This window comes from Rhodamnia argentea, chromosome 10, assembly GCF_020921035.1.
Source record: "Rhodamnia argentea isolate NSW1041297 chromosome 10, ASM2092103v1, whole genome shotgun sequence".
NCBI lineage: Eukaryota > Viridiplantae > Streptophyta > Magnoliopsida > Myrtales > Myrtaceae > Rhodamnia > Rhodamnia argentea.
Genome location: NC_063159.1, coordinates 6,019,644 through 6,080,591, shown reverse-complemented (window position 1 = coordinate 6,080,591; position 60,948 = coordinate 6,019,644). Strand labels below are relative to the sequence as shown.

The 60,948-nt window shown below is 38.8% G+C and overlaps 7 protein-coding genes and 1 long non-coding RNA gene across 8 annotated transcripts; 1 reads left to right on the top strand and 7 right to left on the bottom strand.

Annotated features, from left to right (window-relative positions):
• The first annotated feature begins 733 nt into the window (after positions 1 to 733).
• Positions 734 to 1,786, top strand: LOC115749252. The gene has a single exon (XM_030685987.2). The coding sequence runs from the start codon at positions 911 to 913 to the stop codon at positions 1,481 to 1,483; it is 573 nt and encodes a 190-aa protein (XP_030541847.2). The 5' UTR covers positions 734 to 910; the 3' UTR covers positions 1,484 to 1,786.
• An 11,344-nt stretch (positions 1,787 to 13,130) lies between these two features.
• LOC115749248 (peroxidase 2-like) lies at positions 13,131 to 14,679 on the bottom strand. Its single transcript, XM_030685984.2, has 3 exons — positions 14,381 to 14,679; positions 14,063 to 14,257; positions 13,131 to 13,924 (listed from the first exon to the last, which is right to left on the bottom strand). Exons 1-3 carry the CDS (start codon positions 14,600 to 14,602, stop codon positions 13,376 to 13,378), a joined length of 966 nt encoding a protein of 321 aa, XP_030541844.1. The 5' UTR covers positions 14,603 to 14,679; the 3' UTR covers positions 13,131 to 13,375.
• A 2,729-nt stretch (positions 14,680 to 17,408) lies between these two features.
• Positions 17,409 to 18,659, bottom strand: LOC115749247 (peroxidase P7-like). Its single transcript, XM_030685983.1, has 3 exons — positions 18,432 to 18,659; positions 18,144 to 18,338; positions 17,409 to 17,957 (listed from the first exon to the last, which is right to left on the bottom strand). Exons 1-3 carry the CDS (start codon positions 18,657 to 18,659, stop codon positions 17,409 to 17,411), a joined length of 972 nt encoding a protein of 323 aa, XP_030541843.1.
• Positions 18,660 to 21,542: 2,883 nt separating this feature from the next.
• Positions 21,543 to 24,661, bottom strand: LOC115749264 (peroxidase P7-like). Its single transcript, XM_030686001.1, has 4 exons — positions 24,607 to 24,661; positions 22,576 to 22,721; positions 22,281 to 22,475; positions 21,543 to 22,091 (listed from the first exon to the last, which is right to left on the bottom strand). The coding sequence occupies exons 1-4, from the start codon at positions 24,659 to 24,661 to the stop codon at positions 21,543 to 21,545; spliced, it is 945 nt and encodes a 314-aa protein (XP_030541861.1).
• Positions 24,662 to 26,448: 1,787 nt separating this feature from the next.
• On the bottom strand, positions 26,449 to 27,939 carry LOC115749246 (peroxidase P7-like). Its single transcript, XM_030685982.2, has 3 exons — positions 27,646 to 27,939; positions 27,354 to 27,548; positions 26,449 to 27,167 (listed from the first exon to the last, which is right to left on the bottom strand). Exons 1-3 carry the CDS (start codon positions 27,871 to 27,873, stop codon positions 26,619 to 26,621), a joined length of 972 nt encoding a protein of 323 aa, XP_030541842.1. The 5' UTR covers positions 27,874 to 27,939; the 3' UTR covers positions 26,449 to 26,618.
• Positions 27,940 to 30,759: 2,820 nt separating this feature from the next.
• LOC125312625 lies at positions 30,760 to 37,350 on the bottom strand. Its single transcript, XR_007196683.1, has 3 exons — positions 37,339 to 37,350; positions 36,339 to 36,341; positions 30,760 to 31,262 (listed from the first exon to the last, which is right to left on the bottom strand). It is a non-coding gene; the product is annotated as an uncharacterized LOC125312625 (long non-coding RNA).
• Positions 37,351 to 39,449: 2,099 nt separating this feature from the next.
• On the bottom strand, positions 39,450 to 40,922 carry LOC115749245 (peroxidase P7-like). The gene is made up of 3 exons (XM_030685981.1): positions 40,634 to 40,922; positions 40,354 to 40,548; positions 39,450 to 40,235 (listed from the first exon to the last, which is right to left on the bottom strand). Exons 1-3 carry the CDS (start codon positions 40,859 to 40,861, stop codon positions 39,681 to 39,683), a joined length of 978 nt encoding a protein of 325 aa, XP_030541841.1. The 5' UTR covers positions 40,862 to 40,922; the 3' UTR covers positions 39,450 to 39,680.
• A 4,016-nt stretch (positions 40,923 to 44,938) lies between these two features.
• Positions 44,939 to 47,692, bottom strand: LOC115749249 (cationic peroxidase 1-like). Its single transcript, XM_030685985.2, has 4 exons — positions 47,345 to 47,692; positions 45,816 to 46,007; positions 45,521 to 45,686; positions 44,939 to 45,435 (listed from the first exon to the last, which is right to left on the bottom strand). The coding sequence occupies exons 1-4, from the start codon at positions 47,561 to 47,563 to the stop codon at positions 45,050 to 45,052; spliced, it is 963 nt and encodes a 320-aa protein (XP_030541845.1). The 5' UTR covers positions 47,564 to 47,692; the 3' UTR covers positions 44,939 to 45,049.
• Between the last annotated feature and the right edge of the window lie 13,256 nt (positions 47,693 to 60,948).

Genomic DNA, 60,948 nt, shown 5'->3' with positions numbered 1-60,948 from the left:
CAACAAACTCCCAAGTCTAATCGCGTCTTTCATTCAAAGTAACCTTGGTGGCCACTCTTTCAATTCTGCCGTTGGAGCCTCATCAGATGCAAATGGATAGGACGGTTTACATGCATCCTTGGGGATCTGTCGAGCCAAATGTTTGAGTATCCTTTATTATAAAAAGGGAAGAAGTCCATTATAAAAAGTACAGCGATAAGGATTATTCATTGGAATATGGTTGAGTTGGTGTCAAGCATCAAGCCCTTGTTTTGATAGAGATCGATTCTGCTCCTCAGATATATTCTCTACCAGGAGAATCACGTGTAGATATTATTGGTACATTATACGGGTTGAATCTTGTCAATACAGTATAATACAAATACTTAAGATAAGTTTGATTAAAATCTTGAAATCTTGTCTTGTGATCTCATCATGCCATTCTAAACGGGATGTAACTAGAAGCACAGAGTGCTATAGATTCCTCCCACTATTTTATTTGGCTTTGGTGAGAATTCTATCATGTGGTTTAAATTTTAGGTCTTTATTGAATAACTGGTACTTTTGAATTTCGGGATTTATTCTAAATATTCAATAACTCGATTAATATAAGGAAAGAAGGGTCAAGAAAATGTCTGCACATAATAAGACTAGGCACACCCTTTGTCGTCCAAGCCCTTATATGGGTTACCATATGGACACAGATCTTTAGACCAATCAAATCCTTACATTATTATAGTTCACATCTTATGTCCCATCTATCCTGCTCTATGGTCATGTGTGACTTCATCATCTGGTTTGTCCCCCTGCCTTAAAGAGACACCAATATCTCTAACTCCCTGTCTTGCCCCTCCATCTCCCCCTCCTCCTCCTTCTCCTTCACACACCTTCCTAAAACTCACTTTGGTACAACCATAATCCACAGCCAAACATGTTGAATGGAGGCTCTGATCTTCCTCAAAAGCCTTTCCAGTTAATCAAACAAGATGACAAGTTCTTGTCCAGGCTGCTTTCCAAGGAGAGCTCAGCGTCGAACCCCTCGTTCAGGGTCTACTATGGAGGCGCGCCAAGCTCGGTTCCGTTCATGTGGGAGACCCGGCCCGGCACGCTGAAGCACCCCCATTTCGACGACTCTCTACCGCCTCTAACACCTCCTCCGTCTTATTATTCGAGTTCCAAAAAATATGATACATTCCCCCAGGAGAAGTGCTCAAGATCTGATCTCTTGCGGGTTTTGTTTTTCAAGACCAGCCTCAAGAAACCGAAGAATGGGGCTGATTCAACTTGCTCTCTCCGCTCGTCCTCGTCCTCTTCCTCGAATTCGTCAGTGTTCAACCCTGGGGCTCCGACTCGGAGGTGGTTCTCGAATCGAAGGTTGATGTCTTACAATTCTAGCATTGGCGATGAGGATGAGCACCACGGACCTCCACCTACTTCCACATCGTGCTTCGGCGGCGGCAGGAAGTGGCGCAGCATCAGCACCCCTGGTCGTTACCGCTGGTGAAATGTGGCCGGATAATTGTCTTTGTACGTTGCGTGGACTTTGTTCATAGTACTCGTGTGTTCATACATGAAATTGTCATCTCTAGAATATGCATTGTTGGAGGGTTTTCTAATTATTATTAGGTTTTTTTTTATGTGAGAATGGCTCGATCCGCCATCATAAAAAAAAAAAAAAAAAACAAAGATGGTGTGGTGAGCGAGTGTGTGTTATGACATTGGGTCAAGCTATATATCATTGAATTTCGCATCAAATCTTCCACAAAGACAAAGATTTTTAACTATATTTCAACAACATAATTCTCTAGATTTCTTCAGTAGACACTTCTATACTATAGTAAAGTCCTAATTTAGCGATATGATCCCGAACGCCGAGAATATCTTTCATGTAACAACTTAGTCCCTCAATTATAGGAAGATTTTCAATTAGTCTTTCCATTGATTCAAGTTCGGGGACTAAGTTAAGCATGTTTTAAAAGTTCAGGGAACATATTTGTCAAATTAAAAGTTCATGAACCACATTGCATATTGGGTTAAAATACAGTGATCATATTGGTTAATTAAAAATTTAGGGACTACATTGTGTATTGTATCAAAGTTTAGGGACTATTTATGCCATTGTTCCTAAATTTTTCCATCCATGGGAGCAAATACAGTTTGGAATCATGTCATGTTTTTGTGACAAGCCAAAGAAGTCATGTCGCATTGAAGTTTACAGTTTATTCTGAATTGAATTTGATTGGTTCAGTGAAGAGTAAGATCTAGGTGTGGCTGTTTTCCTTTATTCAAGGTTCTTTTTAATGCTTCTTGTCCTCCATGAGTACTGACAACAGCTTGTTGGGTACGAGATAGAAGTTGCACCTAACTTTTTTTTTCCAGCCAAATTGGACCTACCGGGCTTAAAATGCAATATTTTTCCATTACCACCTTAAACTTTTTAAAACCCTTCATATGAAACGAATTCAACAATCTACATACAAATATCTATCACCCGCAAAGATGTTTAGACATAAATAATGTTCGTAATATCCGCGAAACAAATGGAGCCTCCCTTAGTCATTTTCTCCGCGTTTGGAGCTTTGAAAAAAATGATGATACAAGCTTGAGTCACTGAATTGACAAAAGATAATTATTGACTACCCCACTCCCATGTGCTCTATCATTAAATGAATTGATTTGCGATCTTTTCTAATGGGAGTACAACTTTTACCTGGATTGCGTCTTGCTCTCAGTTTAGTATTATGATTTTGCTAACGAGTGCCCTTGAGATATTTATTAAACGACCAAAATAAGAAACCAATTCGTAGCTTCCTGTTCACTACTTTTCCTCATGTCACGTGCACTTGACATTTTGTTTTTTACAATATTTTTTCCTAACAAAATATGCTTTAGCAAGCCTCTCGAGCAATTTCGACACAGGAAAAAAAAAGTCTCTCGAGCCGTTTCTTAACCACAACCAGTTATTTCCATTCTAGAAAAATAGTCCAAAAAATTCTAAATCTATTGTATTTGTGCCAATTTAGTTTTAAAATTTTCAATTGTGCCAATTTAGTCCTAAACCTTTTGAAGATTTGCTAATTTAGTCTTGAACTTTTCAATTATGTCAATTTAATACTAAATATTTTGATGATTTGCTAATTTAGTCCTAAACATATTATTTGGATAATTGTCAAGAAGGTTTAGGGCTACAAATCGACAAATCATCAAAATGGTTAGGATTAAATTGGCACAATTAAAAATTTTAGGATTAAATTAGCAAATCTTCAAAAGATTTAAGACTAAATTAGCACAATTAAAAGGTTTAGGACTGAATTGACCGTCGTACAATAAGTTGAGGATTTTTTGGACAATTATCTCTTTTCAAGTGAAAAATGAGAACAAAATAGAAATACGGTTTGTTGTCTTTCTTCTTCTTCTTTTCTTTTCTTTTTGTGCAATTTATTCTTATTTAATGTCGGTGGGGATATGCGTAGGGTGGGTTGGTTTTGCCCTACGCTAACAATCAATGAGAATGGAGGCGAGAAGAAGACAGGTGGAGGTTCCTCTCTGAACATTTAAGTCACTGGTTTTGGATCTTTCGGCTTGTCCTCGTCCTCGTCACGACCCTTGGAAGTGATTGCTTTGGTCTTGCCGCTTCTTCCAGAAAAGGGCCATGAAAAAGGAGTTGACATTTATGTCCAACCACGACAGTTCTTGCCTGTAAGTAGTTCGTGGAGTCCACAAAGTATGGTCCTTGTCTTGATCTCTCTCTCTCTCTCTCTGCTAGCAAAGCTTGCCCTTAATCGGGAAAGGATAAGCTGTTAATGGTGCACTTTGTCTGATCACTGGTAACTCATTGCAAACTCCTTAGCAGGAGGAGAGAGTCGTCTACCAAAAAGCTGATCTCTTTCCAATGATTAAGAAAATAAGAATCCGGAAGTCAGGGTCTTAGGCGAGTAGGGGTGACTTAATTCTGGTTGATACTGCTATTGGAAGAAGATGCGTGTTTAGATTTGACTAATACCATGTAAGTTTTTGTGAGATCACTGCCAACTGTTCTAAAAATTTAGGATGATAAACGAATGCGTGGTTTATTACTCAAAATATTATATCACTTCCTAATGGTATGAAGTGGCCATTTTGTTCCATATGATCCCGATAGCTCACATTGTTCCATTCACTAAAGGTTCAAATTTCAAAAGGAGGCGTTCCAATTTTTAAGCTCGTGGCACTGTAGAATCCCCCATATTAGTCTGTCTTACGTTTTTGTGTCCATGTTCTTCATGTATGATGTTGCGCGGGATAAGCAATCGAACGATAAAATAGATAGAACAAGAAAATAAATCGAACACCGGATATATGTGGTTCGGTCGTAGAGATCTACGTCCACGGGGAGAGCAGCAACGAATTTCACTATAGAACAAGCGATACACGGAGATTACAAATCATACTCGAGTCACTCAAACACTCTCGGTGTTTCCCAAGCCCCAATTATTTCCAATAACGCACATAGTGTTTAGCCCTTAATTCCTAGCGAAATGATCTCGCAATCTCACAAAGGAAATTACACAAATCTTAAAACTCACAAGATTTAATTGCTTGAACACTAGTCCTTCTTGAACGTAATTCACGAGTGAAGCTCCGCTTCTGGAACGACGTGAAGACCCACGCTGCCAAGCACCCAGCACCTATAGGTAAATACTCGCAAATTGAGCACTACGGCACTCACGATGAAAACTGCGCTTATTACACTCATCCACCGCCTTGTCGTTTTACATATGAAAAGTGGGTCCCACGAACAAAACCAATCAAGAGAAATCCTTCGTGAAGTGAGTCCAGCGTGGCAAAGGAAATTTCTGATTTCCTTTTCTGTTTTCTGACCAAAAGTCAAACTGAACTATCCAAGTTCAAATTCTTTTATATTTTTCTTAGCAACAACTTCAAACAGTGAAGCATATCCCGTATTTATATATTCCAATAAATATCCAATAGGACTTCCATTCTTATCTTGATACTAACATGGAGACAACTTCCTTCTGTGACTTGGATTAACACCGAACAGGAATTTGTGCTTTCCACGGTAAACGTCCACATATCTCAGAAAATTTCATGGATTTTGTCCACGAGGCTCAAACTCGAGACATATTTTAATATATGATGTTAAGGGGGGAAAAAAAGAAAGCCACTTGGGTTGGAAAGCAAAAACTAAATCGTCCGAGATGTATTAGAAAAGTTCTACGTTGAAAATTTGGTACAGTGTAGAGTAATTAATTTATTATGTCGTGTATAATTTATTGCCTTACAATTTTGAGTGAAGATGGATGCATCTAAATATGTTGATAAGCTTGGATGTAGAATTTCCTCTAGTGAAATGTCGAGTGAAAATATAGGGCTAGTAATTTATAGAACACATTATGTAAAACTGAATTTTGAATAATAAATATGATTTTATTAACACAAGAAAAAACAAGTTCAAACTAACAGAAAATATTGACGTAATATTTGTTTATTTAATGTCTCTTCCCTCCATGGTAATTTTTTATATTTAATTTTATTTAAAATACATTCAAAAACTAAAAAAGGCAAAAGTTTTATAAAGAAACAAATTGGAGAGGTCTCGCTAGAGGTGGATGATGGTCGTCGATCCAAGGGAAGGGCCATCATTGCCTAGATTTGGACGAGCCACGCTAGGGGCTGGGGGAGGGCGGACCACCCTCGCCCGGGGCCGCCCCTCCAACGATGGGCGGTGGCAGCGCCTCATCGGCGAGCTGGCCATTCTTTTTTTTTTTTCCCCTCATTTTGTTTTTTTATATAAAAGTTTAGCCTTTTGTAGTATTTTTAATTTAATTTAATAAGATTTGGAAAATAAAGTAATGAAAAATGCCAAGTAGGAGAGAGAAACTAAGTTGAAAATGCCACATTAGCATTTTTTGTTAGACGAAATGACGGTGTTAACAAAAAGACTCGATTTCATAAATTTGACAAATTTAGAATTTGATTGCATTTTTTGAAAGTTTTACTAGGCCTTTTAGTGCACTTATTCTTTGTTTTTTTAATTAGCAGTTTTGAACTCTCAAATACTCATCGAAAAAGTTCCAAACGAGTAGTCGATCTTCCGGCAAGTCCCGCAGCTGGTGTTAGTTTTTAGGAATTGAATTTTCGTTCCATATTATTTGGACATGTCAACGAAAAGATAACTAAAGTATCAGTCATGCATTTGCAGTGGTTAGCCAGGTAGTGCAAGACTTACTCTTTAAGTGATTTTGGAAGTCTTAATCTTAATTCTTAGAAGTTGTTTTTCGCGAAGCGAAGGGAGCCTTGGTTCAGTACAACATCAATTATTTACTTGTGAAGGAACGGTAAAGACGCCTACCTACAATGGGTAGAAGCTTGGGATATCGGGATATCGGTGAGACGAAAAACACATCCGGTTATCGTTATCCACGAAAAAAAAAAGTCTGGACTTTTGGTTGGAAGATTCCTTAAAAGAACGAGTTTGGATCGTGACAAACTCTTGTGAGTACCCAATATGTGTGTGTTGTGCAGAGTCACTAGTGCAGTCGATGCTAGAATGCTCATGTCCAAGTTATTGCTGGAATGACTAGAACTGCACGCTGGTTTATCTCGCCTCAAGAGCACATGATCGATGTTCAGATCGTTGCTCGCCACGAAGTCGCAGGCTGATGATAGTTCGTGTCGGTTGCGTATTACGGATGGCTGATGGTAAGCCTACAAGAAAAGATCAAAGGGCGGGCCGGACCGTCCCTAACGAGCCTTCCTCCGATCGAAAATCTCTTCACACATCCAAACTGGTAGGAACAACTCGAGATCCTGTCGCTGTGCTCGAGTTAATCCTACTCCGTGTCGCGGCAGTCACTGTATCCTGATAAACGGCACTCGTTAGCAATGAGGGGATGTTGGCATGTGGAGCCAAATATTTTATTAAGGGCTTTTTTTTCCCTCCTTTTTTGCTTTTAGGTTAAAAGCTATACCTCTCATATTAGTAATGTATATTAGCGATGTAAATTTAGTAGCCGTCATAATAGCAGAAAAAGGAAGCGCAAAATAGCTAATAGAAACAAAAAGAAAAAGAGAGGCCATGACAGCCTTATGAGTGTTCTAAATCATTTTGTGCCCTGATCTTGTGAGAAGATCATTAATTGTATTCCTACTTTTCTCGAAAACTAGTGGATTCGCAGAGTGCTTTTGCGCGGAGACATACCCCAAGTTTGGGTGAACTTCGATAACAAATTCTCTGGTGTGTTCTTTTGATTATGTTCTTTTATTATTATATTTTGCTAGTGTGGATAATTTTCTTGGATTATTATGCTATAATTGGCACGCGATTCCTAACAATTGGTATCATAGCCCAGGTTTCCAATAAATTTGGATTTAACGGTCAAATTGGAGAGATATGGATTGTTGCGCCTCTAACCCAGGGCCCGATATGTGAGGGAAAGTTTGTTGGAGTTATCTCACATCAATTGTGGAAGGTACTAGTAGTCGGTTTATGAGTGTGACAGAAAATCTTATCCTTTGAGCTAGCTTTTGGGATGAGAGAGGCCCAAGACCACTCAACACTAATACCAGAGCCCGAGTTGGCTAATCGAGAACGTCGAGGTTTTTCGGTGACGTTCAATTGAAAGAAAACGATATGGCAAAAGATAAAATCAGATTCGATAAGTTATTTGGGCAGGATTTCGGATGGTGGAAACTCCAAATCAAAGTGGATTCGATAGCGTAATCGAGATGGAAAATTCTTGATCGAAAGACGTTAGGTGCGATTCGTTTAGGGTTGACGAAAAAGACAAGGTACCACATTGCAAAAGCAAAGATTGCAAAAAAAGCTGTGGATATTCTAACGAATATTTATGAGAAGTTGTCACATCAAACCAGATATTTTTGCTAAATAAGTCGGTTAATATGAAATTATCCGATAAAGGTTTATGTTGCAAAGCATATTAATAGTTTTATGTAGGCAACAGGTTAGTTAGAATCCGCAAGCATAAATCTGGATATAAAACTTCAAACTTTACTGTTTTTGTGTTCCATTCCGGAAAGCTACAACACCGCAGTTTAGGGAATTTCGAGCACCATGAAGAATGATTTGACTCTAGATGCAGCATCATAGATGAAGAGATTTGAAGGACAGTCTCGGGTGGAGATAAGTTTTTGGCATCTACATCTTCGATGGCACTAGAAGTGGAGAACCGTGAGAGAAGTAAAAGTAAAGGAAAATTTAGCGAGCGTGATAGGTCACAATCAAGGGGGAAGAGAGAGGTTGCAAAAGACAAGTGCTGATTTTGTCACCGGACGGGACACCGTAAATTTTAATATGGAGCCTACAAAAAGAAACATCGAGATGAGAATCAAGGAGCTAATGTAGTTAGCTATGAAACTTTGCTAGAGAACTTGTGTTTGTCTGCTTTAATTTGACGACATACAAGTGGTTTCTTGACTCTGGTACTTCTTTTTATTGCACCTCGCAAAGAAGTATATTTGCTAATTATGTTAGTGAAGATTTTTGGCAAGTGGTTGTGGGAAATGGCCACATGTGTCTAATTGTAGGAAAAAGAACTGTACATTATCAATATTTCGGATGGAGGACGTCTAATTTTCCGTGAAACCAAACATATTCTCAAGTTGAAGAAAAATCTGATTTTAGCTAGTAAACTTGACCAAGAAGGCACAGCAACAACTTTTGGATGTGGAAAATGGAAGATAAACTCAGGGGCAAGAGTAATAACAAAGGGAAAGTATAGATGTACGCTTTACCTTCTCAAGGGAGACAATATCAATTATATGGTTGCAACTACAGTGGCTACATGTAATTTGTCTACTTTTTGGCATTATTGTTTGGGACATCTTGGTGAAAAGGATGTAAAGTAGTTACACTCAAGAAAGTCACTTTCAGGTTTGCAAAAAATTGAGTTAGATATCTGTGAGAGTTGCATTTATGAAAAACAAAAGGTATTTAGTTTTCAATTGAATGGGAGATAAACGAATGGCCAAAAGCTAGAGTTGATCCATAGTAATGTGTAGAGACCGACTCAGGAACTCTCTTATGGTCGGAAGAGATATTTTGTCAATTTCATTGATGATGCGACAAGAAAGACTTGGATTTCTGCTCTCGGAGAAAAATCAGAAGTATTTCGGGTGTTTAAAATATGGAAAACTACGGTAGAAAAAAAAGACAAGTTATTAGATTAAAATTTTGAAGTCTGATAATAGTGGTGAATACATGAGCAATGAATTTACAGAATATTTGAGTCGAGAATGCATACACGGGTTGAAGATTATTCTTAGAACCCCTCAAGAGAGCGATGTAGCCGAAAGGATGAATATGACTATTTTGGAGCATGCAAGATGCATGAGACTACATGCGGGGTATCCCATTATACTTATGAGCTGCTATAGTTGATACAACTGTATATTTGATTAACAAGAGTCCATCTAGTGTGCTGGATGGAGGACTACCGCAAGAACAATGGTCGGGTAAAAAGTTCAATTATTCATATCTAATTTTTTTTTGTTGTATTGCATATGCTTTGATTGATAGAGATGATAGTAAGAAACTTGACGCTAAGTCTCAGAAGTGCGTCTTTATTGGATATGACGGTGATTAGTATGGATATAGGCTTTGGGATTATGAGAATAACAAAGTCATTTGCAGTTGGAATGTGGTGTTCCATGAAAAAAAGATGTACAAAGATCGTTAGACAGAGTATGAGACCGTAATAGAACCAGAATATGTTGAGCTAGACACAATTCCCGTGAAGATGATTCTAGCGGATCAAAGTGCACCTAAAGGGATGGTTCAAGAAGAACACATTATTAATGAGTAGGTAGTTTAGGAGGAATGCAATGATTTGGAATAGACTAACGACCTCGAAGTATTTATTTTAAGGAGATCTATGTGTGTGAGAAAGCCAAAGGTAATTTTTGATCCATCAGCTAATATTGTTCTGAACCATATCTTATATACAATTTCAGGAGAGCCGAAGACTTATGATGAGGCAAAGAAAGACACATCTCACATGCAGTGGGAGCATGCTATGAAAGACGAGATGATTTCGTTACTTCATAACAAAACTTGAGAGTCGACCGAGTTGCCCGCTGGTAAAAATGCTATGTTAAACAAGTGGGTGTACAAGATAAAAAAATAAAGCTGATGGTAGTATCGGACACAAGGCGAGACTTGTAGTAAATGGCTTTTCTAAAAAAGAAGGGATTAACTACTCCGAGATATTTTCACTAGTAGTGAAGATGATATCAATTAGAGTTTTGCTAAGTATAGTTGCAGTGGAGGATCTTCATCTCCAGCAGTTAGATGTAAAAACGATGTTTTTGCATGGTGATCTAGATGAAGAGTTACACAAGATGCAATCTAGAGGTTTTGAGGTCAAATGTAAAGCGCACATGGTGTGTCGCTTGAAGAAAAGCTTGTATGGTTTGAAGCAAGCTCCGTGACAATGGTACTTAAAGTTTGATGGAAGAAAAAGGATTTGCAAACCGTGAGGCTGATCATTGTGTTTAGTTTCGCAAGTATAGCAATAATGATACTGTGTATCTCTCTTTATATGTTGATGACATGCTAGTGGCTAGTTCTAATATTAAGAGAGTCGCAGAAGTAAAGAAAATGTTAGTATTGCAGTTTGCTATGAAAGACTTGGGAGAGGCCAAGAAGATCTTAGGCATGAAAATCATTAAGAAGAAAAGTACACTAAAAGTGCCATAACTTTTGTACGGCATTTACTTAAGTGTCATAACTTTCAAAATGTTTACTTGAGTGCCATATCGGAGCAAAAACGTTCACCCGAGTGTTATTTTTGCGGGAAAAGCCGACATGGACTTTTCACTATTATTTTATTAATTTATTAGTGCCACTTGGATTTTCTTTACATTTTTTAATATTTTCTAAAACTTTCTTTAATTTTTTATTCATTTTTAATTTTTTAATTTTAATTTTAGTTATTTAATATTTCAAAAAGAAAAAAAGAAAACCCTTAAGTTTCTCGGTGGTAGCCGACGAGCGTCACCGTTGGCAGGCTAGGGGCAAGGGTTGGCTCGCCCCGGGCCGACGAGGCCGTCATGGCCCCGGGAGATGGCCGTCGCGGGCTCTGCTGGGGTCGGCGAGGGCCTCGAGCCCCCGTCCGCCAAAGGCCCCCCGAGGCGATCGTCGGGCCCCGCCCGCCCAAGGCGAGTCGACCTTGGCCCTAAGCGAAGGCCCTCACGGCCTCCGTTGTCGCTGGGGGCCTTTAGCCGGCGAGGCCGCAAAGCCCTCGCCCGGATTTGGAGAGGGCTTCACACCCTAGCCCGCGGCAGCCGAGGCCGTGATGGTCGTCACGGCCTCGCCGACCCAGGGGGAGTGGACCCTGGCCCCTAGACCGGCCGGTGGTGGCCGGCGGCGACCCTCACCAGCCACCATCGAGAAAGCAAGGGTTTTACCCTTTTTTTTTTTTTTGAAAATATTCAATAAAAATAAAATTTGTAAAAAAATAGAAACTAATGAAAATTTCCACATGTATATTAAAATATTCAAAAAAATTGGTTCATTAATGCCACGTCGCCTTTTCCGACGTCTACGTTAGCGCAGGCACTCAAGTGAACAACTTTTAAAAGTTATGGTACTCAAGTGAACGTTTTGAAAGTTATGACACTCAAGTGAACGCTGTACAAAAATTATGACACTTCTAGTGTGCTTTTCCTTCATTAGGGATAGGAAAAATAAGAAATTATGGTTGTCATAGGAAGACTGTGTGAACAAAGTGTTAAAAAGATTTAACATGGATAAAGCAAAACCAATTGTGACTCTTCTAGCGGGTCACTTCAAACTTTCCAAGAATATGTGTCTAAGTACTTTTTGGCTTTGAAAGATGAGATGGCGGTAGTACCGTATGCGTTATCAATGTGAAGTTTGATGTATGCCATGGTGAGCACGAGGCTTGACACTGCACAAGCAGTGGGAGTTGTGAGTCGATATTTGCAGCACTTGGGCAGAGAGCATTGGAATGCAGTAAAATGGATATTTAGATATCTAATAGGTACATCAAATTACTCTTTTTGTTATGTGGGTACATCTCTAGAATTGTAGGGTTATGTAGATGCATATCACTTGGGTGATCGAGATAGTGGTAAGAGTACCACTAGATACGTCTTTACTGTTGCGGATACAACAGTGAGTTGGGTATCTCAACTACAAAAAGTAGTGGCTTTATCAACAACGGAAGCAGAGTATGTGGTAATCACGGAAGCCTCTAAGGAAATCATGTAGTTACAAGATTACTTCAACACCGTGGAGTGATAGTCAAAGTGCAGTGCACTTAGCAAAGAATGTAGCTTATCACTCAAGGACTAGACATATCAAGAAGCGCTATTACTTCATCAAGTTAGGATTGAAAGATAACGAGTTAAAGTTACAAAAGATTGATGGCTCAAAGAATCTAGTTGACATGTTTACCAAGATTGCAAACAGAGATAAGCATACTTTGTGTACTACTATTAGCATTACTCCATGTTAATTGATGAGGACCATCATAGAGGCACAAGTTCCGGTTACTAGTTTTTTTGAAGAGGATGGATGCAAAGTTGCTTAGTGTATCATATATATTTATCTTCAAGTGGGAGATTATTGGCGTGTGAAGCCAAGTATTTTATTAAGGGCTTTTTTTGTCTTTCTCCTTTTTTGCTTTTAGGTTAAAAGTTATACCTCTTATAGTAGAGATGTAAAGGTAGTAGCCATCATAAGAGCAGAAAAAGAAAGCGCAAAGTAGCGAATAGAGACAAAGAGAAAAAGAGAGGCCGTGACGGATTTATGAGTGTTCTAAATCTCTTTGTACTATGATCTTGTGAGAAGATTATCAATTGTATTTCCACTTTTCTCGAAAACTAGTGGATTCGTAGAGTGCCTCTGCACGGAGACGTAACTTAAGTTTGGGTGAACTTCGATAACAAATTTTCTGGTGTATTCTTCTAATTCTGTTATTTTATTATTATATTCTACCAGTGTGGATTGTTTGTTTGTATAATTATTCTGAAATTGGTACGCGATTCATAATAGGGGCAACATAGTTGCTTCGTGGCTGAAACTGGCCTATCAGTCTGCATATGTTTGGAATGTACATCAGTTTACTCTACGTATGACAGCATAGCAAGATCCGTTAGATTAGCAAACAAGGAGTACTTTATTTAGAAGACAAGTAACATGGTTCTACGGAGACACTTCAATTTACACTCCAAAGGCTTTATTACTGAGGCACAAATGTATACATGCTCAGGAAAATGTTTTTCTTCTGAAGGATGAACTAATCACAGCAAAGAAGACAATGGTAAACTCACGACAAACACGTAAAAAGAAAGAAAATCATGACAACTCGGTGTCATTTATTGGGATCGATGGCTTCCGACTGTTCTGAATTCAATTCACCCTCCGGCAGTTTGAGCGGATTTGACCTTGGTTTCCGATCAATGGCTTGATGTTTCCCATTCGGACAATCGATTTCGCGAAATCCTTCCAAAACGCTTCGTAGTTGTAGCTGTAACTCTTCACTAGCTCAAGTGCGGATTCACCAGTTGAAAGTGCCTGATCAGAGTGAAGAAGGCCCTTCTGGCTCAGCAGGTTATTGTAGTACAATGTGTCGAAACGTGCCGGTGTTGGATCTAAACTTGCGAGGTTAGTGTTGCTCCCTGTGCGCGGGCAGAAGGACCGGAGATTCTTCGCGAAAGCCTTGTCGATGTTGCTGTCATTGAATATCCTGTTCCTGAAATTCAAGCACTGTGCAAAGCCGATCGTGTGAGCGCCGCTCAGGGCGACCAAGTCCTTGACCTTAAGACCTTGCCTCTTGAAATTGTTAATTAAGGAGGGTAAGTCCATGTTCGGCGTTGGCATGTCATTGTTTGCTGCCGTCCTGCTCGCCATCGTCGAATCTCTTCGTCCGAGTCGTACTTTCCACGAAGGCCCTCCTAACTGAAGTATGAAAAAAGTTAACACCCAATTCGGATCGGCATCGTCTTACGGCACATGAAAATCAACTAAGCTTGTGACAGTCCACATCGAGATTTGCTGATTAACGGTCATCACGGGATGTAGTAAAACTAGACGTACCGCAACGACGGAGTCACGAGCGGCAACAGCCAAGATGTCCGCACAAGATACCACCGGACGCCCGCATACTCTGTCGACCTCCGCCTTAATTTGGTCGATCACTTCGAACCCTCTAGCTGAATTGTTATTAGGAGCCGCGAACTTTTCGCTGTCGATGGTTGGGGTTGGATCCAAGAGAACCGACCCATCACAACCCTGCATCATTCAGCACCCAAAACATAAATCAAGGCTGGCAATGTCGTGCAATGCTAAACATTAATCACTGTTCTTGAGAACACTTGACGTGAAATTTGGTCGGCGCGTGTCTACATGTCGTACATTGACGAAACAGTCGTGGAAGTGCAAGCGCAGCAAGGAAGCGCCCATGCGTCGCTCTTGCTGCACCGCCGCCTCGACAACTCGCTTGATGGCGGGCAAGGCTTGAGGGCAGACGTAGTCGTAGAAGTGCGGCGTGAGACCATGCTTGTATGGACGTGCTGAGAGAGCCGAGGCGGCGAGCGACGAGAGGACAAGTGCTCGGAAGAGGCTGAGGAAGGCCATGGTTGGCTGTCAAACCCTTCAAATTGCTAAGATTACGAGTAACTTTGCAGCAAATGGATGGTGATTTCTAGGCTGCTTTTGTTGGGAGCTTAGGAGCTTCTAATTAGTGTACTTATAGGAATCGGGAAGGACATATGGTTGGACCTTGGCCGAAGAATGTCATACAAGAATACGAGTGCAAAGTTTACGTATTATACACCCTTTAAGACAATAAACAAGAACATTAGACATACTTAGCTTCGAAAGAATACGAGTGCAAAGCTTACGTATTATACCCATTAAGACAAGAAACAAGAACATTAGACATACTTAGCTTCGAAAGAATTGAACCGGTCGTGTAAGATTTAATTCTACCGCCTACGCCTCGTGGTTTATTGCTTCTACGAGGTCAAGGACTTACCTAATCCATAATCCCAGCTTTGGTCATCTGGGTCCCACCAAAAGGGCAAATTTCAATAAATGGGAAAGTTCTTGATTCTACTTGGTCGACCGTCGAATTGAAGAAGAGATATTAGATTTTCTTAAAGAATAGGGTTAATATTATAGAAAATCCGAAACTAGTATACCTGTAATAAACTTATTCCAAACTAATTTTTTGATTATTAAAAACTCTAAACTGGTACATCGGTGATAAATTTACCATCCATTAGTTTCCACAAAACTAAGTGATACAACAAAAAATTTTAAACAGGTGCACCTGGGACAAACGAAAAGTAAAATTCTTAAATTGGTATACCCGTTAACCCTCATGTGCCATCTAACTCATCAATTTGATGGTAAAATTTAATAGAAACTAACGGCGGGTATATTTGTCATAAATGTACTGGTTTGAGATTTTAAATGGTCAAAAAAATAATTTGGGGTAAGTTTATTATAGGTGTATCGGTTTGGAGTCTTTTGTAGTATTAAAACTAAAGAAAAATTCCAGTTATCTTGAAAGTTGCAAAACTCTTTCTACCAAAATGTTTGTTAATTATATAAATTTTTCAGGATGGTGATCGTCAATTCTTTTGGTCATCGAAAAGAATAGACGATCAAATAAGACGAGGACATCTCTCGAGATCTTATACACGGTGGCAAAGATGACGAATTAAACATCCATTTTTTTTTTTGAATTCCACGTTCATTGATTATTTATGCTGTTTCATACATCTACTCTATAATGTTATTTCAACAATATCTCTTTTTACAAACATGTTTTATAGGTTCATTGCATGCAATCTTAATTTGCAAAGTTAATCTATATGTGTAGTATTTTATAGGTTCGTCAGCTAATTCAATGTTTCAGGCGGCTAAACCCCTAAATCCGCTAATGAGATTTGTGTACTAAATAAATCTTAATTACTGTGGAGTTGCATGGTTTCTAAACCGTGATTGGTTCAATTTGCGGTGACGAGTCCAAAGATTAACGCATGCTTTCGGAAGTCTTGACCAATAGCTCACCTAATCTACTCTAACAGATTGCGCCTGGTCAATGAGGATTCAGTTTTTGGCCAATTTTTTTTTTTTTTAAATGAGGGTTAAGTCTTCACGCTTCTGTGGTAATAAATTCATGTGTGTGACAGTCATACTCCATATAATCTATTTGTCACGTCTTAATCTATTTTTCTCGATATATTATAATGCTTCTCATTATATACTGTTTACGTACACATCCGAGACCGTTACGAGAAAATGTATCATATAGGAAATGAGATGTGATGGCAAGCGATTGGTATATCATAGTTTGCCTATAAGTCATCTAATAGGCTTTTAAGTGAAGGTGAGTTCAATTGAATATTTTGTCAGCTCGGATTTGAACTGCAACTAATGGTATTAGAGTCATATGATTGGATGGGCCGGGCCCAACATGGGTGGATTGGCAACTGTGCGAATATCTTAAGGAAAAAATATCGGATGTAACTCTCCAATTGGGCCGGCAAACGGTGTGCCCTAACTTCGTGTGAAACTTAGCTGGGCCAAGATGGTTGAATTAGATTATGAAGAGCCGGCATTGTTCTTCTGGCCAAGGTGGATATTCGAATTGAGATATTGCTGGTGCGGATGGATATCTGGATTAAGGGGGACAGGTCCTAAAGTAGCAAGTCGATACGTGAGCCAAAGATTTGTTGAGTTACACGTGTGAAAGTGTTAGGCGAAAGAAATCTCACGTCAAAAATGTGTAATGTGAAGCTATTAATATATCCTAATTGGCTAAAACTCATTGGTTTAAAATTTTGATTGGATATGAGCCTAATTGGATATGTTGACAGGTGATTATTTGGATTTTCTCTTAAAAATCTTCCAAAGTGAGGGTATTGGCGGACATATGGATATGGCTAATCGTGGCCTCACCTTTTTGGAGTCCATTGCTTCTTACCCATACTCTTTCTAAGCTAAGCAAAAAAAGAGAACATTTCAACAAAACTCGAAGGGTTCATGCACTTGCCTTTCACGGTATATAATAGCAAATATTGTTGTTTCGTACATAACTATTGTTGTCTACTTCGTTAACATTTGTCTGATGACCTATGAACATTAATAATCTAGAATTTTATGAGCAAGAGTCCTTCAAACGCTTCAAAAAAGAAAAGGAAAACCATATGTCTTGCTAGTACGCTCGATCGCTTTAGGCATACTTACAACTATTGAGCTTAAAACTTCATTTATTGGTCAGATAACAATCAAGAATGTTTCTTGACACGATTATTAAACAATACATCGAAAAGAACCGCTCGGTCCGCTCGGGAAATTTAAATAATAACATACGAGCTATATTTTTAGCTATTTAAGATTCCTTTGCCAACGCAACGTGGTCAACTCCAGTTCAGTTCACCCTCCGGCAATTCAAGCGAATCTGGCCCTGGTTTCCGGTCAACGGCTTTAAGTTTCCCAACTTGACCATTGACTTCGCAAAATCATCCCAAAAGGCCTCCACATCATCACTGTACGTTTTCACCATCTCATCCGTCGACCCGCCACCGTAAAGTGCTTGATCAGAATGAAGAAGCCCCTTTTGCGCCAACAGATTATGGAAGTACAGGGAGTCGAATTGAGCCGGCGAAGGGTCCAAAGCGGCGAGGTTACTGTCTTCCCCAGTACGCGGGCACAATGACTGGAGGCTCCTGGCAAAATCCGCGACGATGTTGGTGTCCTTGTATATGCGGTCCCTGAAAATGCGACACTGTGCGAACCCGATTGTGTGCGCACCGCTCAGGGCGACCAGGTCCCTAGAGTTGAGACCTTGCTTCTGGAATGTGTTGATGAGTGCAGGCAAGTCCATGTTCGGAGCTGGAATGTCGTTGTTGGCCGCTGTCTTGCTCGCCGTGGTCGAGTCCCTCCTTCCGAGTTGTACTTCCCATGAAGGCCCTCCAAGCTGAAATATGAGAGTCAACATTTGAAATTCAAATTGAGGTTTGCTTAGGTATTGGCAATGTTATGTATATGTTCATGTGAGCCTACGCATAGTGCGTTCAATTAGCTGCAGACTCCCTTTTACTTGTCTGCACTGTAATTTTGCTTATTTGAAAGGCATCATATGTGGCTTTAAGATTAGACCTACCGCAACAACGGAGTCACGGGCTGCGATGGCCAAGATGTCGGCACACGATACAAGTGAGTATCCGCAAGCTTTGTCGACCTCTGCTTTAATCTGATCGATCACTTCGAACCCTCTAGCTGAATTGTTATTCGGGCCGGCGAGCTTTTCGCTGTCAATGGTAGGGGTCGGATCCAAAAGTATTGAAGCGTCGCAACCCTACATCATTACGTGAACAAAAAACGAATCAAGTTAGCAAATGTGTGCGCAAATAACCAATACCAATTTAAGAGCATCGTGAACATGTCGTACGTTAACGAAGCAATCGTGGAAGTGCAAACGGAGTAAGGAAGCGCCCATGCGCCGCTCCTGTTGCACCGCTGCCTCGACCACGCGTTTTATGGCAGGCAAGGCTCTAGGGCAAACGTAGTCGTAGAAGTTCGGCGTGAGGCCATCCCGGTAGGGCTGCGTCGAGAAAGCCGAGGTCGCGAGAGACAAGAAGAGAAGCGCCTGGAAGAAGCTGGGGTTACTCAAAGCCATGTTTGGCTTCCGGAGTTAGCAAGGATTGGGGCGAGACTAGGAGTAATTCTGCTTCGATTGATGGTGCTTTCGAGCTTGCTTTGTGGAGTTTTCGGTTTTCCCACTTCTGTATTTATAGGAGTTGGGTTGAGAGAGAGAGAGCGAGAGTTTATGTTTCCTTGGACTTGGCCCGAAGAGATCTTGTCATACAAGAATGCGTGTTCAAAATCATGAGCTCATATACTTAATTTTTTTCAAACTTTGGGAAAAATTTGAATCGGTCATGTAAGGTCTAATTTGTCTTAGCCACTGTAGTTTTTTTTATTGTATCAATTTGGTCAATGTAATTATAATCATTTGTTAGCTTCGTGTCGTACCAAAGGGAAGAAAGAATGCACAATCATGTTGGGTTTTATAGTGTGAATAAGAGTTTCTAGATTTCCATGTTGCAGACTTTTCATGGGAGAGTGGTTGTTTGTGAAACCAAACCATGAAGAAAATGGCTCGACAGGAAGCAATCGCGTTGATGTTATTAAGCTTAGTTCTACGAAAGTTGGTTTTGTTCGTACTAAATTGATGTTGTCTTCCGTGAAAATCGCAATCTTGTAAACACTGAGGAAAATAAGGTAATTTACTTAATTTAATTCCAAATTAAACTATACATGTCCTGAAATATGAGGGCCGTTTATGAATTTTTCTCGTGAAAAAACTGGACAACCTAGTTACGAGGCTCATTAGAGTTTGGGAATTGATTCTCTAACAATTTTTGGATCACTGTCATGCTAATAGTCTGTTTTTTGCCACAAAAAATAAATAACAATCTCTTTTAAGAATTTGTAGCTCACAACGTGTTATTCTCATGGTCATTCAAAAACTGTTATGTTAATCTACTAAGGTGAATATGCGGTTGAACTCATGACACCTGAGCATGCAAGTATGGCTCTTTGAGGTGAGGCATGAGATGACATAAATCCAAGAAATCGAACAATTATCAAAATCGAAAAAAAAAGTTCGAGGGTTTGATATACTTTAAATAGTTAAGCACAAAATTCAAGATTTTCTCGGAATATATGATCTTTTATCTTTAAATCTCACTTATCGATTTGATAGGGTGCATATTGCATACACAATCTTTCTAGATAGTGATTAGAATTAATCTATTGTAGAAACTCTAACCCTGGTTGTGAAATATTATGGCTTGCAATTCAAGCCTAATGCATGACGTAAAATTTACGAGAAATCAATGACGGGACAATAAGAACACTAAAAATTTATGTGATTTGGCTGGAGTACTGATACCTACTCAACGAGGAGAGTCAAGCCACTAAAAATCCACAATGAATCCGAAGAATATAGAGTTTACGATTGCTCTACCAATCACGTGTTTCCAGCCCTATATCACACCCAAAGCAAAAAGTGCTATTTTAAATTTCTCATAGAAAAAATTCACTCAAAAATTTACAAAGAAGAAATCCAAGTTTGAGCTTGTCACCATTGCTTAAAAACTTAAATTAATGAGTTATGGACCAACTATGATATACCACCTATTTTGTACTACACAGATTATGTCATGTAGGACTTTTTCTAATATATCTCACACTTGCATTTCAAGAATTTTCCTCTTAGATACACATTGTGAGTGAGCCACCAATCAACCATTGTTTCTTATTATATACTAGAAGGGAAAAATCTAATACCTATATATGGGAGATCAGTAAGATTGAAGCAAGAAATTTGCAAAATCGTGTTGGTCACGAGATTGCCTCCTTGAGATATTTAGCAAATACCGATACATATTGAGAGAGGACTACCAATTAATCCTTGCCACTAATACCATTGGAGAGACCACCAAGAGGGAGTGAAGTCTAAGCCTATCAACATATCAATTTAGGTCCACATTTACTCAAAAACTTAAATTAATGAGTTATGAGCCAACAAAAATATATTAATTACTTTATACCACACCAATTTTTCGATGTGGAAATGTTTTTAACACAACATACATGCATCTCAACACATTGCTCATGTTTGCTTTAGTGTGAAATAACTTGAAAGAATCCATTTTTACATGTTCTTATGTAGCTTGTAGACTCAAACTAGGGCTTAAGTACACCACAAATGTCAAAACTTGTGTACGGCGCTCACTTTAATGCCAAAACATTCAAAACAATCACTTAAGTGCAAATTTTTTTGAAAAACGATCATTTCAGTGCTAAAATTTTCAAAACGATCACTTAAGTGCCAACTTTTTTTAACACTTACTTCAATGCCAACTCCGATAAGCCACGTCAGCTCAAATATCAATAAAAAATAGGCCACGTTGGATTTCCAAAGAGCCACGTTAGCTCAAATCAGAGTTGGTACTGAAGCGATCATTTTTAAAAAAAAGTTAGCACTTAAGTGATCGTTTTGAAAGCTTTGACACTTGAGTAAGCGCCGTACACAAGTTTTGGCACTTTAATCCTCAAACTAGATAACCTATCCAACTCCTACGAGAAATAGTTTTCAATAACTTCTTACTCGTTCAGACCTAAGCCATTAGTCTTATTTCGATATAGAATCTCTACTTGGATCAGATTCTTTTTACGAGTTCGAACTCTAGATATTCTCGAGCATAAGGAAGAGTTAAACTCCTTTATCCATATTCATTTGCTTGTCCCCTTCCCTGGTCTAAAAGGACGCTTGTCACTGCGAAAGCGCTGGAAAAAAGAGAAGATCTTGAAAGATGTTTGACTAATATTTGAGGCATACTTACATCCATTGAGCATAAAGCTTCAGTACTTGGTCAAAGAAAATCAAGAATGTCTCTTAACTCCATTATTAAACAACACATCCAAATAAACCAGAGCAAACCGGTACCATGAATAGACAATTAAGAATGTACGATTCGAACGAACGGCCACTTCAGTTCACCCTTCCGCAATTCAAGCGAATCTGGCCCTTGCTTCCGATCAACGGCTTTATGTTTCCCATCTTGACCATTGACTTCGCAAAATTGTTCCAAAAGGCCTCCACATCATCACTGTAAGCTTTCACCAGCTCAGTCGTTGACCCGCCGCTGTAAAGTGCCTGATCGGAGTGAAGAAGCACCTTTTGCGCCAACAAATTATGGAAGTACAACGCGTCGAATTGTGCCGGCGAAGGGTCCAAACCAGCAAGGTTACTGTCCTCTCCAGTACGCGGGCACAAGGACTGGAGGCTCCCAGCGAAGTCCACTATGATGTTGGTGTTGTTGTATATGCGGTCCGTGAAAATACGACGCTGTGCGAACCCAATTGTGTGCGCACCGCTCAGGGCAACCAGGTCCCTAGAGTCGAGACCTTGCTTCTGGAATGTGTTGATCAATGCAGGCAAGTCCATGTTTGGCGCGGGAATGTCGTTGTTGGCTGCCGTTCTGCTCGCCATGGTCGAGTCCCTCCTTCCAAGTTGTACTTCCCATGAAGGTCCTCCAAGCTGAAATACAAGAGTCAACCCTTGAAATTCAAATTGAGCTTTGCTTAGATATTGGCAATGTTATGTATATGTTCGTGTGAGCCTAAGCATAGTGTGTTGTTCTACTAGCTGCAGACTCTCTTTTACTTGTCTGCACTGTAATTTTGCTTATATGAAAGGCGTCATATGTGGCTTTAAGAATAGACGTACCGCAACAACGGAGTCACGGGCTGCGACGGCCAAGATGTTGGCACACGATACAAGTGAGTATCCGCAAGCTTTGTCGACCTCTGCTTTAATCTGATCGATCACTTCGAACCCTCTAGCTGAATTGTTATTCGGGTCGGCGAGCTGTGCGCTGTCAATGGTAGGGGTCGGATCCAAAAGTATCGAAGCAGCGCAACCCTACATCATTACGTGAACGAAAAAAAAAAAATCAAGTTAGCAAATGTGTGTGCCGCTAAATAACCAACACCAATTTAAGAGCGTCGTGAACATGTTATACGTTAACGAAGCAATCGTGGAAGTGCAAACGGAGTAAGGAAGTTGGGTTGAGAGAGAGAGACAGATAGAGAGAGAGGGAGTTTATGTTTCCTTGGACTTGGCCCGAAGAGATCTCGTCATACAAGAATGCGTGTGCAAGCTCATGACCTAATTATACCCACAATTGCAAGAAACTGAGTTCATATACTTAATTTCTTCAACTTGGAAAAAAATTGAATCAGTCATGTGAGGTCCAATTAGTCGTAGGCATTGTAGTTTTTTCATCGCATCAATTTGGTCAGTGGAAATATATTCATCTGTTAGTTTCTTGTCGTACCAAATGGAAGAAACGGCTTAAGTACACCCCAAGTGCCATAAGTTGTGTACGGCGCTCACTTTAGTGCCAAAACTTTCAAATCGATCACTTTGGTGCTAAGTTTTTGTAACTTCGATCACTTGATTGCCAAAACTTTCAAAACGATCACTTAAGTGTCAACTTTTTTTAAAAACGATCATTTAAGTGCCAATGTTTTTAAAAAACGATCACTTTAGTGTCAAATTTACCGAGCCACGTCATCTCAAATATTAATAAAAAATAGCACGTGTCGAATTTTCGGCAAGCCATGTTAGCTCTGGCACTAAAGTGATCGTTTTTAAAAGAAGTTGACACTTAAGTGATCGAAGTTACAAAAACTTAGCACTAAAGTGATCGATTTGAAAGTTTTGACACTAAAGTGAGCGCCGTACACAACTTATGGCACTTATGGTGTACTTAAGCCTGGAAGAAACAATGCACATTTACGTTGGGTTTAAAGTGGGAACAAGAGTTTCCAGATTTTATGTTGCAGACTTTTCATGGGAGAGTGGTTGTGAAGCCAAACCATGAAGAAATTGCTCGAGATGAAATTAAGAACACAGTAAATTCAGATTGGTTTCATGTACACACGGGTGGTTTCGAAAGTTGATTTTGTTCCTATTAAATCGACGTTGTTTTCCGTGAAAATCGCAATCTCATAAGCACTGAGGAAAATAGGGTAATTTACTTAATTTAGTTCCAAGTTAAACTATGTATGTCCTAAAATATGAGGACCGTTTATGCATTTTTTTTTTTGTGAAAAAATTGGACAACCTAGTTAGAAGCATCATTAAAGTTTGGGAATTGATTATAGGGTTTAATACCATGAAAAATCTCAAACTAGTACATATGTGACAAATTTACCCCAAAGTTATTTTTTTTACTACAAAAATCCCAAACTAATACACTTGTGATAAATTTATCCCAAATTGGTACACATGTGACAAATTTACCATGTGTTAGTTTTCGTTAAACTTGACTGTCAAATTGCTTAGTTTAATGACACTTGACAGTTGACAAGTTTACCAATTTGAGGTTTTAACCCTCTGTTTGTCACGGGTTTATCAATTTGAGATTTTTCGTGATATTAATTCAATTTAACAGAGAGTAAATTTATTATAAGTGTACCAGTTTTGGGTATTTCGTGGTCAATAGAATTAGTTTGGGGTAAATTTGTCACAAATATACAAGTTTAGGATTTTTGGTAGTCAAAAAAATAGTTTGGAGTAAATTTGTCAGAGGTGTACAAGTTTTGAGGTTTTTTGTGATAAAAAAAATAGTTTTTGGTAAATTTGTCATAGGTGTACCACTTTAGGATTTTTCATGGCATTAATCCTTGATTATATAACAATTTCTGGGTGACTGTTATGCTAACGGTTTGTTTTTTGCCACAAAAAATTAATAATAATCTCTTTTAATAATTAGTTTGGGGTAAATTTGTCACAAATATACAAGTTTAGGATTTTTGGTGGTCAAAAAAATAGTTTGGAGTAAATTTGTCAGAGGTGTACAAGTTTTGAGGTTTTTTGTGATAAAAAAAATAGTTTTTGGTAAATTTGTCATAGGTGTACCACTTTAGGATTTTTCATGGCATTAATCCTTGATTATATAACAATTTCTGGGTGACTGTTATGCTAACGGTTTGTTTTTTGCCACAAAAAATTAATAATAATCTCTTTTAAGAATTTGGTGACTCACAAAAACTGTTATGCTGGCCTGCTCTGTCTAAAGGTGAAGGTGCGGTTGAGCTCATCACGCCCGAGCTTGCAAGTATGGCTCTTCAAGGTGAGGCATGATATGACATAAATCCAAGAAATCGAGCGATTATCAAAATGCGAAAAAAAAAGTTCGAGGGCTTCGATGTACTTTAAATAGTTAAGCACAAAATTCAAGATTGTCTCGAAATATATGATCTTTTATCTACTTATCGATTTGATAGGCACTTGCACTGTCAATTGGCATATTGCAAACACAATCTATTTAGATAGTGATTAGAAAAGGAAAAATATTTAGTCATTGTAGAAAGTCTAACCTTGGTTGTGAAATATTATGACTTGCAATTCAAGTCTAATGCATGATGTAAAATTTACAAGAAATCAATGACGGGACAATAAGAACACTAAAAATTTATGCGATTTGACTGGAGTAATGATACCTACTTAACGGGGAGAGTCAAGCCATTGAAAATCCACAATGAATCCGAAGAATATAAAGTTTACGATTGCTCAACCAATCAAGTGTTTCTAGCCCTATATCACACCCAAAGCAAAAAGTGCTATTTTAAATTTCTCGTAGAAAAAATTCACTTAAAAATTACAAAGAGAAAATCCAAGTTCGAGCTTGTCGCCATTGCTCAAAAACTTAAATTATTGAGTTATAGACCAACTATGATATATCACCTATTTTGTACTACATCGATTATCTCATGCAAGACTTTTTCTAATATATCTCACACTTGCATTTCAAGAAATTTCTCTTATATACACATTGGAGGTGAGCTACTAATCAACCATCGGCTCTGATATTATTTATTGGGATGGGGCAATAGAAGTTTAATACATATATGTGGGAGATCAGCACGAGGAAACTCAAGTCTAAACTCGTCAACATATGCAATTGGGCCACCTTTACCTGAAAAACTTTAATCCGATAAGTTACAAGCCAACTAAAATATAACCACTCTACACCATATCTATTCTCCGATGTAAGATTTTTTCTAGCACAACTTGCAAATCTCCAATGCTCACTTTTCATCCATGATCTCTTTCTCCAAATCAAACCATAAAGGCTTCCATGAAGACCTCTTTACTACACCACAACGACCCAATTTCATTCCAGGTTTCTTCAACCATGAAACTTGCCAAAGATTGTTTCCCTTAGATACTTTTAGCAAACACCGATACACTTTGAGAGTGGATCGCCAATTAATCCTTGTCACTAATACCATTGGGAAGACCACCAAGAGGGAGCCAAGTCTAAGCTAGTCAACATATCAATTTGGATCCACCTTTGCTAAAAAATATAAATAAATGAGTTATGAGACAACAAAAATGTATTAATTACCTTTACCCAAAAAAAAAATGTATTAATTACTTACCTTACCCCAAAAAAAAAAATGTATTAATTACTTTACACCACGCCAATTTTTCGATGTGGGAATGTTTTTAACACAATGTATGTTCATCTAGACACATTGCTCTTGTTTGCTTTAGTGTGTAATAACTTGAAAGAATTCCATTTTTACATGTTCTTATGTGGCTTGTAGACTCAAACTAGATAACCTATCCAACTCCTACAAGAAATCTTTTTCAATAACTTGTTACTCGTTCAGACCTTAGACCATAAGTCTTTTTTCGACAAAGAATTTCTACTTGGATCGGATTCTTTTTACGAGTTGGAACTCGAGATATATTCTCGAGCATAAGGAAGAGTTAAACTCCTTTATCCATATTCATTTGCTTGTCCCCTTTCCTGGTCTAAAAGGACGCTTGTCACTGCGAAAGCGCTGGAAAAAAGAGAAGATCTTGAAAGACGTTTGACTAATATTTGAGGCATACTTACATCCATTGAGCATAAAGCTTCAGTGCTTGGTCAAAGAAAATCAAGAATGTCTCTTAACTCCATTATTAAACAACACATCTGAATAAACCAGAGCAAACCAATACCATGAATAGACAATTAAGAATGTACGATTTGAACGAACAGCCACTTCAGTTCACCCTCCGGCAATTCAAGCGAATCTGGCCCTGGTTTCCGATCAACGGCTTTATGTTTCCCAACTTGACCATTGACTTCGCAAAATCATCCCAAAAGGCCTCCACATCATCACTGTACGTTTTCACCAGCTCATCCGTCGACCCGCCACCGTAAAGTGCCTGATCAGAATGAAGAAGCCCCTTTTGCGCCAACAGATTGTGGAAGTACAGGGAGTCGAATTGAGCCGGCGAAGGGTCCAAACCGGCGAGGTTACCATCCTCTCCAGTACGCGGGCACAAGGACTTGAGGCTCCTGGCGAAATCCGCGACGATGTTGGTGTCGTTGTATATGCGGTCCCTGAAAATGCGACACTGTGCGAACCCGATTGTGTGCGCACCGCTCAGGGCGACTAGGTCCCTAGAGTCGAGACCTTGCTTCTGGAATGTGTTGATCAGTGCAGGCAAGTCCATGTTCGGCGCGGGAATGTTGTTGTTGGCCGTTGTCCTGCTCGCTGTCGTCGAGTCCCTCCTTCCGAGTTGTACTTCCCATGAAGGCCCTCCAAGCTGAAATATGAGAGTCAACATTTGAAATTCAAATTGAGGTTTGCTTAGGTATTGGCAATGTTATGTATATGTTCATGTGAGCCTACGCATAGTGTGTTCAATTAGCTGCAGACTCCCTTTTACTTGTCTGCACTGTAATTTTGCTTATATGAAAGGCGTCATACGTGGCTTTAAGATTAGACCTACCGCAACAACGGAGTCACGGGCTGCGATGGCCAAGATGTCGGCACACGATACAAGTGAGAATCCGCAAGCTTTATCGACCTCTGCTTTAATCTGATCGATCACTTCGAACCCTCTAGCTGAATTGTTATTCGGGCCGGCGAGCTTTTCGCTGTCAATGGTAGGGCTCGGATCCAAAAGTATCGAAGCATCGCAACCCTAGATCATTACGTGAACAAAAAAGGAATCAAGTTAGCAAATGTGTGTGCCGCTGAATAACCAATACCAATTTAAGAGCATTGTGAACATGTCGTACGTTAACAAAGCAATCGTGGAAGTGCAAACGGAGTAAGGAAGCGCCCATGCGTCGCTCCTGTTGCACCGCTGCCTCGACGATGCGTTTTATGGTGGGCAAGGCTTGAGGGCAAACGTAATCGTAGAAGTTGGGCGCAAGGCCTTCCTTGTAGGGCCGCGTCGAGAAAGCCGAGGTCGCGAGTGACAATAAGAGAAACGCCCGGAAGAAGCTGAGGCTACTCAAAGCCATGTTTGGCTTTTGGAGTTAGCAAGGATTGGAGCGAGACTAGGAGTAATTCTGCTTCAATTGATGGTGCTTTCGAGCTAGCTTTGTGGAGTTTTCGGATTTCTCACTTCTGTATTTATAGGAGAGAGAGAGAGAGAGAGAGAGACTTTTTATGTTTCCTTGGACTTGGCCAAAAGAGATCTTGTCATGCAAGAATCCGTGTGCAGGCTCGCGTGTTAATCATGCCCACCAATGCAAGAAATGAGATCATAATACTTAATTGAATCGGTCATGCAAGGTTCAATTAGTCTTAGGCATTGGAGTTTATTATTGCATCAATTTGGTCAATGTAGTTTTATTCATTTTTTAGGTTGGTATCCTACCAAATGGAAGAAAGAACGCACAATCATGTTGTATATTCATACTTTGACTAAGAATTTCTAGATTTTATATTGGAGACTTTTGATGAGAGAGCGGCTGTGGAGTGAAACCATAAACAAATGGCTCGAGTTAAAGTTAAAAATGATTCAAATTCAGGTGGGTTCCATGTACACGTGTGGTACATTGTCAACAATTTATATAGATTTTTTTTTAAATATTTGAATACTTCCACTCACGTGTAGGCTAGACTTTTAAATTTAAACTGAGGATCTCATAATTTAATATTATGTGAGATTTTGTGGAATCATTGTCAACTATTTTTAAAGTTAAACTGTTAAAATAAAGGCGTGGTTTATTATTTAAATTTCCTAAAATTTTCGCTTTTGGATTATGAATTTGACTACGACTTGTTCTCATCTTGATTACATTAGTCCACATGCTTTTGTGGGAGGCCGATATGTTGATTTCACGTTATTTTCTCGTTGAATGATTCTATATTTTGTTGCTGAAACGTCTTGAATGCATGCTGTGGTTAGTTGTTAATAGAAGTCAGCGGCATATTGTAGGAATTTGAAATTTCATCTAGCTAAGGTCAAAATATGGAAAAATCAAGAGCTCATGGATCAAAGAGGACTTAAAATGCTTTTATATTGGTAGGTACTATGCCTCAATTGGAGCTCATTAGCCATTATGTCTGGAAAATTCCTCCCCGTAAGTCTGGTCATCTTTCGAAAAAGACTAGGTTCAGGGAGCCGAGTGAAATGTTGCGGGAAATATAAAACTTCATGCCTTTACAGTTATAATTGGCCAAAATCATACACTACAGAAATAAAATAGGCCTAAAGAGCTATCTAATGATAGGTCATCCGTTCCATTAGGAGCTAATTAGGTCATTCCAATTGGACCCATAATCCCCGTGTCTCTAGGAAGGTTCATCTTCCGGATCATAGTGACTAGTTACAAAAAAGTGAAAGTATCGTGAACTTGGGGAAAATCAGTAAAAGTCGTAAATTAATGAAGTGAAATCAATTCAAAAGGCTTTCTAAGTATTTGTGAATCATCTAAATCGAAGGTCGGGAAGGCAGTCTAGGAATGGCGAACATAAGTGGTAAAATTGGGCAAATACGGAAACCTAGTTACTCAAATTATGTTGATTGATGCTTGTTGATGACAGATTTGATAGATTTTGACTTGGTTCAAGAGTGAATTTGATGGTTTATGGGGATACACGTTGATGTTTATTCAAATTCGAACGTTTGGTGGTAGTGGCACCCTAGGTTAAACTAGACTTAGGATCTCAATAAGAGAAGTACATGCTACTAACGGGGTACATGTCCCATGGCTCAAGTAATGAGGCCATGTAAGTACTTTGTTCGATGTGATATCAGGTTTATTTTTCCGCACTTTGATTTTATGGATGCACATTTTCATGTATTTGGATTGTTACACGTTTCGTAAATAACCATACATGAGCATTTAGTAGGTTGTACTTAGGTGCTTAAAATGAACAAGACCATATGATTTAGGTCTTCAGAATAAAACGAGAAGAGGCACCAAAAGAGCGCTAGCTAGATAATTAATGTAACCAAGTTTGACGGCGCTAGATCACTTATTCATAGGAAGTGAAGTGTCCTCCCATGTTTCACTTGGCTCTTATCCCACCCCAAATAAGTTAGTGGCAACTCCATTTAGATAGAAAATCTCTATTAATTAATTGAACCCGCTAACATTGTGGGCGATAAGGTCGTGGGAGAACTCGCGTCGAACAAGAGCGAGTACCATGGACCATCCATTCACGTTTTCCATGAGTATTGAGAGAGAATTTTTTCCAAAACTTCACCTGTGAACAAGTTCCAGACTTCGTGTACAAGATTAGACTGTTCGCGACCTTTTGTATTTGGGAATAGTACAAAAAATTCATAAACCTATTGCATTTGTACCATTTCAGTCCTAAATCTTTATTGACACTAAAATTTTGACTAAATGTATTGCATGAAAAATCAAGAACCAACCTCAGCTCCTAAACAAAAATATTAATAGATTCGAATATAATTTTATGAGCGTTCAAGATATAGATAAATTCATTCCATTTTAATTGGACCGGAGGTGGATAGACCTAAGGTTCTATACTTAACGATTAATTGAGATGTGCTCATGGATTAAAATTTGAAGAAAATTTTGATCTGATATTTAAATTGTAAGAGATAAGGGCGGGGTCTCCAACTGTCAAAGGAAAGGGCATATTTCAAAAGTCAATATAAGAAAGTTATCTGCTTAAGAAAACCCTAGAAAAGGGGGGCTTCGTTCGCAACAAGAGGAGGCCACACAACAGAATACACGGCCAATTCTACAACCCTAGCTCATCTTTTTCTGGCTTGTTTACGAAACTCAGACGCACCTAACTAATTCCCAGCAGATTTTCCAGGTTTTCTTAGGCCAAATCCTGTCATCGACGAGCTGTTGCTGTTCGTCGCTGAGAGCATCACAGAGCCGCGTTCTAAGACCAGTAGCTCCGGCTGTCTGTTGAACCGCGAACCTTGCCGTCAGAGACCAAGACCCTCTGTGAGCTAGTCTTCACCGAGCCAATTGCTCATAGCTGCGTTAGAGATCTCAGGACGTCGTGTTCACTGGAGGGTTGTTGCTAAAATAGAACAAAGAAAGTTTCTTTTTTTTTTTTTTTTTGCGTGCAGGTGATGACTCGTGAGTGAATCGGCTAGAAAGTTATGAACGAGTACACTTTGGATCATTCACAAACAAGGAGAATGCAAGCGATAAAAATTCCGATGTGTGATTATGTGTAAAGAGGTCTCGGCGGGTGCAGTCTTTAGAATTGAGAAAGTCTCTTGGCATTCATCGCAATCCAGGATCGATATTGTCAATGAACTCCTGCACCAACTCATCATCTCGTGTGCCCAATAGCCGCAACACGCCCTACCGATTCGTCTCTCCTCGGTCGAGAACCACCAAGCCGGCCACACTGCGAGGCTCACTGCCGGCCACTATCTTTGATGGTCGAGAAAGTATGTGATTTCCTTATCTGATTTGAATGATATTTTGTTGCGTAATTTGAACATGTCGTGATCTATGCATTATCCATTGCGAGTTTAGGGATTACACAACTTTGGAAATTTTCTTAATTTAACAACATGCATATGGTCGACAATCTGATCTCATGCCCAAGATACAATTCGCGGCCGTGTATACCATTCGTCGATTTTGTCTCTCTCAGAATTTAGATGGATTGAGTGGTTTCAAACACGATGCTGATTATCTGATGCGATTCGATTGATGCGGATATGATTTGATGCTGGTTTGATTTGCATGAATGTTTATCTATATATATAGATTGCAATTTAATTTGATTCTTTCCTAATTTCGAAAATACCAAAAACATTAAATTGGTAGTTTAGGATAGAGTTAGATTTTGAAAGTTTCCTGATAGGATGGTTTGGGATAAGATTCTAATTTAAACTTTCCTGATATGATAAATTAGTTTATTTGGATAGAATATGCATGCTATGGTATGATATATAGTTAAGATAATACTTTGATTTAGGTTGAAATTTAAGATAAGTTAATTTTTAAATTAGATCATGTCTTACCATAGATAATTACTTTTTGTTAATCTTTAATTTCGAATTTTAATGAAAAACACCAAAAATACCAAATCAATTACATTCCTATTCACCTGACAATTAAGAGAGAGGGCTTCTCGGCAATGAATTGATAGCCCACCTCGCGGTTGTACCATGTACTGTGGTCGAGCAAGACGTGATAGAAAGACTCAAGAAGTAACGCTTGGGCATCAAAGGTGTGACAAGGGAAATGATGGAGAAGCTGGATTGCGTCGTTAGGAGGAAGAAGACAAGAGAATTGCGCTGTCACTTGCAATTTTCATGGAGTAAAGTATAAAATAATTTGACTTTTGCATGTGGAGTTTCTTCTTCTTCTTTTTCATTAGATCCCTGTAATTTAATTAAAAAAGCCACTTTATATTTGTGCCCGAATTTGTCGCCGGAGGTATGATAGTTTTTTATCCGATTTGGCACTTAAAGGGTGTGCATTGCAACACTTATGCCCTAAAAATCAACTTCTGGACGGAAGTTGATTTTTCTACTACTGCCTCTTAAAGTTGATTTTTCTACTTTTGGGGAGAAGTAATTTTACTTCTTTAAGTAGCTCCTAAACTCCTTCAGGAGCAAAAAAAAAAAAAAAATTCCAGAAGTAGAAAAATGAATTTGCGTAACTAAATAGATTTATGCTCCAGTTGTGTTGACAAATGGATTTTTACTCCAGAAGCACTTATAGAGCATAAATTCTACTTTAGGAGTGTTGTTATGCGCGCTCTAAGTGAGTCAGCAAAAATTTTGGCACTAAAGCAAGCCTCGTAAAAAACTTTCGGCAGTTCTCATGTCCTTATTCCAAAAATGAGTCATTGTAAGGCTCGGATTAAAAACTTGTGTTTGTGAACTTGCCCTCATAGAATGAGTTCAGTTCTTAATTTCATTTCTACTTTGAAAACATCCACATAAAATTCCATTACATTAGTCAAATTCCAGGTTTCGTAGTCAAAATTTAATTCCATGTGTTGTTCATAATTTGTCGTGCACATGAATTACACGTTAGAGGGAGTATTGAAGTATTGCACATGACAGGAGGCGTTGAAGAATTGTATGCGACAGGGGGTGTCGAAGTGTTGTCATACATCGTAATTTGGGTTGCACGTAGATTTGCACGTGAGAGAGGGTGTTGAAGTATTTTTCCTACATCGCTTAATAATGGGTCCTAAATGCTCTTTATAGAAAACGTACCTTTTGTTGGAACTAAGGCTTTTACTTCATAGTTTTAGGTGGAACCTCTTTCCAATTTCTCTTGCATTTTATCATTAGGCATCAACTCTTTCATTTCTATGTTTTTAGTTGAGCAATTATTAGGGTTTTCATCTTTTTCCAAGTCGGCACACGTTTTTCCAACAGTTTCCTCTTTGGCGACAAATGAAGTTCTTATATAGGCCAGCAGATATGTAGTAATATTCCTGAATAAATTTAGAAATAGAAACTCCTACAGCTGCGAGCTCCACATGACCTACCCCTGACAAAGTTAATATATTTTATAGTGCCCATCCAATTATCACACCTCTTAAAGTCTATATACAAGTGTAAGGAGTCATTCTCAGGTACATATTGGAAACTTGCGTGTGTGAACTTGACCTCATAGGGTGGGCTAAGTCATCGTAACTTTGAAACCATTCACAAAAAAATGCTATGCCATCAGTCAAATTCCATATGAAATGGGGTATTGAAGTATTGTCTCACACCATAATCCAATTTGCACATGAAAGGGGGTGTTGAAATATTGTCTCACATCGCTTGACATTGGATGCAAATGTTCCTAAGAGATGACATACCTTTTGCTGGAACTAAATATTTTATTTCACCATTACTAGTGGAACCTCTTTCCAAAATCTCAATCATTTAATCATCAGGTTTCAATTGTTTCATTTGTATGTTCTTCGTTGAGCGATTCTTAGGATTTCATCTTCTGCAAGGTCAACACATGTTTTTGCAACAATTTCCTCGTTGGAGACAAATGAAATAGTTATACAGGCCGGAGAACATGTGGTAATGTTCAAAACTTGATTAAATCTAGCAATACAAACTCCTGTAGTTGCAAATGCACTAGACCTGCTCATGACAAAGTTATATGTTGTAGTGTCCATTAAATTATCACACCTCTTGTAGTCTAGATGCAACTACAATAAGTTATTGTAAGGCACAGATTGGAAACTTCTGTTTTTGAACTCGCCCTCACAAGATGAGCTAAGTCCTCGAATTCATTATTAGGATGAGCTAAGTCCTTGAATTCATTATTACTTAAAACATCAACATAAAAGTTCTATCTCATTATTCAAATTCCACGTGTCATTCGTAATCCAACTTGCGCATGAATTGCACGTGAATTGCACATGAGTGTATGTTGAATTATTACATGTGAGAAGGGATGTTGAAGTATTGTCACACATTGTAATCCAACTTGTATGTGAATTGCACATGAAAAGAGAGCGTGTTGATGTATTGCCCCACGTCGCTTGACCATGGATCCTAAATACTCTTCAAAGGTAACATAGCTTCTGGTGGAGCTAAATCTTTTATTTCACCATTTTTGGTGGAAATTCTTTCCAATTTCTCAAGCATTTCATCATTAGAAATCAACTCTTTCATGTATGTGTTATTAGTTGAGCAATCCTTAGGGTTTTCTTCTTCTACCAGGTCACCACATGTTTTTCCCACAGCTTCCTCCTCGACGGCAAACAAAGCTGTTACACAAGTAGAGGGTATGTAGTAATGTTCAAAGCTTGATTAAAATTAAAATAGAAACTCCTACAGCTATGAGCTCCACTAAACCTACCCATGACAAAGTTACTATATGTTATATTGTCCATCCAATTATCACACTTCTTGGAGTCTAGATGCAAGTACGGTAAGTCATTTTAAGGAGCAAATGAAAATTTGTGTTTGTGAACTTGCCCTCATAGAATGAGCTAAGTTGACAAATTCGTTGTTACTTTCAAACCATCCACATAAAACTGCTATCCTATTAGTCAAATTTCACGTGGTGTGGTCAAAATTTCATTCCACGTGTTGTTTGTAATCCAGCTTGTGCGTGAATTGCATACGAAAATGGGTGTTTAATTATTGTATGGGAGAAGGAGTGTTGAAGTATTGTCCCATATCGCTTGACAATAGATTCTAAATAGTCTCTCGAGATAACGTACCTTCTACTCGAAACAAATCTTATACTTCATAGTTGCTGGTGGGATCTCTTTCCCATTTCTCAAGTATTTCATCATCAGGCATTAGCTCTTTCATTTCTATGTTCTTAGTTGAGCAATTTTAGGATTTTCATTTTCTACTAGGTCCACACATATTTTTTCAACAGTTTCCTCTTCGATGACAAATGAAGTTGTTATACCAGCTAGAGGGTATATAGTAATGTTTAAAGCTTGATTAAATATGGAAATAGAAACTCCTACAGCTTTGAGCTCCACTGGACCTGCCCATGATAAAGTTACTATACGTTATAGCAATTCATCCAATTATCACACCTCTTGAAATCTAGATGCAAGAATAATGAGTCATTGCAAGGCACATATTGGAAACTTGTGTCTGTGAATTTGCGCTCATAGGATGAGCTAAGTTCTCAAGTTTGTTGTTACTTTGAAACCATCCACATAAAAGTAGGTATCATAACAAATAAATATGCAAAACCAACCATATATTCATTAAATGTTTGCATTAGAAAGACAAGTCATGACTCTAGAAGAATTTAGAAACATCAAACCCAAAAATTTTTATAAAGTCAAAGGCATTTGTATGCTATTAAACTTTGTTATTCAAAGATGTTATGCTCCGATTGCAGAATTGAGTTAACAACTCAACTAGTCGATCAAATGATGCCTGAATAGACATTGGGACTTAGATCCATAATCAAGTTCTTGAACAATAGAAACCTAGAGCACTACGAGCTTGAACTTTTCATTTTCAAGGCCTCACATGATCACTATGAATATGATTTTATAAAACCATGACATGTTATAGAGTTCATTCTATCTTTCGGCAACTCCCAATAGCAACGTACCTAGACTTCATGTGAAAAAGCATAGACTTTATCATCATATCTAAACCATCAATGAAGGCAGTATCAATTAAGGAAGCAACAGGGTCAACAGCTAAATCCAAGACAGCTGGAAAAGCAATCCCTAATTTCTTTAGACCAAGTTCCATCCATTTTGAAAACATACATGCAATTCATTTAAAAACCATTGTTGAGCATTAATTACGATAGTTGGCTACTAATATTTGTCTTTGGTGCATAATGTTCATGAAATTTTATGTCACAAATAAATAAGATAAAATATATGTCAACTATCTTAACTAATGCTTAACAAGGGTTTCCAAATGGGTTGTAAGCATGTGTTCAAAATGGATGAACTTGGTCTAAAGATACTGGGGATCGCTTTTCAATCTGTCTTGGTTTTAGCTACTGACCCTATCACTTCCTTAAGTGATACCGCCTTCATTGGTCGTTTAGGTATGATGATGAAGTACACACTTTTTCACTTATAGTCTAGGTAGGTTGCTATTGGGAGTTGTCGAATAGCAGAATGTACTCTATAGAATGTCATGGTTATGTAGGATCATATTCATAGTCATCATGTAAGGCCTAGAACATGAAAAGTTCAAGCTCATAGGAGCTCTAGGTTTCTGCTATTCAAGAACTTGATTCTAAGTCCAAGTTCCAATGTTTATTCAAGCATCATTTGACTGACTAGTTGAGCTATTAACTTGATTTTGCAATCGGAGTACAACATCTTTGAATACCAGAGTTTGATAGCATGCAAATGTTTTTGGTATGATAAGATGTTTAGGGTTTTGTGTCTCTAGATTTCCCTAGATTCATGTCTTGCCTTTCTAATGCAGAAAATTTGGTGAATAGATGGCTAGTTTTGCAGATTTATTTGTTTTGATACATACTTTTACGTGGACGGCTTCAAAGAAACAGTGAACTAGAGGTCTTAGCTCATCCTATGTGGGCAAGTTCATAGACATAAGTTTCCAATAAGCGGCTTGCAATAACTCATTATACTTGCATCTATATTTCAAAAGGTGTGATAATTGGATGAATCTCTATTACGTATAGTAACTTTGTCATAGGCAGTGTCCAGGGAGCTCGTAGTGGTAGGAGTTTCTATTGCCATATTTAATCAAGCTTTGAACATTACCCCATACCCTCTTGCTTGTATAATAAATTCCTTTGTCAACGAAGAGGAAACTATTGAAAAAACATGTGCAGGCCTAGCAGAAGATGAAAACTCTAAAAATTCCTCAACTAAGAACATTGAAATGAAAGAGCTGATACCTAATGATGAAATGCTTGAGAAATGGAAAAGAGTTTCCACCCGCAACTTTTAAACATAAGATTTGATTCCAGCAGAAAGTGCGTTATCTCTAAAGAGTATTTAGAACCCGTTGTCAAGCGATGTGGGATAATACTTCAACACTGTCTCTCACGTATAATAATTCAACACCCCTTTCACGTGCAATTCACATGCAAGCTGCATTACAAATGGCATGTGGAACGAAATTTTTACCACAACACGTGAAATTTGACTAGTAGAATAATAGTTTTATGTGGATGATTTCAAAGTAACAATGAATTTAAGAACTTAGCTCATCCTTTGAGGGCGAGCTCATAGACATAAGTTTCCATTATGCTCATTACAATGACTTATTATACTTGTATCTATACTTCAAGAGATGTGATAACTGGATGGACACTACAACGTATGGTAACTTATTCATGGATAGGTCCAGTGGAGCTCATAGCTTTAGGAGTTTATATTCGTATCTTTAATCAAGCTTTGAATATTTCCACGTACACTCTATTTGTATAACAACTTCATTTTTCACCGAATATGAAACTATGGGAAAAACATGTGGTCCTGGTAGAAGATGAAAACCCTACTAATTGCTCAATCAAGAACATAGAATTAAAAGAGTTGACACCTGATGATGAAATGCGAGAAGAAATTAGAAAGAGTTCCACTAACAATTATGAAGAAAAGATTTAGTTCCACCAGAAATTACGTTATCTCTAAAGAGCACCTAAGACCCATTGCCAAGTGATGTTGGACAATACTTCAATATCCCTTCCTTTCATGTGCAATTCACATGCAAGACGAGGTGGGACAATATTTCAATACCCCTTTTCATGTGCAATACCACAACACCCCCTCATGTGCAAAGGATGACACGTAGAATGGAACTTTGGCCACTGCATGTCGAATTTAACTAATGAGATAGGGCATTTACGTTGATGGTTTCAAAATAACTATGAATTTGTGGACTTAGCTCATCCAGTGTGGGTGCATTCACAAATAGAAGTTTCCAATCTGTGCCGTGCAATGACTTGTTATAGTTGCATCTAGACTTTAAGAGGTGTGATAATTGGATAGACACTATAACGTTTTATAGCTTTGTCATCGGTAGGTCCAGTGGATTTCGCAGCTGTTGGAGTTTCTATTGCTAGATTTAATCAAGCTTTGAAAATACCACATACCCTCTAGCCTATACAATAACTTCATTTATCACTGAAGAAGAAATGTTGGAAAAACATGTGATGACCTCGCAGAAGGTGAACCAAAAAGAATTTCTCAACTAAGAACATAGAAATGAAAAAAATTCAAACCCGATGATGAACTACTTGAGATTTTGGAAAGAGTTCCACTAGCAACTATGAAGTGAAAGATTTAGTTTTAGTAGAAGGAACGTTATCACTTAAAAGAATTTAGAACCCGTGGTTAAGCGATGTGGGACAGTACTTCAACACTCATTCTCACGTGCAATTCACGTGCAAGACGGATTACAATGTGAGACAATACTTTCACACCCTTCTCCCGTGCAACTTACCTGCAAACCAAAATAAACAGCACACATAATAGATTTTTCACCACGACGGGTAGATTTGACTAATTAAATAGCACTTTTATGTGGATGGTTTCAAAGTTACAAAGAATTTGAGGACTTAGATTATTCTATGAGAGTGAGTCCATAGACACAAGCTTCTAATTTGCGCCTTACAATGATTCCTTATACTCGCATATAGACTTGAATTGATGTGATAATTGGATGGGCACTATAACGTATAATAACTTTGTCATGGGCAGGTTATGTGGAGCTCGCAGCTATATGAATTTTTATTTCAATATTTAATCAGGTTTTGAACATGATTACAAACCCTTTTCCATGTATAACAACTTCATTTGTGGCTGAAGAGGAAACTATTGGAAAAACATGTGCTAATCTAGCAAAATATGAAAAGCCTACGAATTTCTCAATTAAGAACATAGAAATGATAGAGTTGATACATAAAATGCATGGGAAATTGAAAAGAGATTCCACTAGCAACTGTGAAGTAAAAGATTTAATTCTAGAAAAAGGTCTATTATATCTAAAGAGCATTTAACAGCCATTGTAATTATGGGTGAGTAGTTTTCGATCCGGTCCGGTTTCTCTCAAGAACCAAGAACCGGACTAATTCTCAATTTTTGGAATTGGGGACCAGATCACCGGATCAACGGTCTTGAGAATCGAACCGACCGGTCCAGTTCCCGAGTGGTCTAGTGGAATCAGTAAAAAGTTCAGTAATCAAGAAAAAGAACTTATAGAACAAATTACACCACTAAAAAAATTTTTACTGAGGAGTATGCATATTTTACTGTTAAAACAAATTGCTTGTATTGAGGTCATTAGCTTCCTGATATTTTGTTAGAAGCTAAAGCCATGACACACGTTTTAGAACAAATAAATAATGACATAGCACTTAACACAAAATAATCTCGCTCTTTGATGAGCACGAACTCTAGAATCATATGTGTGGATCCACACACTTTAATTCACCCATCTACAGTTATGGCGAACCTGACCAAGATTTCCGGTTAGCGGCTTTATATTCCCCATCTTGACCATCGATTTGGCGAAATCCTTCCAAAACGCGTTGGCGTTGTCGCTGTACGTCCTCACTAGCTCGTCGGTGTTGCCACCTCCGAAAAGCACTTGATCTGATCCGAGAAGACCCTTTTGCTTCAGCAAGTTCTTGTAGTACAACGTGTCGAAGCGCGACGACGTAGGGTCCAGCTTAGCGAGGTTTGAGTCGCTTCCGGATTCGGCGCGAGGGCAAAGGGACTGGAGCTTCTTCGCGAACTTAGGGTGGATGTTCAAGTCGTTATGGGCTCGGTCCTTGAAGGTAAAGCATTGCGCAAACCCTAGTGTGTGTCCGCCGGAGAGAACGACCAAGTCTTTGGCACTGAGGCCTTGTTTTTGGAATGAGCTAGTTAGTGCATTGAGGTCCATGAACGGGGCCGGAAGGTCAGTGTTGGCGGTGGTCCTGCTCGCGGTGGTCGAGTCTCGTCTTCCAAGCCTTACGTTCCACCATGGCCCTCCAAGCTACGTTACCAAATACCAAGAATCGGAATCATCAACCGTTCAATATGCAAATATGTGCTATTACATTGATTAGTTACACCTATTGGCTTAAAAATTCGACGCCTAACCAACCACCTACCGCAACAACGGAGTCGCGAGCAGCGACTGCCAAAATATCTGCGCAAGAGACCACCGCACGGCCACAAACTTTGTCAACCTCCTCCTTGATTTGATCAATCACTTCGAAACCTCTAGCAGAATTGTTGTTTGCGCCGGCAAGCTTTTCGCTATCGATGGTGGGCGTCGGGTCTAGGAGTACTGAAGCATCACAGCCCTGGATGACCAGCCAGAACAATGCTTAATTCTACAGACTTACCACAAAAAAAGGACAAAAATCCAGTTAGCACAAGACGACGTACGTTGACGAAACAGTCGTGGAAGTGCAAACGCAGCAAGGAAGCGCCCATGCGCCTCTCTTTCTCCACCGCCTCCTTGACGACGCGTCTGATGGTCGGCAAAGCTTGAGAACAAGCATAGTCGTAGTAGTAAGGCGTGAGGCCAGAGTCGTAATAAGGAGCAGAAAAGGCTGTGGTCGCGATGCTCAGCAAGAGAACTGCGAGAAAACGATTCGCGCCTTTCGATTCCATCCTAGGATCCAACCAAGAAGATTAATGGGAATTGATAGGACAAATCGAACAAGCGAAATTGATTTCAAGTAGGTCTCGTGAAGTCTTAGGATGGGTACCGTGTCCTTTTATAGGATACCTGCATCGACGACGGAGGACTTGGCCAGTGCGTTCATGGATGGGAGATTACTTGTGGGCGGTCATCGGTTATAGCCATGCATGCAAGAAACAGGCACGTGCTGTTGATTTTCCTCGCAATTTAATCGCTAGGGTTACGCGCTTAGCTACACGAATTTGGCTCAACCATAACTGGAAATCAGTTTATCTTTGCTGTAACTCCAAGCAAAATGAGTGGGATTATAAAAGTGGGAATGCATTCACGGTTGAACAAATCCAAGTTGTGTGCCGGCGGATCATTTTTCAATCTATATATTTCATGCTTTTGGTGGAGCGGTGGTTGCCCTCAATACTTAATTCTTGTCCAAAACCCACCCGTTCACATGAAAACAAATCCCAAAAAGAAGATGGTATATTTTACATCGGACTAATTGTGATAAAAAAAAGTGATTTTGAAGTTTAATGGCGATGGAGAAATCATTTTATGTGAATGTCAGTGAAATATTTTCTGGGACCATTGTTATTGTTTTAAAAATTTAAACTTATAAGTAAAGACAGACCACATGCGTAAAATGAACAGTATAAACCTAGAATTTTGTGGGATTAGGAACGGAACATGGAATCTAAGAAATGTGGTGCAGCGTGTTTTAAATTGGGGCGAAACCTAGGTCAGATACCATATTAGAATGTCCAATCCAAAAAGTTGAGCGAATCGGTAGAGGGAGGCCACTTGTGTAATAAGAAATTACAAACCCCATAGTCAAGCAATGTGAGATATTTCAACACCGCCACACACACTTGTAAGTGAAATTAGAGATGACACGTGGAATTTAACGAACAAGATAAACGCACCACGCAAAATAAGCTAGGGCAGAAACTGACTTCGGTAGAATGTAAAAAAGTTCAACCCAAATCTTAAGATGAAATAAAGAATATGGGAAACCACTTGCATAAAAAGATCATATAAACTCCATAGTGGGGTATTTCAACACCCCATATCATATGTAAGCTGAATTAGAAATGACACGTGGAATTTGATAAACAAAGTGGATGCACACCCGAAATAAACCGGCCCAAAACTTGGCTTTTATACTTTGAAATATTTTGTGGGAACACTGCCAACCGTTCTAAAAGGTTAAGCATATAAGTGAAGAGAAGGGAGACCACGTGCATACAAAGAGCAAATAAATCCATGAAAAAGCTGTGCCAGTGATATTATAACCCGTGTAAGGATTTAACTGTCATGGCTAATTAGTTTTACGTTTATTATGTAATCAAGGTGCCTGTAAAAGATTATTGCAGAAACGGGAAGAAAAGACTGTAAAATGGAAGGACCGGGTCAAAGCAGGCACTCCTAATCATATGTCGGATTATCGTGTCCCTGCTGTCTAGCACAAACCTTGTACGTAAACAAGAAACCGATTGTCCACCAATTTATTCGGTTTTAATTATGGTTTTAGGTAGAATGGAGGGCCGTCGCAATATCTTAATTTACGACCATTGACCTGTCGACTGTTGCATCCCCAGAAATATTGTTTGGAAGCATCCACGAATTGTCTAGGACAACTAGTGCAAAACCTAGTTGTCAAAGCCCCTTGATTTTGCCTTGACTCGGCTTATTTATGAGCTAAAAGTAATGTTCTTGACTTGATCAGACTCGGGTAAAGTGTAAAAAAGTCGCACATCTATTGCATTAATGTCGATTTAGTCATAAACTTTTTAATTGTGTCAATCTAATCCTAAACCTTTTGCATTTATGCCAATTGAGTCCTTCTAACCAATTTTGGTAGGAAATCGTTGACATGGACACCGGTCATCCTATGTGGCACGGCCGGCGCTGACGTTGCCATTTTTTTTTATATTTTTAATATTTTTCTTTATTTTTATTTTTCTTTTATTTACTCTTTTTGTTTTTATTGAGGGTCGACGAGGGTCACCAGCCGATCGCCGCCAACCACAAGCGAGGGCCGTGATACCCTCGCTTGGCCCACATCCGGCAAGGGCGTTGTAGCCCTCAATAAAAAAAAAGTAAAGAAAAGAAAAATGAAAAATGAAGACAAACCAAAATAATATTCAAACATTATAACAAAAATATCCACATCAATACCGGTCGTATCACGTAGGGCGACCGGCATCCACGTCAGCAATTTCTTTATCAAAAAACACAAATGCAAAATGTTTAAGATTAAATTGGTACAACTAAAAGGTTAATAATTGAATTGGCACTAATATCATAGGTTTAGAAATTTTTTGACACTTTTCCCGATCATACTTTGTCCGATTTCAGCAAAATTCTGCAGAGGTAATTACAGAGTTATTTTTTAACCATTGCCTTCACAAATATTAGGGTTTTTTTTTTTTTTTGGCCCTTATTAGGACTTTTATTTGGGTTCGCCTATGAATATGGTCAAAGGCGCACTCGCTCCAAAATAAGCTTTTGATTATAATGAACTGAGATTATTCAGTTTTTTTAATTGAGATATGACATCTTCTACTCTCCTGCCTTCGATGTTGGTTCTGTTTCCTTCATCATAATCTCTGATTACTTGATTTTTCCTTCCCTTTTGGAATTCGAAGTATTTTGTTGTCTTTTCAAGTGAGTATCTTCCGTATTCTATAGGCATTCGATATCAGAAGCAATATTAAAAGGTCGCCATCTATATCACTCGCTATATATTTCACCACGGATTGAGATCCTATTATTTGAGTAATTAGCCGAAAAAATTAGATTAACAAGTCGTCAGAAGATTTAGGACAAAATTGGCATAAGTGAATGGTTTAGGACAAAATTGGCAAATCTGCAAACTGTTTAGGATTGCATTAACATAATTAAAAAGTTTAGGACTGAATTAGTTGTCGTACAATATGTTTAGGACTTTTTAGATAATTATTCTCCCTAAAATTGAATTCCCGATTCTCCCTAAAACCGGCCTTGAACCAGTTTGTCTAGACCGTTTCGGTTTTGTTCCAAGATTGAACCTAAGCCAATTCTCATTCCTACTATCTTCAATAATAATAATAATAGGGAAAGAAATAAAATCTCTCACCCACATCACAAGCCACAAAATATAGGACAATGCAACCACAAAGACAAAGGACCGTTGTTGCCGCCTCCGCCGCCCAACAAATGCTTGTCTTCCGGTCGCCTTTTCTGCATCGCATCGACCGGCAACTTGCGAGCCATCCATCCATCTAGCCCGTGATCCCCGACCCTCTCTTAGTCTTCACTCTGCTCCCTGTCGGACCTAGCTCAAGATGTTGAATCTGACGTTTTCGAGCCCAAATCTAGCGTCACCGAAATTGGTGGCGGCCCCTTGGGAAGGCCCATGCAAATTCGAGGACATTGTAGGTGTTTGATATTTTGCTTCAACGCCGGCACACGAGCAACGAGCAATGAATCGTATTTTGTCTCGTAAATTCCTCAACATGTGAAGGCGATTTCGTACTAAGGGTAGCTTTGCCTTGGAAATGTGCTCTGTTTATAAAGCGCTCTCCCTTTCCCTCTCTCTCTCTCTCTCTCTCTCTCTCTCTCTCTCTTCACATGCATGCTCGTGTGCCGTTGTTGTCCTTTTTTAGACTAATGCGGCACAATGTGGATGCCCCATCGACTCATAATGTTCGCGTATGTGGCCTCCTTTGCCACGCAATATGATACGCGGATATAAGTGCACATCTGTGCGTGGTTGGTGAACCGATCGCCTAAAGTGACCTCAGGTGAAAGTACAATGTTTAAAGGACTGCCTGAATGAGATTGAACGCAATGGTGTCCATCAATGGCTTTCCAAACTATCAGCAAACCCATGAATCTCAACTCTGTCAACAGTCAAATCCGACGGTTCTTGACTTGAAGGAAATGGATGTAGAGCATCTTGTAGGTGCGAAGTAAGTGTCAATTTCAAGGAAATAAGACTTTGGTATATTGTGTGATTAAAATGAAGATTTAATGTTGAAAGTTAGGCAGGGGACCAACCATCAAAGGCAGACAACAAGGTGAAACCTTTTATTATCGAAGTGAACTTGAGAACGTAAGAGATGCAACACAAAATCCAAAACCTCAAAGACAGCAAAAGGTAAAACCTAGAAGAAGAATCATCAGTTGACTCTCCTGCAGTTCTTCCTAATCTGACCGTTCGAGCCGGTGAGCGGGCTGAGGTTACCCATCTTCACCATGGCGTTGGCAAAATCCGTCTTGAAAGTAGCCGCGTTGCCGCTGTAAGCGTTCACTTGAGCGTCCGTGGAGCCGCCGCTGAACAATTGCTGGTCCGAGTGAAGAAGACCCTTCTGGATCTGCAAGTTCTTGAAGTAGGCGTTGTCGAAGGACGTCGGGCTCGTGGTGTCGAGGGGGGAGAGATTGTTGTCGCCTCCGGAGCTCGGGCAGCTCGCTTTGAGGGAGGTCGCGAACGTGGCGTTGATGTTGTTTTCGTTGTAAAGCCGGGCCCGGAAAACCGTGCATCGGGCTTGACCTATCGTGTGCGACCCTGTTAACAATAATCGAGCAACTTAGTGAACTGATCTTAGTAGATCGATCGAGCATTTCTTCATTAAAAGGCGCAAGAAAATGACCCGAAAGTGCCACCATCTCTTTGGCAGTGAAGCCTTTGTTAGAGAAGGCAGAGATGAGGCCACTAAGGCTCAAAGTTGGGGCAGGAATGTTGGCATTAGCAGCACTTTGGCTTGCAGTGGTCGAGTCTCTTCTTCCTAGCAAGACCGTCCAACTCGAACCGCCTAACTGAAAATTAAATAAATAAACAAATCCATAAGTGTTAGTATTAATATAGCATGGGGAAAAACATAACATGTGATTTTTTTCCCCCCTTCAAAACTGATCACTAGAACTGAAAAGGAAATGCGCACTCACGGCAACAACGGAATCTCGGGCGGCGACGGCCACGATGTCGGCGCAGGACACGACACCGGGGCACTTGCTCTCCAGTTGGGACTTGATCGTGTCGATCACGTCGAACCCCCGCACGGAGTTGGCGTTCGGGGCGGCGTTCTTCTCCCCAGTGAAGTTCGCCGTGTCGTCCAGCAAGATCGACCCGTCGCATCCCTGTTTCACGTTTTGTGCCGCACATTGTTAAGTGCATTAGATTCAACGCTTCAAGTGCAAACAGGTTAAGTGCTACAATCTTTCCTGAAAATAGAGGATAAGCCATTGATTGTTACAATTATTATTTTCCACTTTTTTGTCCCCCATTATGAACCGCCTGGAGACACCATTTTTGACGGAGCGACACAAAACAAGAAGCTCTCCGACCTTTCTCATGCCTTTTTGACTTTACCTCGTGTTGTCTACGAAGGAACGATGCATCCAATAATTGTTGTATTACGACAACACGATTGTGATTCTTGGCGTACGAGAGGGAAAGATCCTCGACTGTTCCTTAAAAATCAAGGTTTGACATCCGCATGAAGTGTTCTCCAATTATTTAACAGCGGGAGTAACCGACTTTTTTTCTTTTTTCCATAGTTTGCCTGAGTTTGGTCTTCTCGAATGACCAATTATATATTGATTAAATTGAAAATCTAGATTTTGACCAAAGAAAATTTGAAAATCTAGACAATTTCCAACCTATACAGAGAAAAAAAAAAGCAACCGATTAATTTAGTCGAGAAGTCGTATGGCATGCCATATTTGTCGCTAAAAAATCGATCGGGCTTTGACTATCGAGATCGGAATAGACACAACATGTTGAATGAAGAAATGTCTGTCGAGACACAGCCAACTCTTAAATTATGTGCAAAGGACATGAAAAGGATAACAAAGAAGGCATGCTAAATCGATTAGTTAATTTAGATCGGCACTCTAAATTCGTGTTGAAGCAAACTAGCGAGGCCACGTGCAGCAAGCGCGATTCGCTTGTTCAAAGATCTAATACAATTTTTAGAATAGTGTCGAATTGACAAAATCAACATCCAAAATTAAAGATTTTACCATCCGCAGCATTTTCGTTATGTAGAAATGTATGGCAACCACAGTGACGGTGATCAAAATATGATTAAAACGTACTGAAAAAGACTGATTGGCTTGCCAAATGTGATAAGAAAACCGAATAAAGACAACCACCGACATAAAAAAGCAGTGGCCCCCTCTCTCTCCCCTTTTGCCGGCTCCAATATTTAGGACTTTGCATGATCTGATTCGTCGGGTTCATTGGATTTAAATCAGGCATTTGGCTACATTTATTTCGCAGAAAATAATCGATTTGAAAAGTATTTTTCAAAAAATGACCGCTTATATCACTTAGAAGTGAACATAATTTTCTTTTGACAACGAGGTTGGTCGGAACGTTACGCATGCAGGAGCACAACTTGAATGAAAAAGACAGACAGAGATAGAAAATCAATGGTTAAAGAGAGGAGAGGCTCGGAGAGAAGGGGACTTGCGTTGACGAAGCAATCGTGGAAGTGGAGGCGGAGCAGCGAGGCGCCCATGCGAGCCTCACTCGAGACCGCGGAGCTCACAGCGGATTTGATGGTGGAGAGGGCGCTGGGGCAGGATGAGGAGTAGAAAGTGCCGGACAGCTGAGCCGAGGCCATTCCGAGGAGGAAACACAGCAAGGACAAGAAGAAGGCGGGTTTGGCAGAAGAGCTCTCACAAGCCATGGCTTGGAGTTCTGAGTCTCAGTGAAGAAGAAGAAGAAGAAGAAGAAGAAGAAGATAAACGAAGGAGAAGAAGAAGCACAAAGCTTGGTGGGCGTGCGTGTGGTGTGTTTCTGTGTCCGTGTTGCGCTTGAACGAACTCAAGGTGTATTTATACAAGAGTTTTACTTTGTAGTTTTATGCTTTTTTTCTTTTTCTTTTTTGTCAAGTCAAAACGGCATTGGATGTCTACATCTGTACAAGTTCAACACCAAAGTGTATGAACACACGCATACATATACACGTAGTCTGGACTAATTAGCTTCCTATTTGCAGACTAACCCTAATCATACTCCATAGAATTTTTAGCTGGACATGTAACTATAGGTCTATATCATGCTGTCTATCCTAAGCAAATATGACTCAACCTCTAGTAATTTCCTCGCGAGATGTCTAAAAAAATGAAGGTGTTTTACTCTTGATCTCAAAGCACAATTGTCGAGATTGGATTCCACCATATAAAAATATTCCAAACTGTTACACTTCGTAAGGAAATAATACAGTAATGAAAAATAATTAACAAAGGGATCATTATGTTATAGGAGTTGTCAATCTCTTCATTCTAGCATTTCTAAGAATAAGTCTGTGGTTTTGACTGATATCACCATATTCTTCTCCCATGATTGAAGTACTCTGGCTTCCAGCTAGTGTTGCTTCCTTTTTGTGCTGAAAGCTAAAACTCCTTTTGAACTTTAATGAAGATTCGTGCGAGTTAAAAGAAGATGGCTTATTTTGAAAAGTATGAACATGTAGGTCCAATTGCATGTGTTTTCCATTTTAATGAACTAATCTCGAGGAGTTAGGACATGTTGTTTTTTCTTTTACTCGCTCTCTTTGTTTATTTTCTAATATCCAAATTTTCATATATATATTCATCTTGAACTTGCGTATATTTTTCAATTGAGTCCTTAAAATCGTCGATTCTTTTAATGAAGTCCGATAACTTGCATAACCTTTCTAATAAACCCCATTCGCCTCAAAAGCCAGCAAGGGTCGGACGAAGAAAGTTCAAGGGCAGTGTTCATGTTAAGAAATTTCGTTACTCAAGTCCCGGTTGTGTGGTATTTATCGTCCACAACTAATAAAAAGAAAATCCACGTCAGAGTCTAATCGGTCCCGACGGGCACGTCAACTCCAATTAGTCTCATTAGTAACATGAGGGTATCCTACATGGAAAATTGACGCAAGTTCGAGGGCTTGATCGAATATATCCAAATTCAAGGACTAAATAGAAAGAAATGTACAAATATAAGGACCTAAAATTAAATTTTAACTCGACAGTACACATTCCTTTTCGGGATAATGAAACAAATAGTCTCAAAATTTAGCCATAATGTATAATGTATTCCATAAACTTTAAATTCATTCAATGTGGTCCCTAAACGCTAGCTCAGTGTACAATGTCATCACTAAACTTTTAACTTATTCAATATGATCCATGAACGTTTGACACATGTTCATTTTAGTTCTTGGACCGTATGAAAATGTCGAATGTTGTCTTTCTATTAATTTAAATTTAGGGACGACATTGAAAATTTTCATACAGTCCATGGACTAAATTGAACATGTATCAAAAGTTTAGATATTACATTTAACAAAGTAAAAGTTCAAAGATGACAATTGTACATTTGGCTAAAGTTTGGGGAACATAGTGAACAAATTAAAGGTTCATAGATCACATTGCATTTTGAATCAAAATTTAAAAACCATTCTAAAGTTCACTGTGAACGTATATTGGCAAAAAGAAAGGGTAAGAAGTTCAGGGAATACGATAAACAAATTAAAAGTTCATGAACCACATTGCACTTTGATTCAAAATTCAAGGACCATTCGGGTCATTTACCCTTCCTTTTTGCCAATATACGTTCACACCGAACTTTTTATCTAAATTTTTCGACCTAAAAAAAACCTTCTTATCTAAATTTCAACCAAAAAAAAAAATTTCTCATGGAAACAAAGTCCACCCACTACACCAGGAACAGCCAAAAAAAAAAATCAAGAAAATTAGTTCAGAATTATTCCAAGTTGGATTTCGTCGGGCGAGATGTTGACTATTAGGGAAAATTGTCCCGCCCTCGCGAAGGTTCGCCAACATCAATCGATGAAATCATGAAACATTGACTTTCTCCGATACAAGACAAGCGGATCACGCAATCTAATTATGGCCTGTGCCGTCCTTAAAAGACTTTGTTACGGTTAATTAATTGCTTGCATGGTAAGCTTCGAAGCTTGCCTCGAGACGACCATTCCTCTTGTTTGAACTAGTCAACACAAGATAGTGTTCCCAAATATATAAACATGAAATATTCTGTACATAATGGACTGCAATGTCCTAATATTGCATCTTGTTCTAGCTGAGGATATATTAAAAAAAATCAGAAAATTGAATTACGAATGAGCGCGGTAAACTCTTATAGGATGCTTTAAGTACAGGAAACTTGTCCAAAAAGTCTTAAATTTATTGTACGGCGGCCAATTCGGTCATAGACTTTTCGACTGTGCCAATTGAGTCCTAAATATTTTGAAGATTTGTTAATTTAGTCACAAACATTTCAATTTTGCCAATTTAATGGTAACTCTTTTGATAATTTGATAATTTAGTAATAAAACTATTATTTGGTGTAATTATCCGGAATGACAATATTGGCAAATCTTCAAAAGGTTTATGGCTAAATTGATTCAAGTGAGAGGTTTAAGATTCAATTGGCCGTAGTACGATAGGTTTAAGACTTTTTCAACAATTATCCCCTTAAGTATAACCCCGATAATTTATACTGGTCGTAACATCTCTAACGTTGCTCTTATTGCTTGCAGCAAGTTATGCTGAATTACTCCAAAGCCTTAAGATATTCTTTTTGGATAACGAATCGCAAGCCCCACTTTAAATAGATAAACTCCAGACCCATGAAATATCCTGCTGGCCTCGTGGACTACATATCCGCTCAAACACAGAGCTAATTACACCTATCGGTGCGGAGATTCGAACTCATCTCGTGTCCCTAATTCGTATAAGCATCGACTAGATTTCTCAATCAATAAGTCAATCTCTCGTGTTAATCAGTGATTATTCCCTTTGCGCGCCTCATTTTTCAAACATGTGCTGTGTGAATGAAATTCACGTCAGGAATCTAACCCGGTCAGCATTTGCAGCGATTACTAATCATTCATGTTCTCCCTTCACAGTCCTTTTGATTAGCTTAGAAGCAAATTAACTGATTCGCCAGGCCAAGCGATCTCGCTCAGCTCTCCTCTTTCAGTTTCTAGGATATGGTATGCTCGATCACGCTGAATTGTTCACTGCATGCAGCTGTCTCGCACGATGTTGACTCCCTCGGTTGGTAAGGGATAATCACACCAAGAATTGTGACTTTTTTCACCAATGTCCCTAACTAACTTTCGTCGCGCCAATGCCTCAAATTTCGTATCAATTACTAGAAAATGCTTTCCGTCCGTATAGCCGTTAAAAATCCCACGTGGCAGCGTGCATGGCCGTCGGAAATCTGAAGTGGCCACGTCCGGCCGTGACCGAGCCAGATCCGATTCCTAGCGTTCTCCACTTCTTGGAATTTTAACGATTGCTATGAACGGCATGTAAGTTTGAAGACATCGATGAGACGGTAAAAAAAGGGTTTTCCATGTGATCCTCGTTCTGCCCAATTGCTCAAGTGCTTTTATTGGGATTTTTGTCACCAAGGTGCAATACTTTTCCTGCATCCGATTCATTTGACATCTATGTAAATGTACGTGATCTAAAATTCGAAGTCTCGTATGCATTGCGCTCACGTTAGTCGAGTTTGCCAAATTGTTGCGATGTGATTGCTACTCTCCATCGATCGGCAAGCACATGGGTTCAAGAGAGCCGCCTCCGGCGGAGGTCTCAAAGGGGCGGCGTCCCTCGGATGCCATATGACATTTATTATTTGAGCACATATGTTATTGGTAGTTAATAGTTATTGGTATATATCATTTTGTTCTCTTGTAATTGAGAGTTGTAACAAATAGGTGTAAAGTACTAATTATAGTAGAATCCTCTATTAGACGTAGCTCTAGTTTAAGGGTGAACCAGGATAAACCTTTGTGCCGCAATTTCTCTTTCTCGCCCTATTCTTTACTTCGTTGTGATTGTGCTCCTAATCCTAACAGAAATAATCTAAATTGATTAGGAAAGACAGTTCATGTGTTTCAACAATGTTAACTGAAATCACTTCGTATAAAGTTTCTATGTATCGCTTGAATTATGCTATCTCCACTTGATATTAGCTAATTATCATTGTGGATCGATCTGATTGTGAAACCAACTTAAAATTGACTAGTTACGAACCAAACCACATATATTTACTATATGATCCTCCATCTGCACCATTTTTACACAGTCTTGGCGCCAAAATGAGTATTTATCACCAATTTAAGGATCACGTTGAACCAATTAAAAATTCATGACTCGATATTACACATCGGACTAAAGTTCATGAATTACATTAAACAAATTAAAATTTTATGGACGACATTATGTGTTAGAGTAAAGTTTAGGGATCATTTGTATAGGTGGCAAACAAAGTGTTGAGTGATACACTTGCCCGAAGACAGTTCAACTTACAATTGAAGAAGTAGAAATTAAGGGAATGAGGGAATGCTATCCTCCACCCGGAAATCATGCATCGTCTCCAATCCGTGTCTCCTCCACCTCGTGCCTATGCCGCCGACGCCACCTTGAACTGAGGCTATTCAAGGCCGTCAACCTCATATCAAGGTTAATCCAAGGCCACCCAAGGCCAAATTTTTTTTAAAAAAAAAGAAAAAAAACCCACTAATGCCTTATGCTTCGAAGTCAAACGAAATCAGTAAAATTTTCTCTTCAAGTAATGTATTTATGTCTATCATTAAAATATAGAAGATAAGAATTGTACACGAATATACCCTCCTCTCACACTAACAAGATTCCACGGGGACAATGTCCCGAGCATCTAGCAATAATTAGATCGATCTGTCTGGGCGTGAGGTCGAACTATCTCGCCACGAGTAACCCTTTAACCTGACCAGAAGAAGTGTTTTTCCAGCCACAATCTGATGTGTTCTGCGTGGCGATTCCAACGGCTCGCTCCGTCCTTCGTTGTTGACTTAGGAGACGAATGCCGGGGACAAATATTTGGACAAGAATAACAGGACGGTCCTGCTGTCTAAATGATCCATCTCGACGCAACCTAGAGTTTTTAGGTGAGGCGACTCGTTTGTTTGATCAACTCCGAAAGATGCGTTTACCAAGCAAATTAAATGCAAAACAAGACGAGGCGAATAAAGATGCAATTCGAATCGTGCATTTGTCAGGCGGGGTTTGGCACGTGGTCCAGAAAACACAGCCACCGAAAGTTCCAAATCTGGAAGAGTTAAAACAGTAGTCTCGGACCACGAGTTGACCAAACTAGGGTGGGATCTCACTTTAACGAAAAATAGGTCAATTCAGTTTTAAACTTTTTAATTTTGTCAACATTGTTCTAAATTTTTGTGGAAAATCACAATGGGATCCTTTCGACCAAACTTTCGTTGAAAATTGCCGATGTTGGGGTTTTCTACGTAAGATGGCTAAAGATGACTGAACCGAAACATCCACAATTTTCGACGAATATTCATTGGAAAGACTCTATTGAAACTTCACACGAAGGTTTATAACTAAATTGAAAAAATTGAATAATCTAGGATTAAATTGATGTTCACGCAATAGGTTTAGGACTAATTTGGTAACTATTGATACATAAACATGGATAATTCAAGCATACCTCGCAGCGAAGTGCTACGTTATATTACAAGCCCGACCCTTTTTTGAATACTTACCAAAGGAGTGCTAAACCCGAACTCGAAGCATAATCGGCTGTTAAAATGTTTCTTTCATGCAATCACGTCATAAACCTTATCATAAATATACGTTCAAACATATCCATTTTTAGTTAGGTCAGTTAATTACGCCAAATAAGTAGTTTTAACGACACAGTTACATATGAACATAAGTTTCAAGGGCCATGTTCTGATTGTCCCCAAGTTTGCGAGCGCTTGACGCGTAGTTCTAACTTAATTTCACTTGAGGAACTGCAGCACGAGCGCAAGAATCGTACCATTACAGTTACCTATTATAAACTGTGTCGGGCCGTCGATAAGACTTGGAAAATTATTTTGGGAGCCACATGCACTAAGCATCTGACTATGCAAAAATGAAACATGTAATTAAAGATCAATCCGTCACAATCTCGACCATCATCATCATCATCATCATGAAAGTTAGGTTTCTCTTCCATATGATCGGAAGTAGTAGGTGAAGACCCACTGTTCATGCGCCTCCCCATCGGCCCCAAACGGAAGTCAAATAACGAAACGAGCGATCAAATCGTGGGATGGCAACATCAAACCGGTCCAATCATGTGTTTTGGTTACGCTTGCTTTGGGACTCCAATTTCTCCTCTTCTCACCTTTAATCATAATAATCCTCGCAATTCCTCCGCGTCGTAGTTTGACCTTTGACGATTCTCGTGGAGAAAAAAAAAAAAAAGTGAAAGTGGCGGCAGAACGCGAAAGCGTCATGCATGGAATGGAGACGTGGGGGGGAAGATCGTCTCCACGACCCCACACGCTTTGCTCGACGCACAATGCTTTAGGGTTTGGTCCCATTGTCTATGAGCTTTTATCTCGAACTTTAGTCCGGCGTATAATTTAATCTTTAAACTTTAAATTAACTCAATATAGATCTATGTTGAATTTAATATATGAACTCTTTGAAAATATATAGTGTTGTCTTTCCGTTAATTCAAATTCAGAGATAATATGCAAAATTTTCATGCAATTCATGGACTAAATCGAACGAATGCCAAAAATTTAAAGATTATATTGAAGCATATTGGATCAAAGTTTAAGGATTACGATTAAAAAATTTAAAGTTTAGGAATTTCAAAGCAGCATTGGTCAAAATCTGTAGATTATCTTTGTTATTTATCCTTATTTTAAAGATTAGACATGAAGGTTCTCTCTCCGAGTTCTAATCAACTGAGTGAAGGACGTCGGTCAAGGCTCGAGCTCATTGGTGACGAGGATTTTTGGCACTTTGCAAAGCGGGAAAGGCAATCGACGCGTTAGTGGTTAATGGAATGCAGCTGGCTCATTCAAAGTTTCTTTATCCCTGTGGCTGGTCCAGCGTGGTGCCCTCCATTCGCGATTGGAAAAAGTACACCGGTTCTAGAAATAGCGTGGTGGCTCTCTTTTTGATCGCGCCGCACGATGGAGGACTTTGGACATAGGCTGTGGGAGCAGTGTGCTGACCGTAAATAGGTCCGTTAAACGAGTGGATCTGATCAGATTTGGATCGGGTAACAAATGGTCATGTTGATCTTTTAATTGAAATTAATTGCACCCATAAAAAGCAAAAATCGAAATTGCTTTTATTATATGCCTAATATCCCAAAAAAAAAAATCCAAACTTTAGCCTTTTTATCAATTATATTCGAAGCTTTCTTTTTTAATCTTATAAAAAGCCCTCAACTTTTACTTTCTTCCCAATTCTACCGGCCTAATACTAAAAAAAACTCTCAATTTTAGTATATGTCCCAATTCTTCCGGTTTAATACCCAAAAAGACCCCCAACTTTAGTATTTGTCCCAATTATATTCAAAACTTTTTTTGTATCATAAAAAATCTCAAACTTTTATTTTTGTCTCAATTCTACCATCATTAGCCTTCCATCTATAATTACTATTATTTGATCCTACGTGACATTTTCACGTCGTTAATGAATTACATCTTAGCAAAGCCGACATGAAAAAATCCCAAATTTCTCCTATATTGTCCGCTTCTCCTATACATTGTCGAAAGATATAGAGACACTCAAGACGGCCCGTTTTGAATTCTTCCCAATACTCAACAGCCCAAAGAATAGCTAGATGTGTAGATCTGATTATTTGAACGAATAATATCAAATTTCATCAAAGTAAAAGTTTTGGGGTTTTTTATGAGACAAAAAAAAAGTTTTGGATATAATTGGGACAAATGCTAAAGTTGAGGTTTTTGGATATTAGGCCTGTAGAATTGGAACAAAAATAAAAATTGAGAATTTTTTATGAGACAAAAAAAAATGGATATAATTGGGACAAAGGCTAAATTAGGAGTTTTTTTGGTATTAGGCCTTTTATTATATGATATCGGTTATCATGTAGAGGAAGACCAAAAAGGCAAGTCTTATTGATCGTAATAATGGGTGATTTGATTAGCATTCCAAAGAGGAGGAAACTATATATTCTCTCTGTAACGTACGATGTTCATAAGCACTCATACTCTCCCTTATGTCAGATCGTCAAATCTGGATTCTTTCCCATTCACTTTTGGGGCTTTTAATTTGTGGCTCCCTTCTGTCAAATTGTTGGATTTGGATCCTTTCTCATCCACTTTTGAGGCTTTTAATTTGTGGCTATCGAGGTATATTTGTTCTATGTGATATGCTTTATTCAATCAATGATGCAAGTTATGTTTATGGGCATGTCGATCTATGGTTCCGCTACATGTTAGATCTAGATTAGGGATTATTTGTTTTTAATGCAAGTCTAGTTATCCATACTAGACCCGACTCATATTTCCAAAATACTTTCGTTTTTTATACAATTTCTAAAAATTCATATACAAACTCAGGTGAGAGTGCGAGTGAGTGAGTGAGCACCGATCGAGTATAGGTGAGAGAGAATGAAGACGAGAATCATAAGGTGAGTTAGCTCTAAGTAAGTTATAAATCCATTTATGACTCATTTAACATTCATATTATATTTAAACACATTTATTGAATAGAACTAATAGATATAACAACTCAACTCATCATACATTGGTGAAGAAATGAGTTTATGACCCATTTTGACATGTCTAATTGTAAGTTAATTCATGCTCAACAAAGCCAAAAACATTCTTTGATCTTGATTGAACATAAAGTAGGTGTCTCTAGCCACCGCAGTACCAAGGTGGAGATCCGCTCTCGGATCATGAATGACTTAGCCAATTAGTGTCCAGGAAAGATTCAATCAGATTCATAAAATTGCTCATGTTGTGCTGATTAGTGTTTTGAATGTTTCAAACATGTCTGTTTAACAATTCACGCATCTCGAATGCCCTGGACACTAATTGGCTAAGTCATTCATGGTCCAAGAGCGGATCTCCACCTATGTATAAATATCGTATTGGGCAATTGGAAAAGAAAATTTTGCATCTAACACTAAACTTGAAAGCTAGTTGTAGTTGCTTTGAGCAGCGTCTTGGGTGGAGGACGATGCTTGCTATCGAGGTGTCACCTGAGTCATAGAGGATGAGGAGATTGGAGATAATGTATGATTCCATCGACCATATCAATGCGCCATCATTTCTACCGTTAGATGAGATGTGAGATTAAGAAGCATGATATGACCCTCTTAATCAAATCATTGACGAGGCAACTTGATGGTTAAATTAAGGAAAGAAAAATGACACAAATGGTTAGTGAACTTTTGGCTAATGTACAGTGCTATTCATGAACTTTTAATTTGTTCAATATTATTCCTAAAATTTTGGTAAATGTTCAATTTAGTCTCTATACTATATGAAAATATCAAATATTGTCCTCCCATTAATTCAAGTCAATGGAAATTGCTGATTTGGCTTTCAATCACATAGGTTTGAATGGTGAAAAAAGGAACAAAATACGTGGACTATTTACTTAAAATATTCAACTCAAATTAGCATATATAATAATAATTTTTTAAATTTTTTAAATATGTTCAATTGTTATTTGATGACGGTGATTATCATATCATGATTTGAGTTGAATATTTATTATGTGGATAATCCATGCATAACAATATTTTTACGTCTACCATTCAAATCTACTAGATTGAAAATCAAAATAAAAATATTAATGGAAGGATCGCATTCGATAATTTTATATAGTTTAGGGATTAAATTGGACATTTACCAAATTTTCAAAGACCATATTAAACAAATTAAGCAATGTCATTATATATTGAGTTAAAGTTCAGAGACCGCATGTAATTATGTCATTAAAGAAGGATAGAAGCTCCCCCAATTAGTGCTGAGTTTAGGGCTCCCTTGCTTGGTTTTGGGCTCAAAGCCCACTGAAAGAGATATTGGGCCCTACAAAACTAGCCCTATTTAATGATGAGTTTTGGCCTATTTCATTTGGTTTTGGGCTCAAAGCCCAATGAAAGAACTAGCTAGGGAGCTACACGATTGAGCAAACTTGCTGTTTGGACTCGCATTCATGGCACTCTTGCCAGTTTGCCAGTCGGTCCTAAACTTGCCCATAAATTCTGACTGACGTCGGTTTTCTTTGATTTGAGTTCAACCACCAGTAAATTTGGAATCTCATTACACAAGGGGATTGGCTATATTAGGACAGGCCATCGGGCCATGCCTCGACTAACGTGGCCGGGGACATTATTGTGCCCGAACAAGGCACTACCCGGCACAAATTCCGGTTCCGAGGCGGGGCATGATTGGACCATGTCCTTTTCTGTTGCTTTTGAATTTTGGACGACAAGGCTTGGCAAAATTGAAAGGAGAGAAAGAGGATGCCCTTCGTGAACCCTTGAAAACCAAAGAGAGCTCTTCTCCTAGTGATCGAGATGAGAGAGCTCGTCACTAAAATTTATTTCATTTCTAAGAATATTGCTTAGGCATTTTTCATTCTTGTCAGAGGGTGGAGAAATTGTATGAAACCATTGACCGTATCAATACGTCGTCGTTTCTACCGTTTGATGAGACGAGAAATGAAGAAGCATGATATGACAAATCTCAATGAAATGGTTGATGAAGCAACTAAATGGCAAAATTGAGGAAAAGAAAATAACCCAAATGATTTTTGGACTTGAGCTCAATGTGCAACGTTATCTCTTGAATTTTTAATTTATTCAATATAGTTCCTGAATTTTTGGTAAATGTTCAATCTATTCTCTAACTATGTGAAAACATCCAATTTGTTGTCATCCCATTAATTCAAATTAACGGAACTTGTTGATTTGACTTTCGATCATGCACGTTTCAACGGTAGAAAAAAAAAAATCAACTCATATTAGAATATAATAGTCCTTTTGAACTTGTTTACTATGCTCAATTGTTATTTGATGACGTAGACTATCACATGTTGATTTGAGTTGAATATTAGTTATTGGATAATCCACATGTAACGTTATTTTTATGGTCACCGTTAATTATACCAAAATGGAAGTCAAATGAACATATTTATTCAAGAGTTTTATATAGTTTAGGGACTAATTGAATATTTATTAAAATCTTAGGGACCACATTGAACAAGTTAAGCGACGATATTGCATATTGGGCTAAAATTGATGGACCACATTAAGTAAATTAAAAGTTTAAGGATAATATTGTATATTGGGTCAAAATTCATAGACTATTTGTGTAATTATCCTATTACGAAATGATAGAAGCTCCCCCAATGATTAATGAGTTTAGGGTTCCCTTGCCGGGGTTTCCCCTTTTCTTTTTTTTTAAATCGAACCCTTGCTTGGTTTTGAAAAGCTAAGCATGCCGCTATTCCTCCTTTGACCCTCGATGGTTTCACCACCTAGCTACTTCTTACTCGAAATAAATAAGCCACCGCCTGACAAAATAGCAGTTTACAACAAAGCGACCCAGGACATCGAGCGAAGAGCTCCAATGCGTGTATTCGAGCAGTGCTATTGTTACGTGATCCTCATGAGATGTCTCATGAGCACGGGGACCGACGTGGCATTCCTGTTTTGGTGAAGCAGTAAATAATCACGAACTTCCTAGGAATCGACCAGGAGGTTGCGAGGTTCTTTAACAATCTCGTCTAAGGATGTCGCGTTCGATGTCGAGTCTGGCCACTTGGCCGGGTTATTTGGGCGAGCGACCGGGTAGCACCGGAACAAGTGGAACGTACTATGGGCGGAATGGGAATCAAGCTCGAGTACCTCGGCAGCCCCTGGTCCTTCACCTAGGCCGTCTATGCCTTTTACGCTTGTTATCGTCCCGACAATTAACCAACCCTTGAGACACAGCTTCAGAGAGATAGATGATGTTGATTTACCATTCATCGGACTTGGAGCAGACAGACCAGTAAAATTTGTACTAAATTTCTAAGTTTTGCTTTGGCTATTGTCCTCTTAATTCGCTTTAGATTGCTTAAACTTAACTACATCTTCATCACTGCTGTTAGATTACTTGAAAGCTATGAAGCATCGATATTCTCTAAGGGTCTATATGTCATGTCCAACACTCTCCCACATTCTAACACTCTTTGACATGCAACCAACTCATGGTTAACGCTCCGTGATACGCTAGCGACACGCGAGTTCAAGATCGCCGACATGCCATTTTGACATGCACGGGTCAATTTTAAACATTTTCAACAAATTAGGAATCAAAAAGTAAATTTATCATAAATATATATATACTTAAGTCATATACATAGCTACCCCAAAACTAATATACTCAGCTAGAAAAAAAGAAAAAAACTAATCGTAATATAACATAAGAAGAAGAAGAAGAAGAAGAACTCATCACTAATATAATTTATTATGTATATATAAAAATATACATTTAATATATAACGTGTCCCAACATGTGAGAATTTTCTATTTTTTTAGAATGACGTGTCGGCATGTCGTGTCCTATTACATATTGCGTGTTGGTGTTGATGCTATTTAGCTTGAAAGTAACAATTTGACGAAGAGCACCGTATTCATTAGAGAACTTAATGATCATTGTCGACTCAAAAGCGACCATTGATGAAGTGAGTGAGTTGCCTAGATTCCAATTTCATACATCGATAGGAAGATTACGTTATGCTATATCAAACCAATCACATATCAAGAGTCACGATTTATCGTTCGGACTTTCTTCGATAATTTGCTTCCTTCAACTTTGCTTGACTTCACAGGACACCATGACGCAATACATGACAATATTTCAAGGTTGTGATTTGATTCGTTTTCTGCATTATAATTGTTGACACCTGAATTTTTGCCGACAAATCAAATATGCATATTTTGTCAGAAAAGAAACAGTAAAACTATGAACAAAAACAAATAAATAAATAAGGAGGCTTCAGCTCATTTGATCATAAAGGCATAAACCGCAGCCCATTAAAATCAGTTCAGACCTATCAGCCCAATTTGCGTCATTAGACCCATTAGGAAAGGAAGCCCACAACAGTTGATAAAATGGCCCATCCGAATTCTGAAAAGCCCCGTCCGCCCTTCCTCTCTCTCTCGCTTTCCCGGCGTCTCTCCTCCGGCGAAGGTCCTTCCTTCGCTGCCGTGCCACTCTGACTACCCTACCTCCGATTGGCGGCA

Bases quoted from the DNA above. Each gene is read 5' to 3' on its own strand.
- LOC115749252 (XM_030685987.2), top strand. From the start codon at position 911: ATGTTGAATGGAGGCTCTGATCTTCCTCAAAAGCCTTTCCAGTTAATC.
- LOC115749248 (XM_030685984.2), bottom strand. From the start codon at position 14,602: ATGGCCTTCCTCAGCCTCTTCCGAGCACTTGTCCTCTCGTCGCTCGCC. The intron at 14,258-14,380 runs GTACGACATGTA...TGAATGATGCAG, and splicing joins TCCACGACTGTTTCGTCAAT to GGTTGTGATGGGTCGGTTCT. The intron at 13,925-14,062 runs GTACGTCTAGTT...TTCATACTTCAG, and splicing joins CTCGTGACTCCGTCGTTGCG to TTAGGAGGGCCTTCGTGGAA.
- LOC115749247 (XM_030685983.1), bottom strand. From the start codon at position 18,659: ATGGCTTTGAGTAACCCCAGCTTCTTCCAGGCGCTTCTCTTCTTGTCT. The intron at 18,339-18,431 runs GTACGACATGTT...GTAATGATGTAG, and splicing joins TCCACGATTGCTTCGTTAAC to GGTTGCGACGCTTCAATACT. The intron at 17,958-18,143 runs GTAGGTCTAATC...CTCATATTTCAG, and splicing joins CCCGTGACTCCGTTGTTGCG to CTTGGAGGGCCTTCATGGGA.
- LOC115749264 (XM_030686001.1), bottom strand. From the start codon at position 24,661: ATGAGCTCAACCGCACCTTCACCTTTAGACAGAGCAGGCCAGCATAAC. The intron at 22,722-24,606 runs GTGAGTCACCAA...GGGTATAATTAG, and splicing joins AGGCCAGCATAACAGTTTTT to GTCATGAGCTTGCACACGCA. The intron at 22,092-22,280 runs GTACGTCTATTC...CTTGTATTTCAG, and splicing joins CCCGTGACTCCGTTGTTGCG to CTTGGAGGACCTTCATGGGA.
- LOC115749246 (XM_030685982.2), bottom strand. From the start codon at position 27,873: ATGGCTTTGAGTAGCCTCAGCTTCTTCCGGGCGTTTCTCTTATTGTCA. The intron at 27,549-27,645 runs GTACGACATGTT...GTAATGATCTAG, and splicing joins TCCACGATTGCTTTGTTAAC to GGTTGCGATGCTTCGATACT. The intron at 27,168-27,353 runs GTAGGTCTAATC...CTCATATTTCAG, and splicing joins CCCGTGACTCCGTTGTTGCG to CTTGGAGGGCCTTCATGGGA.
- LOC115749245 (XM_030685981.1), bottom strand. From the start codon at position 40,861: ATGGAATCGAAAGGCGCGAATCGTTTTCTCGCAGTTCTCTTGCTGAGC. The intron at 40,549-40,633 runs GTACGTCGTCTT...CTGGTCATCCAG, and splicing joins TCCACGACTGTTTCGTCAAC to GGCTGTGATGCTTCAGTACT. The intron at 40,236-40,353 runs GTAGGTGGTTGG...TTGGTAACGTAG, and splicing joins CTCGCGACTCCGTTGTTGCG to CTTGGAGGGCCATGGTGGAA.
- LOC115749249 (XM_030685985.2), bottom strand. From the start codon at position 47,563: ATGGCTTGTGAGAGCTCTTCTGCCAAACCCGCCTTCTTCTTGTCCTTG. The intron at 46,008-47,344 runs GCAAGTCCCCTT...AACGTGAAACAG, and splicing joins TCCACGATTGCTTCGTCAAC to GGATGCGACGGGTCGATCTT. The intron at 45,687-45,815 runs GTGAGTGCGCAT...TTTAATTTTCAG, and splicing joins CCCGAGATTCCGTTGTTGCC to TTAGGCGGTTCGAGTTGGAC.